The sequence below is a fragment of the Camellia sinensis genome, chromosome 10 (genome assembly GCF_055761805.1).
Source record: "Camellia sinensis isolate YWXY chromosome 10, ASM5576180v1, whole genome shotgun sequence".
NCBI classification, from domain to species: domain Eukaryota; kingdom Viridiplantae; phylum Streptophyta; class Magnoliopsida; order Ericales; family Theaceae; genus Camellia; species Camellia sinensis.
Genome location: NC_138970.1, coordinates 15804067 through 15876155, shown reverse-complemented (window position 1 = coordinate 15876155; position 72089 = coordinate 15804067). Strand labels below are relative to the sequence as shown.

Here is a 72089-nt window from a genome sequence, read left to right as displayed (position 1 = left end):
TAAACTATAGTATATAAATCGGGGGATAATCGGGGCGGGGGGCGGGGCCGGGGTCGGGGATGAAATATATATCATCGTCCCCGGCCCGAATATCACCGGGGATTTGTTTTTAAATACCATCCCCGGCCCGTCAGGGGTATTTTTCGGGAAAAAACCACTCTTATCGAGGATGGGGGGTCGGGTCCCCGTCGGGCCGGGTTGAAATTGCCATCCCTAGTCCAAAACGACGTTGTTGTAGGCAAATTTTTTTTTCTTCCCCTCTTATGTCTCTGAAACAGAGAGACGAAAAGAGAGAAGAGAAAGGAAGAGAGAAGATAGAGAGAGAGAGCGCTCCACCCATCGGCGGTGCCATCACTAGTGTCGTCATCCTCTATGTGTGTACGAAAATAGATTCGTGCGTGTATACATAGATCTGTATAGATCAGTGTACCCCTCTCTCTGTGTGTATCTCTCTCTCTGTGTACACAGTTTCTACACAGATTTTTTCCTTTCTTTTCTCTTTTGATTTTGATTTTGATTTTTGTTTTTATTTTGGTTTTGTGGGTTTGATCTTGATTTTGGATCTTGATTTTGGATTGATTTTGGGATTGATTTTATTCAGAACTCGGTCATGTTTGAGAGAGAGAGAGATAGAGATAGAGAGAGAGGGGTTCTTTTATTAATAAATCATCAAGTTAATTAATAGTATTGAATAATATTAAAATTTTATTTAAATTACCAATTCATATAATTTTATTATTGTATAGGTGTACTGTTAGAAATTTCACTTTTTTAATTAATTCTGCTAAATAAAGAATTCTGACAGGGAGGTATTTGTAATTTTCCAAACCATAAAGGGCAATTCGTATTTTAAACAAACCTCAGGGGGTGCATTTGTAATTTACCCTTAAATATTTTAAGCATTTTTTAAAAACTTTTAGATTAATATAGTTGTACTTAAGAAGTAAAATATTTATAAAAACATATTTAAAAAATTAATAAATATACAAGAATACGAAAATGTATTGAATTTTTATATAATTTTTTTTTGTATTTTTGGTATTTAGTGAATTTTTTTTAAAAATTTCACAAATATTATACTTTTTAATTGTATTTATATTAAGGATATCTAAAAAGTAAAAAAAATACTTAAAATAGTAAAAAAATTCACTAAAAATAAAAAAATACAAAAAAATAAAAAAAATCAATTTTCAGAAATTAAATTCTAAAAATTGGAACCAAATAAAGTGTTTTTCAACTCTTCCAATTACATATAAATATTTTTTCATCTATCTCTTTACAACTCCAATAGACCTATTAAAAAGTTGGGGATTACCATTCTAATTTAAAAGTGAGACATAGTTTTCAAATTTAATAATGTAGTAATCAATCAAAATATTTAAAGTAATGTTTTCTCATATTTTTTTTAATCATTAGTCAATTTTTTTTTTGTACACATCATTGGGTGTAGAAACTAAGTTTAGAAAGTGAACTTATATATTATTTTTCTAAAAAATTATAGAGAGAAAATATGAAACCACTATAGGGTTTTGAGTTGGGATAGTTATTTATAAATCCCTTTTCACCTACTTATATTCCACTTAGTTCAAATTATTTTCTTATGAGGGTTGCTAAATGCCCGTATCTTTGTACTTTGGACCCCCTACTTCTTTGGCCTCCAACCACCAAAATTGCTTCCCTCTTTATTTTTCTTTGGACCCCTACTATAATTTTAAATATACCATTTGAACCCCACCCTTACGCCTTCCACCTGCAACTCCTCCTTCCCTTCTTGGGCAATCTTCTTTCCACTCCGACAACCCTTCTCCTCCAGTGACTTGCTCAGACAGTGACAGTAATAGCAACAACAGCAACAGAGCAACCATTTGTTTCCTCGGAATATCAAATAGATTCGAACTTTGTTTAAGGAATGCAATTGTGACGACCTCCAAATACAAATCTTGATTATAATTAATTGATTATGTGTTGAATTTTAATTGTGAAATGAGCCATGTGATTAATTTGTATGTATCTATCTGATTCGAAAACATCTGTTGAGATTTCTATCTAGAATTTAAAATTGATAGCCTAAATGACGTCATAAACTGAAATTGGCCACATGAATGGACTAATTAGAATTTTTAGAACCATTTAGTGAGTTTAATTAAAAAGCAATGCTAGGGAACCCAAATAATCTACCAAATATTTTACCAAACCTTTCACATGGGTGTGGGACCCACACACATATGAGTTTATATGAGTCCCACACCATGTGAGAGATTTGGCAAAAAATTTGGTAGATTATTTAGGATTCATAGTATTTTTCTTAATTAAAAATTGATTTAGTTTAATTAATTAAGTTATGTTTAATTAGCCTAACATTTCAATTAATGTATTAATAAATCACAACTATATATATATGAGCCTTAAGCTCATTTGAGCTCAAAACTTTTCATTTTTTAGAGAAAATTCTGAGAATTCATTCTAGAGAGAGAGTGAGTTCACTTCTAGAGAGAAAAAGAAAGAGATTGAAGAGGAATTGAAGGTTTTGGCTAGAGTTCATCAAGATTGTGCTAGAACTAGAGTGTTTGAAGACTCTAGGTAAGAATTCAATGCGTAATTTATGAATCTAAGTTATCAAACATGAGAATTCATGAAGATTATGTGTTTAAGTACATAAATTGAGTTTAGGATGAAGAATTTGGTTATAATTCATACATGCATGCACATGTAGGTGTTAAATCATCATGTTGACTATGAGTTTTTATCATTTGTGTTGAGTTTGGAACATGAAATGTGCATGCAAAGCATATTTCAACAAATTTTGAGAGTGAATTCCATATTTATAAAGTCTTGGAAAAGAATTCTACATGCATGCATGAATATATGGTGTTTTGTCATATTGAGTTTGAAATCTAACATTCATGTTGAAATTGTGAGTAAATGACACATGTATGTCCGATTCATCATGTTTTACCATTTAAATTCATGTTTTGAAAATGAATTTCTTAAATGCATGGAGCTTTGAGCTCAATTTTGCTAAAGACAAAGAATTTGAGAAAAAAGTTTGTAAAATCTTACATGCATGAAAGTTTTGAGCTTTGATTTAGTAAATTGACCTTGAATTTATGATTTTAAAGAAGTTTCTAAGTGTTATCCAAGTATTTTCATGAGTTTGGAATGGCCATAGAAGCTTCTACAAGTTATAATACTTATTTGGAGCTCAAACTTTGTGTTTTAGAAATCCAAAATTTCATAGATGGCTCGAGCGACCAAGTGGTGGCTCGAGCCAACATTGCGAGCTCGCAGTACTTTTGCAGTCTGCAAAGGTTGGCTCTAGAGACCAAAAGTTGGCTCGAGCGAACGATGGCTCTAGTGACCAAAAGTTGGCTCTAGCCAACAGCTTATTTTCAACATGTTTTCAAAAGACGTTTTGAGTTCTTATCTTCATTCTCATTTCTTTGTAAGCATTCTTAAGCATTAATTATGAATCATTAAAGCTTAAGAAGTAAATAAACAACATGAGTAAATGGATTAGAGAAGATAAGAAGAACTATGTGACATTATTTTATTTGAATTACAATCATCTTATTTAGGTCACATTACCTTTATAGCACATCATTTCAAACTCAATCCATATTTTATGTTTTTTTCATAAAAAATAATAAAATACACTAATCTAACACTTCTCAAACAATCTCTTGATTGGTTTTTGTGGCGTTTGTGAATTAAAAAATGCTCGACTTTTCAATATTTTTTTTACTAAGGGGCTATTTTGGAAAGTTGGTTAAAAGTTAATTTTTTAATTTTTTGATTTTTTTGGATCATATCACCTCTTTATTTTTTTTGTACGTTTTTTAAAAAAAATGTCAAAAAAATTGATTTTTAACTTACTTCTCAAAATTAGCCTAGGAGCATGTTTGGGAACGGACTATTTTAATTGATTTTTTTATAAAATAATATGTAAAAAAGTAAAGAGAATAATATAATTGAATGTTCTATTTTTTATTTTTTTTTTTGAGAATTATTTTAACCAAAAAATCAATGCTCCAAACAGAACCTAAAATTTATATCAAAATTCACATACGTATCCCACATAGTGAATTTAATATGGATATTTCGGAAAGATGATGCTGCAAAAAAGTAAAAAAATTAAATGAATGGATTCTTTACACAAGTGTTATGTTATTTGTGGGATGAAATTCCATATCAGCAAAAATGACCTGGCATACCAATTACACAAATACACCAAGTACTTTCTCATTTGATTGGGGACCATAGCATTTTCGGATTATTAATAGCACTTGCTAGCTACATTGTTTATCGTATTGAAAAATGATATAATTTTTTTTTTTAGATTTAATAACATATAAATAAATAAAATGATTAACGAAATGGCCTTTGATAGGGCCACGTGGAGAAGAAGGATTCATGTAATCAACCCCATTTGATGAGACTTAAGACTTGGTTTGGTTTGATTTGGTAATAATATATAAATAAAATAATTAATTGATAATTAAAAAGATATATATATATATAAAAAATAGTCTAAAATATTTTAATAAATTATAATACCATTAAATTTAGAAAATAAATTCAAATTTTAAACTTAAGTAACATTATCCTTATCCTATTCGCCCTTCCTACCTACCTATTTACTAGGTTGGTTTGGTTTGATGGTTTAAGAATGAATGTGAAATATTTCTCATAATAATATATTAAAATTAATTATATTTTTTTCTTAATTTAACTATATAAGTTATCAAACAGGAGGACCCCTTCTCTATCCTTGGTTTCCATCCCCTCACAACTAGTTATTTCCTTCACTTCCACTCCTCTCAATCCGAACATTAGTGCTAACGATGGAAGATTGTGAGAAGGTAACTTTGATCGAAGAAGAGCCATCTCCAAGGGGGACGAGTCCAGTTGTTGACGAGATATCTTCAACGACGAGGATGATGGTCCAAGGAGAAGGAAGCAGCAGCCACGACCAACCTGTGGCCATTGCCGACGAGCCGCTGAGTGTTGTAATTGAAAGCCCTCGGCCCCCGCCACAGTCGCAGCCCCGCGTCCGCGATTGTTTTCTAAGTGACATAATGAATGGAGGAGGCGAGTCTGGCGAGCTCTGTGGTGAGTCGTCAGACAACACAAAGCCAGAGCATAAGATATAGAGGATCCCCCATACGCTTTGGCTGAAAGACGAGACCAAGAAATACTACCAGCCGCACCTGGTTTCCATCGGTCCCTACTACCGCAATAAAAAAAACCTCAAATCATTCGAGAAATTGAAAATTCAATTCACAAGGGAGAATGTCAAAAGCTGTAAACCACTCTCCATAAATGAATTATATAACAAGGTTGCAGAGGTGGCAGGTGAGGCAAGAAGCTGCTATGCTGAGGGCACAACGAAAGACATAGATGACACAACCTTCACTGAGATGATGTTCCTCGATGGTTGCTTCAACCTCCAATTTATTCGGTGCACTGTGAAGACTGAAAAGGGTCAAATGGAGATGATGATGAGTCACGACATAGCAAAGGTAAAGCGGGACTTGTTCTTACTTGGGAATCAACTTCCTCTCAAAGTCCTCCGGGCACTGACGACGGCCACGAAATCCACATTATTTGCTGGAACGAAAGGCTTATATTCGATTCCAATATTCATTAAAAAAATAAGGGAGACACGTTATTCTAATATACCAAGAGTGGAACCCGAACATTACAACAATCATCTTCTACAATACATGTGGGAGGATCAGGTTGATTATTATTACATTTCTTCCAGGAATTGGGGAAAACAAGACAGTGGCAGTAATCATCATAAGTGCCCGCGTCATTCAGCCATGGACCTTAAGATGGTGGGGATCCGATTCAGGCCTTCCTATTGGGATGACTTATCATACATAGCATTCAAGCCTACGTGGACTGGCGGGCTACTGATACTTCCTAAAATAAATATTGACGACGCAACCATTTCTTTGCTTCACAACTTGATTGCCTATGAACAGTGCCCTGATACCTGTGCTAGTTCTCTTGATTTCTTTCTTGTTTGTAGCAGATATGTTTCATTCTACCTAATAAACAAATAGGAGAAGGATTTCCTCCCGTTGAGATTTTGGACCGAAGGGCGCTGCTTGGGCCTATGAGGCTTACAATGGGCCTGTTTCAATAACCCAAATTATTCCTTTTGTCAAGTACTTGATGTATTTCGCCAAAAAAAAAATTAGGTCGATCCGATAATTATAACTTGTTTAATTTTTTACTAAAAAAATACACAACAGTTGTGTTTTTAAAAATAGATCATACATTTTTTTAGTGACAAACGCCATAAATTGAACAAGTTATAGTTATCGAATCGATTTAATGTTTTTGTTTGGACGAAATACATAAAGTGCTCGACAAAATAAACCGTTCGGATTATCGAAACAGGAGTAGGTAGTAGGTTCCACGGGCCCAAACAACACCCTCCAGTCCAAAAAATCTAGACGGGAGGGATCCTCCATAAAATAAATAAACGTTTCCGGAGGTTTCTAACAATTACAAGGATCTCTCCTATAGTTTCCTAAATTACATTGACCTCCCTTACTTTTTCTGACATTGTCAAGATACCCCCTCCTATTAATTTAGCCCGCGTCAACATAGTTGTACAAGTAACCATCATACCTTTCAAATATTATTCATAATCCCAAGAGAACTAAGTATAATTTACTTATATATTAAATTATCATTTTATTTCTCATAATTTTTTTTTGGGGGTATTTTCTTGGCTTTGTATTTTTTTTTTTCGCTATAACTTTTTGAACTTTTATAAGTAAAAAAAAATCAACCAATAATGAAAGTATGAAAGAATATCCTGTTTCATATTTGAATTAATTTTAAAATTTAATTTAATAAAAATAATTTAAATGACAGAAACAAAGATGAAGATATAGATTTTAGAGGTAATAAATAAAAAATTATTTGAGTATTTTATTATTTTCAAATAATTTCTTTCTTCAAGTAAAATTTCATTTTAATTAGAGGTAAGAAATGACAAATTTAAATAATTTATTATTCCTAATTTTTTTTTTATTCTTTCATTCCCTATCAACTAATTTTAATTTATTGTAATGTGATTAGATATTTTTCCTTTTGATATTTATTTTATAAAAATTTGTTAATATGGTGGGAAATATTGACCCATATTTTTAATATTCATCGACTGAAAATTGAAAAACTCAAAGATGCAAATTAAAATTTGAGAATATATAGGATTGTGAAAAGATAAAAATGATAATTTTTATTTTATATTTATGAGGTAGCATTTTATAAGGCAATTTTTTTTTTTATATTATAAATATGAAATGTTATTATATTTATTTTTCTTTTAAAAAAAATTTAATACACAAATACGTTCACAAAACAAAAGAAAATTCACGTTTTGTATAGTATTGGGTGATGCTAGCTAGTATTGATGAAAGAGAAAAATGATGAAAATATGTAGGAAAGAACATGAGGGAAGAGAACAAATAATAATAATAATAATAATAATAATAATAATAATAATAATAATAATAATAATAATAAATAATTATGTGTGTTGCTATTGGTTGCAATAACACTATGAAAAAATGAATGAGAGAATAAATAGAAAGAAGAAAGAAAGAATAAAATAAAGAAAATGGAAATAGAGGGATAATTTCTCCAAATAGGTATTTTTCATACGAATAACATAATCAAATACCTATATGCATTTTTAAATTTTTATTCAAATTCTAATTTCTCAAATTATTAAGGTATTATCTATAATAATATTAATTTTAGAGATATGGTTTTGTTTTAAATATTTTATCAAAGAAAATTATATATTTTTTAGTTAAATATTTTTTATAATATCTTAACAATTTAGATTTTTTTAAAATATTCTACAGAATTTAATTATTTTATTCAATATTACTAAAATAATATATGGATCTTAATTAATTTTTTAGTAAAATCTCAGGAGAAGTGAGTGGAATTTACTATTTGATTAGGTAAGGGCAATCTTGGGATTTTTGACTTGTAATATATGACATCAGTATATTCTGTTAGATAAGCTAACATAAGATTAGCCGTATGGGAATCTTAATAATAGTTTTAAAAGTAAGAGAGATTTTTATAATTATTAAAATTACATGAAAGGTCCTCATAATTGTCAAAAATTTCAAAAGAATTAAGTGTAATTTACCCACAAATAAATAAGACGTTTCCCAAATCATGATAATTGATATGTTGGAATGTTCCTCGGAAATGTCTTCTTACTTTAGTTAGGTCTCCTACTTGTGTTGTGTGCCAGTTCCTTCTCCTTCAACATACAATTGTTCTTACACACAAAAACTAATCATAAGACCGAGTACATAAACGTGGAAGTCAAATAAAGAGAGTATTTACTTCATGAGAGAGGATTGTGAATGATTTGTGATTGATTTTTGTATTTTTAGATGAAAAATAAGTCGTAGCTCGAATATATTGGGCTCGAATTGGCTGGAAAATCGTTTTGGGTTTCTTTCTTCTTTTTTTCTCTTTTCCTTTTCTTGTTTTTCAATACAGACAGAGGCGAGAGAGAGAGGAGAGAAGAGAAGAGGAAGAGAAGATGGAGAAGAGGAAGAGAAGAAAACGGGTGATGGCAGTGATGGCGGTGATCGTCGATCGCCATTTTCAGAAGATGTTGTTGATGAAGATGTGATGGCGGTGATGGCGTTGATGAAGATGTCGATGCCGCCTCCGATCTCCCCACAAACCAGTTCGGTCAAACCGTCCCCTCTCTTTCTTCTCTCCCTTCTCTGTTGGTGATGATGAACACACAGAGAGAGAGGGGCTCGGCCGTCGATCACTGCCGCCATCGTCCCCGTCGATCGACGCCGCCATCGTTGTTGCTGCCTCCGATCTCCCCACAACCAGTCCGGTCGAACTGTCCCCTCTCTTTCTTCTCTCCCTTCTCTGTTGGTGATGATGTATACACACAGATTTGTTGAAAAAAAATTAGATTCTACATTTTTTCATTTGGTTGTTCATGATGTATTTTTTCATTTTTTCAGATTGATGATGTATTGTTGATTCTACATTTGGTTGTTGTTGATGATGATGTATTGCATTTGGTTCTCCCTCCCTCCCTCTTCTCTCGTTCTTCTCTCTCTTTCTTCTCTTCCCTCTCTGTTTCAGAGAGAGAAGGAAAAAAAAAATCAAAAATAAAAAAATGACGTCGTTTTTGAATTCGAGCCATCTCGGGCCAGCTCTGTTTCGAGCTACGTAGCAGTGCCGTTCTTGTTTTTCAATACAAACAAAGGCGAGAGAGAGAGGAGAGAAGAGAAGAGGAAAAGAAGATGGAGAGGAGGAAGAGAAGAAAACGGGTGATGGCGGTGATCATCGATCGCCATTTTCAGAAGATGTTGTTGATGGAGATGTGATGGCAGTGATGGCGTTGATGAAGATGTCGATGCCACCTCCGATCTCCCCACAAACTAGTCCGGTCGAACCGTCCCCTCTCTTTCTTCTCTCCCTTCTCTGTTGGTGATGATGAACACAGAGAGAAAGAGGGGCTCGGCCGTCGATCATCGCCGTCATCGTCCCTGTCGATCGACCCCGCCATCGTTGCTGCCGCCTCCGATCTCCCCACAACCAGTCCGGTCGAACCGTCCCCTCTCTTTCTTCTCTCCCTTCTCTGTTGGTGATGATGTATACACACAGATTTGTTGAAAAAAAAATTAGATTCTACATTTTTTTTTTTTTTGGATTGTTGATTCTACATTTTTTCATTTGGTTGTTCATGATGTATTTTTTCATTTTTTCAGATTGATGATGTATTGTTGATTCTACATTTGGTTGTTGTAGATAATGATGTATTGTATTTGGTTCTCCCTCCCTCCCTCTTCTCTCGTTCTTCTCTCTCTTTCTTCTCTTCCCTCTCTGTTTTAGAGAGAGAAGGAAAAAAAAAAAAATCAAAAATAAAAAACGACGTCGTTTTTGAATTCGAGCCATCTCGGGCCAGCTCTATTTCGAGCTACGTAGCAGTGTTATTTTTAGATTTTTTTCTTCAAGAAATATTGGCTTTAGTAATAAAAAATTCAATTCATATAAAAAAGTACAACAAGAATGATGTAAGAATTTTTTTATTTATATATCATCTTGCTGTCATCCCTAACAACAAATATTGTCACCGGAAAAATATAGAAAATGATATATAAATCCATTTTTTAGATCTAATAATGTGTAAGTGATATGATTGATTGATAATTAGAGAAGATATAAGAGAGTGTTACCTTTAATATCCTAATTGATTGCTATATGACTGGACTTGAAAATTACAACTAATTACTGGGCTTGAAAATTGAAACTCATTTTTTATTTTTTATTTTTTTATCTTGAATAGCAATACTTGAATAACAATCCAACCCAAGCCAACCCATAATCCATTAACTTAAGGTCATGTTTGTTTGACGTATTAGGTTGGATGTGATTGTTAATGAGGGGATGATTAGTGAAGAGATTGTTAATTTGTGGATTGTTAGTGCGAAGATTAAATGAAAGTGTGTTTGTTTTGATGATATAGTGTGGAAGATAATTAGTGAAGAGATTGTTAAATTATTTTTATGAAAAATCTAAAAGAAAATAATTTCTATATTAAAAAAATATTAAAAAAATTTCTATCCACTCACTATTTTTCTAATCCCACCCAAAATTTAGCCAAGCTAATCCTTTTACTAAGGGGGATTACTAAGCCCCTCGCACTATCAATCCCCCTTTCTATTTCATCACCAAACACGTTATAGGTGGGCCCCATAACGTTGGTAGTCCAATCCAGCCACTCAACCCGCAAAACAAACATGACTTAAAGGAATTGGAGACCTTGCTAGAAAATCGGTAGAAACAAAAAAGGATCTTATATACCCTTTAGTTTATTTGATTATGAAATTGGCATTGATTCTACCAATAGCAACTGTAACAATTGAAAGATCTTTTTCAGCAATGAAATACATAAAAAAATTAATTGCGTAACCGAATGAGAGATCGATGGATGAATGATTGTTCGGTTATGTACATTGAAAATGATGTATTTGATAATATTGATCACAAACTTATTATATAATGATTTCAAAATACGAAATCTCGATGGTAGTAATTGTAGAAGTTCAAGTATTTATATTTTTTGTTGCAACAATAATATTAATATATTAGAGCTTTTTGTTTTTTGTGATTTATGTAGTTTAAATTAATAAGTTTGTGAAGTGTAAATTTTTGAACACCCTTATATTTTTGAACACCCTTGTGGATGGATATATATTGAGAAAGTATTTTATATGGTGGCTATGCCATGTGATCATTTCTTTTATTGATTGACATGTGATAAAAAATGAGTCTGAAGTTTGTTGTAATTGAACACTTCACATCTCAGGTCAAGCACAAAGCGACTCATTCTCTCCCATTTTTACTAAATGACAATCAATGAATGGAGTGGTACAACACATTTTACTATATGACTATTGTTATTTAAGCTCGATTATTAATAAAGAAATGTTGGGACTGTGAGACACCAGAAATCAATCACACACAATAACACATGAATATTTACGTGGTTCGGCAATTGCCTACGTCCATAGAGAGCTATTCACTATAAAATTTTTCCGGAGGGAGTTTACACACTCACACCTCACTTACACACTATAGCACTCTCACTTCTTACAATCTTTCATAGATTACACACTCTGAAATCTGTTGTCTACAAACCCCTCCTCCTCACCTCAAGTTATACACAATTGATGGAGGAGCTTATTGGTTTCCACCAACCCCTTCCACTAGCTAATGGGGTTGGTGGAGTGGAAGAGTGGGAGAGCCACTATCCATACTGGTTTCTCCATTTGAATGAATGGGCTGGACACTAACAATTCTCCCCCTCCACGCCTATATGGAGAACTAACTTCTCACTTGAAGTCTATCCCGACAATGTCTCTGCAGATTTCGAGTTTGTTTGTCGAGACCACCTTTGTAAGTATGTCAGCTGGATTCTTGTCTGTATGGATCTTGATTAGTTCCAATAATTGTTTTTCCATCACTTCGCGTATCTAATAATATTGAATATCAATGTGCTTTGTGCGAGAATGGTACATCGAATTCTTGCTCAGGTCTATGGCACACTGGCTATCACAATGTACCGTGAACTTCTCTTGCTTTAATCCCAACTCTTGGAGAAACCGCTGCAACCACAACATCTCTTTTCCAGCTTCCGTTGCGGCAATATACTCTGCCTCGGTTGTGGATAAAGCAACACACTTCTACAACTTGGACTGCCAAGACACAACTCCCCCTACGAAAGTGAACAGAAATCCTGATGTAGATTTTCTACCATCAAGATCTCCTGCCATATCGAAATCCGTAAAGCTTTCCAAGACTGGTTTAGCATCTCTAAAGCACAAACACATTTTTGTTGTACCCTTGAGGTACCTCAGAATCCACTTGACTGCTTCCCAATGCTCTTTTCCTGGATTGGAAAGGAATCTACTTACTACTCCAACAACATGAGCAATATCTGGTCAGGTGGACACCATTGTATACATCAAACTCCCTACGGCGGATGAGTAGGGAATAGCCTTCATCTCTTCTCTTTCTTTAGTAGATAAGGGACAAGAACTCTTGCTCAGCTTGAAATGATTAGCCAGCGGAGTATTGACTGGCTTGGAATTTTTCATGTTGAACTTTGCAATCACTCGTTCAACGTACTTCTCCTATGATAGCCATAATTTCTTGGCTTTCCTGCCACGCACAATTTGCATGCCCAACATTTGCTATGCAAGGCCTAGGTCCTTTATGTCAAAGGACTGTGATAATTCCTTCTTCAGTGATCTGATTGCTGTGGCATCTTGTCCAACAATCAGCATGTCATCAACATAGAGCAGGAGTATGATGAAGTTTCCATTGGGAAATTTCCTGACATAGACACACTAATCTGCAGCAGTTCTCTTGTACTCATGACCCACCATGACTGAGTCAAACTTCTCGTACCACTGTCTAGGCGTTTGTTTGAGGCCATAAAGACTCTTCTTCAATCTGCAGACTAAGTTTTCTTTCCCTTCTACTTCAAAACCTTCTGGCTGCTCCATGTAAATTTCTTCCTTCAGATCACCATAGAGAAATGCCGTCTTCACATCCATCTGTTCAAGTTCCAAATTCAAACTGGCCTCTAGTCCCAAAACTACTCAAATGGATGTCATTTTCACAATTGGCGAGAAGATTTTGTCAAAATCAATACCTTTCTTCTGCCTGAAACCTTTGACAACCAATCGAGCCTTATACTTGACTAGCTTTCCGCTGCCATCTTTCTTCAACTTGAACACCCATTTGTTCTGCAATGGTTTTCGACCCTGGAGAAGTTTTACCAAATCATAAGTATGATTCTTCTGCAAGGACTGCATCTCTTCTTGCATAGCTTGATGCCAGCTACTCTTCTCCTTATGATTCTGAGCTTCTTGAAAACTTTATGGCTCCCCCTCATCAGAAAGCAAAATATAATCAAAAGTAGGGTATTTTGACGACAGCTTAGACTCTCTTGTTGATCTTCGCAACTGTGGACCAACAGTCTCTGGCGGAGGGGGTTGTGGCTCCCCCTGCTCAACACCCTCTTCTTCTGGATCTTCCTCTTCTTCTGGCAATCCATTCTGTAACTCTACATCATTGGTTGCATACTGCGGTAGCTTTTCTTCATCAGTGGCATGCTATGATGGTGCAAGATTGGGAACAATTTCTAAAACATCATTAACTTTGGGTTTGGCTGGTTGTCCAAAGTCTTCTAAGGTCTGGCCTTCTTGAAATACCACATCTCAGCTTTGAATGACCTTTTTGTTTTTCGGATCCCATAATCTGTATCCAAATTCTTTATCTTCATAGCCAATAAAGATGCAAGGAGTAGCTTTATCATCTAGCTTCTGTCTGTGCTCCTTGGATACATGTGCAAATGCTTTGCACCTAAACACTCTCAAGTGAGAGTAAGAAATCTACCTTCCATACCATACTTTCTCTGGAATTTCAAAATTCAGTGGAACTGATGGTGATCTGTTGTTCAAATAGCATGCAACATGAACAATTCCTCCCCAAAATGGCTTTGGCAGCTTTGCCATTTTGATCATATATCTAACCTTCTCCACAATGGTCCGGTTTATTCTTTCGGCTACATCATTGTTTTGTGGGGTTCTAGGAACAGTCTTCTTATGTCGGATGCCGCGAGTAGCATAGTAGGCTTCAAACTCCTTTGACGTGTACTCGTCTCCATTGTCTGTTCGGAGACACTTCAACTTCTTTCCGGTCTCCCTTTCCACCATAGCATGAAATGTTTGAAAATGCTGGAACACCTCAGCTTTGGTTCTTAGGACATAAACCCATACCTTCCATGATGCGTCATCAATAAATGTCAGGAAGTATTTTCTGCCACCCAAAGATTCCACTTCTATGGGACCACATACATTAGAGTATACTCTGCTCAACAACTCTGATTGTCTTCTGGATGATGAGTGGAAAGCGACTCTATGTTGTTTCCCAAACAAGTAGTTGTCATAAGGGTTCAATTTCGCATCTTTGGCAAAGGGAATAAGTGACTTCTTTGCCAGAATCTGCAATCCTTTCTCACTCATGTGACCCAGCCTTTTGTGCCACAAATTTGGTGATGCCTCATTTTCTACTGCATTGAGGCTATCTGAATGCACTTCCACATGAGTCTTGTACAACGTGCCACTTGCCTGTCCTCTAACTACCACCAGAGATCCTTTTTTCAACTTCCACATGCCTTTGCTGAAGTAATTCTCATAGCCTTGTCGATCTAAGGCTATCCCTGAGATAAGATTCAAGCGTAAATCGGGAACATGCCTGACATCTTTCAACACCATCATGCACTCAATTTTGGTTTGGATGCGAACATCACCGATTCCCACAATCTTTGAAAAACTGGAGTTGCCCATCTTTACTGTACCAAAATCTCCAGCTTGGTATGTACTGAAGAACTCCTTCCGGGGTGTGGCATGGTAAGAAGCTGCTGTATCTACCATCCACTCGGTGTCGTCGTCTGACATATGAAGACATTCTTTTTCTTCAACAAAGAATAATACAATATCCTGTGAGATAGTAACTATAGTGTTCCCATCTTCAGTCTTTGGCTGTTTATTACCTTGTTTTTGTTCTCCCTTCAAGGCATAGCAGTATTTCTTTATGTGACTCTCTTGGCCACAATGGTAACACTTGAACTTCGACTGGCTCATACCTTCTTTGGATTTCCTTCTGTCTTGAAATCTTCCTCTGCTGCGTCTCTGCTTTTGCTTCTTCCTCTGTCTCTGCCTCTACCTTTATTTTCTGTGACGAGGGCATGGGATTGATCTCCATCCAAGTCTTTTTGCCTTGTCTCTTCATTGTACATGGCGTCAGTGACCATGCTCATGGTCAGTTTCCCTTATGGTGCAGAGTTGCTGAGAGAAACCACCAACGTCTCCCAGCTATCTGGTAAAGAACTGAGCAGTAGAACGGCTTGCATTTCATCGTTTAAGCTCATCTTGACGGTTGCAAGCTGATTCACCAGACTTTTGAATTCACTGGTGTGCTCGGCGACAGACATACCATTCTTCAATTTCAAATTAACAAGCCTTCTCATCGCCAAGGCTTTGTTCCGAGCGGTCTTTGACCGGTACATGTCGTTTAACATTGTCCATAGAGCATAGGCATCTATCTCCTCGGCGACATGATGGTACACACCGTGGTTTATCCGTTGTCTGATATAACCGATAGTCTTGCGGTTCATCTTTATCTAGTCATCATCCTTCACTGCTTCTACTTTAACCTCTTTTATAAAAATATGGTCAAACAGGTCTTTATAATACAAGGTGTCTTCCATTCGTGACTTCCAAATTGCATAATTGGAAGGAGTCAACTTGAACATAGATCCCAAAGTCGACATTGATTCCTCTATCAACACTTGTTTATAGAAAATGATCTTTGTCTGAAAAATAGGCTTCGCTATTGAGTCCGGACTAGTTAAATTAGCCCGAAAAACACTTTGGATTGTCCAAATAAAAGCTGCAAATTTTTGAAATCTGAATTGCAAAATCTGACTGTACAGATGTGTCCAGAATATTCCAAATAATTGGAAAGCACTATTGGATCGTCAAAAAACAGACTTAGTATGACTCAGATCGAGCCAAAACAGTTTGTATGGTTCTGATCTGCAGGTGTACCTTAGCCGCAAAGCACTGTATCAGTCCTCCGGAAGGTTGACTAGTCAACTAAAGGGCTGACGTGGCTGACATGTGTCTGGAAGACTGACACGTGTCACTGACGAGTCAAACAGGTGGCGCTGACGTGGCAGACACGTGGCGCTGACTGTGTGCTGACGTGGCACTGACGTGGTCATCTTCCTCCTTTAGACGCGCGTGAGGCGCGCGTGTGTGCGTGGGATGATGCGCCGACACTGTCAATGGTGCGTGGTGGCGCGTGTTGAGAGTGGGCGTCATGCGCCTACTTCAGGGGGCGCGTGCAGGTGCGTGGAGGCTCTTCCTGGGGTCTGCTTTGTAGTTCTGGACTCCTCTTTTTGAGCCCTTGCTCCTGGTTTGATTTCTGGCAGTTTCAAAGAAACGCACTCTATTTTTCCGAAACGCAACTGATTTGGCCCTGATACCACTTGTTGGGACTGTGAGACACTAGAAATCAATCACACTCAATAACACAAGAATATTTACGTGGTTCGGCAATTGCCTACATCCACGGAGAGCTATCTACTATAGAATTTTCCCGAAGGGAGTTTACACACTCACACCTCACTTACACACTATAACACTCTCACTTCTCACAATCTTTCACAGATTACACACTCTGAAATCTATTGTCTACAAATCCCTCCTCCTCACCTCAATTTATACACAATTGAGGGAGGAGCTTATTGGTTGCCACCAACCCCTTCCACTAGCTAATGGAGTTGGTGGAGTGGAAGAATGGGAGAGCCACTATCCATAGTGGTTTCCCCATTTGAATGAATGGGCTGGACACTAACAAGATAGTAAGATTGGAAATAATTTCATACTTGGAATAAAAAAAATTGACTTAAGTAGAGGATTGCATTTGTCATATCATATATGATTCACAAATATCTACAAAATTAAAAAGAAAATTTTATAAGCAACTATAATACAAATTATATTTTATATAATAGGACAAAATATTAAGTGACTGAAAAATAACACGTTCATAAATGAATGAAATAGAGATGAGGGTAAGACAATGAAATATATATATATATATATATTCATGCAATAATAAAAGTAATACCAATTGAGGATAAGTTGTAAAAAACATATGATAAGGGCATTGGGTCATGTACAATCAAAACTAACATTACAGCAAAATATGTTAGAATATATTCAAGCTACTTTGCTTTTTCATACTTTCTTTCTTTCACGCACACATATATCTGTTTCAATGACATTTTTATTTTAATATTGAAGGTGTTTGATGTTTGAAGCTTAAAAAGTGATGGGATGGCAATGCTTTCAGAAGGGAATAAAGGACTGTGACTGTGGCATTGCCTTATTATTAGGATGCTTTGTTTTACTATGTTCAGAGTGGCATTTCTACAATAACTTTTCATTCGAAGTTATAGTCTTGGTGTGGTTATTTGTTTGGTGAGCTGTTAATGTGGCATTATTCTATTGCTGCTTTGTTCCTACTTATTGTTACATTGTGGTGTTTTGTTCTGTTTGGTTTTGTTTAGATTGATACTCTATAAGTAGAAAAATGCATCTAATGATGAAGGAAGGAAAAATCACTCTCCTCATGCTTCAGCAGTATGAGAATGTGTTATATTTTAAGCCAACAATGGCAAAGTTAGATCCATCTTTATTTTTGGTATATTCATTCACACATATTTTCTAAAGTAGGGAAAACTTAGTTGAGTCACAAACAAGAGTTAATGTTAGCAATAGAATCTGAAATGGTTCCGAATATTTAAAGAATAACTTGGCAAAAACAATCACATCAACTTAGACACACTTTCAGTGCTTATTCCAATCATCCTTTTAGTATTTACAAAGCACATAGAAACAGAACAATTGATCCATATATAATAGGCGACAATTGCCAGTTGGTACCATTCCAATAAACTGTACAAAAGTAAGCTATTCTATTACATTTGGTGTAAACACTGTTGTGTTTTTGTTCTTTTCCAACAATGCCCTTTTAACTATAATATGTAATAACTTTAAAACAATTTTCTCATTCATCAAATTGCCTAAAAACTATTTAAAAAAAAGAAGAAGACTTTTCTCATTCATCATATTGTCTCTCAATCATCCAACCATCCAAAATTTTACATATAAAATTGCAAACACTTGCGTTTGCACTCACCACTAGTAATAACATATGGACATGAATACTGTCTACCAACAATCAAAACTAGTCACAAAATAGTTCCTCATTTGCCCAAAAATTAAAAAGCCAAGAAACCCTAAAATATACACTCTTTCTCATATCCCAAATTTTTCTCAAGAACCAAACAAGGGCAATTAATTGCAACAAAAATAAAAGAGAGATAGATAGGTTTAGGGTTTTGTAGAATTAGAGAAGCTTACGGCAATGGTGTTGGGATCACACCAAGGTATGTGGTCTCCACTGCTAAAGAAGTCGGTGACTGAGTCATACAAGTTCTCATACTCCTTTTCATTTCCTTCAAGAAAACCAAGAAAATCACAAAGTGATAGATAGATAGATAGATAGATAGATAGATAGATAGGTATTTGATGAGCATTATTTGGATGATGTTGAGATCGTAGTGTGGAATGTGGTCACTGCTGCTGAAAAAGGCGGTGGCTGAGTTGAAGAATTTGCTCATCTTCTTTCCTTCCATAGCCGAAAACTCTTATTTATATGTTTGGGAAGCTTCATGATCAAGTAATTTTTACTTAAAATATGAATTGGATTCTAATAATTACAAATATGTCTTTGTCAAAATTTTTAATTACTCTCTCCTACGTAATAATAAAATAAATTATTAATTAATTAAAATATATTTTTAATATCATTAAAAACTTTTTATTGACTTGCTAATTTATTAATAACAATGGTAATTTATTATGCCATTTGAAACATAAAAGAATGGAATGTAATTTTCAAAAGAATAAATTACAAATATGTTTTTATTTAAAATATGAATTATCCTCTGTGATTTTGAAAATTACATATATCTCATTGTTATATTTTTTTATTTAAATGAATTAACAAAATAATTACTTGAATTATTAAATGAAATATATTTATGATATCATTAAAACTATTGATTAACTTGATAATTTTTTAATAAAATAGATTATTTATTATGCCATTAGAAATTTAAAAAGGCGAAATATAATTTTTTAGAATTATAGAGAACTATCTATATTTTAATTAAATTTTAAGATTTTATTTATAATTTAGCCTTTTTCAAAATTATAAAAAAAAACATTCATAAACTTAAGAGATTTGTAGGAGGTGTTTAAAAAAAAAGGTAATGCTTGGTGGCCTGAATTTACATGGCTCAAATGTCTCAAAATGACATCGACCTCGTTTTGAGACATTCGAGCCATTCGGGCCACACAACATTTTTCAAAAAAAAAAAGTGTGAAAAAATAAAAATAGTGATGTGACTTGTGTTTTGACTTTTTGATTATTTAAGGACTATTTTGAAAAGTGTTAAAAAAATTAATTTTTTTTATTTACAAAGAAGAAATGTATAAAAAATAAAAAGGTGATATAGCATAAATAAACTAAAAAAGTAAAAAAAAAAATGACTTTTTTTTTTTTTTAACCTTCCTAGAAGAGGCTAGTCAAAAAGCCAACACCTAAATGGGGCCTTATAATTTACCCATATTTTTTGGGGGGCAAATTTTACTTTACTCTCCCATGGTTTGGACTATATGCAGTTTATCTCTAATTCTAAAAATGATCATATAATTTTAAAAATATTCTCTCTAACTTAACACACTACAAGAAATTGTATTTTTGGCGACTAAATTTTTAGTCGCCAAAAGTCAAGTTTTAGTCGTCGAAGGTTTTTAGTGACTAAAATTTTTGGTCAGCTGTTTAGTCGTTGAAGACTTGTCGGGAAAGGTAATTGGCGACTAAACCAAATTTAGTCGCCAAAAGTAGTAAATTGTCGACTATTTTTTTAGTCGCCAAAAGCATTGACATAAAATTAAAATGACATTTTCAGCGACTATATTTGTAGTCGCGAAAAGGTTTTTTTTTTTTTCCATCCTAATTTCTTTAGCTACTAAAGTTATTAGTCGTGTAAAGTCAAATTGTTTTTGGCTACTAAACTTTTAGTAGCCAAAAATGTTTTTAGCGACTAAATATTGTAGTCAGCTAAAGGCTGATTAATTTTTGGCTACTAATATTTTAGTTGCCTAAAGTCTCAGCTTTTTCCCTACTAAATTTTTAGTCACCAAAAATGTTTTTGTTGTCCAGCTTGTCTTTTTTAGCTACTAAATATTGGGGTTGCCTAAAGTTTGATTGGTTTTTAGCTACTAATTTTTTAGTCACTTAAAGTCTGACATTTTTCCCTACTAAACTTTTAGTCGCCAAAAATCTTTGGTTGTGCATTAGTTACTAAACAGTTTAGTCACCTAAAATCTGATTGGGTTTTGGTGACTAAACTTTTAGTCGCCAGAAGCTTTTTTCATTGTATTTTTTTTAACTACTGACTATTTAGTCGCTAAAACATGTATTTCCTTATGTCATATCAAGCCAAAAACATGATTGTATGTTTTCTCTCAAAATTATAATTTCTGCACAATTTGTATGTATTGTGCAACCTGTAGCATGTATATAAACAAAACAATACGTATATTATGAATCATTCCACAAGTTGCATCCATTTCACTTCCAACTATCCAAAATGGAATAACTTTAAATGTCAAATTCCATACAAACCAACTATAGTCTAAACTAGAATAATGATTCCATACAAAACATAGAAGCATACAAATATCAAGCCTTCTGTATTCAAAAAATATATTTACTACCATACCAAATGTCCATTTGGCGTGGTACAAATTACCATCGTAATTTGTACCATGACAAAAAGTAATCTATATACCATGCCAGTAAGGAGGGTCCTATAGAGGAATTAAATTTAGAATGTGAGTAATTATACCTATACAGGAATTAAATTTAGGATTGTGCAGTCTATGCTATATTGTTTTGATCATCATATATATCATGTACAAATGTTAAATCTGATATGGTAAAGAGAAATTTGATGCTCAGCTACATTAAAGACAGCTCCATGTTATTGCTTCTGTGTGACATCTACAGTTGTATAATGGTATATCTCCCATGTAATAAAGTCCAAATGCAAGGATGTTAGGTGCATAGCTCCAATGCAAATTGAGAGGGTAATTTTGGTGAAAATTGGGCCGAGCTATAAGATGGTCATAGTGGCCCACAATACAAAGGGCTGAGTAAAAAAGGCCGTAAAAGTTACTCCGGCCCAAGAGAGGTACAGAATTACTCCGGCCCAAGATACGTGTAAAATTACTTCGGTCCGGAAGCAACTTAAAGTTAGACTGGTCTTGGAGTTATACCGGTCGCGAATCGTTAGTTCGGTCTAAACCGTGCCATGTACAGTGCATGAGAAGCCGACGTAAGAGAAGTAAAAGGAAGAACTAGTTCGGCTCATTCTACGGCTATGCTTAGTCGTGTTTACTTCGGTCGTATTGGAGTTCAGCCATGATACAACCATCTCACTTGGTTTAAGCAGTGAGGGGGTGTTGAAGGATAATCATTATCTTTCAGGAGTATGAATCTTAGGAGGACTCTGCATGGAGGAGTAGAAGTCCTACTAGGATTGTGCCACACGAAATCTATAAAAGCTCCCAAACATCACCTTTGGGGAGGTAACACACAACTTTGTTTTCTGAATTCACAGAGCTTTGTCTATTTGTCAAATTTACTGACTTAGGCATCGGAGAGGTTTCCGGCACACACCCGCCGGCTAGCTCACGTTTGTGTTTTCAGGTGATAAGGCGACGTCGTACGGAGGAGAGTGAACTTGGTCAACAGGATTATACGAGAAGATTTATTTCTTTCCCGTACAATTGGCGCCGTCTGTGGGAAGAACAGACAGGACAAAACCTCTTGATCAAGCTTTACCTCTTAAAGAACAATGGCGCACATTGAAGAATTGCCACATTCCGCCATCGACGGGCAAACTCCAGATGGGGGAGCAAGGCGTGAAGGATTACCTTCTATCCCTCCCATGGCAGATTTGGAGCCCCAACGACATAACACCCGGAAGGATACAAGGGGAAGACGGACTCACAGCCCCGTCAATCTCGCTCGCAAAGTCCTGACAGGCAAAGACGGAGGATTGATCCTCAAGCTCTGGAAGACCGCATGAAAGAGCAAGATGAATTAATAAGAAAGATGGCGGCAGACATGGAAGCCTTAAAGCGCCAGATGAAGAAAAAAGAAGTGGCGATAGGAGAGGGGCACAAAAACAAGACGCCCCCTCGCCACTCAGAAAATCGTAGTAGGAATACTACACCCTCGCAAGGAGAGAGTAGAAGCCTCAGGACAGGCGATACTCAATCCTGGTCTTCCAGAACTCGTCACTCCAGGTCTGAGAGGACGAGATCTGAAAGATCATACACTGAAGGAAGCACGTATTGGCCCTCACATACGTACCAAACCAGATCTAGACAGACGGAGTTACCCAGATCATTCAACTTACGAACCGTGCTCGAAGAAAAAGCATGATGCAAGGAGGATGCCAGGGCACGGGATCCACACAGAGTCTCTACCTTACAGCGGTTGGCTCCTCGGACGCATGGAAGCGTCGAGGTTGGAATGCCAATACCGCGCCCTGCCTATGAACCAACGGACAAGGCATTAGCAAGGCTGCAGACTTCACCGTTTGTTCCAGCGATTGAAAACGCGCCCCTACCATCAGGCTTCCTTCAGCCAAAATTCACTACATATGAAGGAAAGACGGATCCCTACTCACATTTAAGCCACTTTCGCCAAGTCATGGCTGTATACAGGTGAAACGAGGCCTTAATGTGCATACTCTTCCCATCAAGTCTTGGCGACCTAGGCTTGACTTGGTTCGAGAAACTTCCAGAGGGCAGCATAGCCTCTTGGGCGCAATTGGCAGAAGCCTTCGTAACAAGGTTCCGAACAAACACCAAAATCCCAGTGGAGATCGACCAGCTACTCTCCATCGACATGGGCGATAAAGAGACCCTAAGATCCTACAATAGTTGCTACTGGGAGACATTCAATCAGATTGGGGACTGCCCCACCAATCTCGCCATTGCACAGTATAAAAGAGGCCTTCCAGTTGGGAACAGACTAAGGGACTCGATCACCATGACGCCACCCCTCACCATGGAAGCCCTGATGGAAAGAGTGCACCAGCACATCAGGGTAGAAGAGGATGGCGCACGCGCCAAAGCAAAATCTGGGGTGCCTACAGTACCAAAAAAGAAGACCTCAGCAAAGGTCAACACGGTAGACCGAAGTAACAGAAACGGACGTGGCAGACGAGATAACGGAGAAGACCCGGATAAAAGATGGTTGAGAATCCGCACTGCCATAACCACGGTGTTCAAGAAACCAATATATCGAATTCTGAGCGAAATAAGAGATGAGCCTTTCGTCAAGTGGCCAGCCAAGCTAGGGGAAGCGCAGAAGGACTATGACGAAAGATCGCGGTGCACCTTCCATAAAGAAAAGGGACACCGCACTGAGAATTGCACACCATTGAGGCAACACCTGGAGGAATTGGTGGCAGCAGGACACTTGGATAAGTACATTGAAGGAGGGATGCAACTAGCCCCCCAGGATCACAATAACCCCAACAGGATGCCAGTCGACGCCCCACCTCAAGGCGTTATCAATGTGATACATGGGGTCTTTGAACCTGAGCGTGTATGCGAGCTCAGAGGATCAATCAAAAAGGTTAAACACTTAAGAGAGGTGCTAAGTGCCCAACCTGCCACCAAGAAGGGGAAGACAGAGGCAACAAACGTCATGTCTTTTTTGGATAAAGACTTGGAACGGATATATTGCCCTCACAATGATGCCCTGGTCGTCACTCTCCGAGTCAATGATTTTGACGTCAAGCGAATTCTGATTGACCAGGGTAGTTCATGTGAAATCATGTACTACGAAACATTTAAACAACTGAAGCTACAAGACAAAGACTTGGCACCTGCTGTATCACCTCTAATTGGATTCAACTCTATGCCAGAATGGCCTGTCGGCAAAATAATTCTTCCAGTTAGAGCAGGAAGTGTGACGAAACAAGTGGAGTTCTGGGTATTAAAGGTCCCCTCCACTTACAACATCATTTTGGGCAGAACATGGCTGCATGCCATGCGATCGGTGGCATCATCCTACCACCAAGTAATGCGGTTCCCCAACAACACCGGAGTAATTGAAGAAGTCTATGGAGATCAGATCATGTCGAAATAATGCTTCGTCACGGTGAATGGCAGCCGCGCTGCCAAAGGATACGTTCATTCGGTAGAAGAACCTGAGAGTAATGAGCTATTTGCAGGTGTCGGCAAAGCGGCAGATCAGAAAGCAGTGGAGGACTTGGTGGAGGTAAAAATAGATGAAAAGAACCCGGATAAGTTCTTCTTGCTCGGTTCGTCATTGTCTAGCACTGAGAGATTAGAGGTCTTGGAATTCTTGACCTCTAATATCGAAGTGTTCGCCTGGACACCCTACGACATGCCAGGCATTGATCCAAACTTCATCTGTCACCAACTCAATGTCCACCCATCCGCCAGGCCAGTCATTCAACGCACTCGCCGATTGGCACTTCACCATGCCGAAATGGTGGCGAAAGAAGTAGGTAACCTGCTGGAGGCAGGAGCAATTAGAGAGGTGCACTACCCAAAATGGATCTCCAACACGGTCGTAGTGCCAAAGAAGAATGGCAAATGACGTGTCTGCGTCGACTACAAAACAGTCAACAAGGCATGCCCAAAAGACAGCTTTCCTCTACCACGGATGGATCAACTGGTAGACCTAACGGCAGGACACAATCGACTTAGCTTTCTGGATGCATACAGAGGCTACCACCAGATCGCCATGCATGAACCAGACCAGGAGGTCACGTCCTTTACGACTCCAAGAGGACTATACTGTTACAAGGTCATGCCCGACATTCCAACAGATGGTCACCAAGATGTTTGAACCATTGTTAGGCAGAACGATGGAGGCTTACATCGACGACATGGTGGTCAAAAGCAAAGATGAGAATGACCATCTCAAGGACTTAGGAGAGATGTTTGAAATCTTGAAGAAACATAAGTTGCGCCTCAATGCATCCAAGTGTGCATTCGGAGTAGGATCTGGCAAATTCTTGGGCTTCCTGGTGACCAACCGGGGTATAGAAGCAGACCCCTCCCAGATCAAAGCAATCCAAGATTTGGAGAGACCAAACTCTGTGAAAGAAGTGCAGTATCTCACCGGCATGGCAGCTGCACTCAATCGGTTCATAAGCAGGTTGTCAGATAGACTACGACCATTTTTTCATGCCCTAAAGGCCAAGTTTGAGTGGGATGAAGAATGCGACCAAGCTCTGGAAAGTTTGAAGGAATATATGTCTTCTCCACCACTGCTTGTTACCCCAGTACCCGGTGAAGAACTCTTCTTGTACCTGGCAGTCTCTCAGCACACAGTTAGCGCAGTGTTGGTTCGAGTAGAAGGAATCCAACACCTGCTCATCTATTATGTCAGCAAGACATTGCTGGGAGCCGAAACAAGGTATTTGCCACTGGAAAAACTGGCATTAGCCTTAATGATGGCCTCTAGGAAATTGGCACACTACTTTCACGCCCACACCATAGTTGTCCTCACAGCTTTTCCACTAAAAGCTTTGTTTGAGAGGGCGAACTTTTCTTGGCGAATCTTGAAGTGGGCAGTAGAGTTGGGACAATTCGACATCAAGTTCCAACCTAGAACCGCAGTAAAGGCCCAATCTTTGGCAGACTTCGTCGCAGAGTTTACTCCAGGAAGTCATCATATCTGCCCAGTCGACCTAACTGACACAACCGAACTAGGGATGGAAGTTGACGCTGGAATAGCACAACCCCTAGCAGAAGGCACTCAGTTAGACTCCAAGGCAGACCAAACTAAAGACAACAAGGAAGAAGTAAGCCAAGCTACACCAAGCCAAGATTGCCGAACAAATAGAGACTTACTACAATCAGATAGCAAGGGGCAGACAGCAAGCATGGACCTTGAAGAAAACACCAGTGACATTCTTGATCCCACGACATCATCTGACCCCTCCACTTGCTGGAAGTTGTTCGTTGGTGAGATGTGGAAGCTCTTTGTGGATGGGGCATCCAACCGGCATGGTGCAGGACTTGGCATAGTCCTCATCTCACCAGACGGCCTGGTTGTGGAGCAAGCAATCAACCTTGGCTTCCCAGCATCAAACAACGAAGCAGAATATGAAGCGCTTCTCGCAGGACTCAAATCAACATGCTACATGAAGGCCACCGAACTAATGGTCTACAGCGACTCACAGCTTGTGGTAAATCAAATTTCTGGTGACTATGAAGCAAAGGATGATAGAATGGCAAAGTACCAAGAATTGGTCAGAACAGAGATCAAGAAATTTGAAGTAGTAAGAATAGAACAAATCGGCAGGGAGGAAAACAACAGAGCAGACGAACTAGCAGGCTTTGCCTCAATGGCAGATACATCCATCCCTCATCCATTACTCATCGACTACTTACCAAGACCAAGCATCGAAGACCCAGAAGCAGAAGAAGTATGCTGCGCAGAACTAGGCCCATCCATCATCCTGTTCTTAAAAGACGGCATCTTACCAGAAGAGAAAAAAGAAGCCAACAAAATAAGAGCGAAGTCGCAGCGATTTTGGCTTTCCCCATCTTTGGCATTATACAAAAAGTCATTCTCAGGACCTTACCTAAAGTGTGTTTATCCCAGCAAAGTGGAAGCATTCTTGTTCGAAATACACGAAGGGGTGTGCGGAAGCCATCAAGGAGGAAGATCGCTAGCTTTTAGGGCCATTTCGCAAGGATACTGGTGGCCATACATGCAGGCTGATTCGGAGAAATATGTGAAGAGGTGCGAGAAATGCCAGAAATTCGCACACCAAATACATCAACCAGCAAGAGAACTCCTACCATTAACCAGCCCATGGCCCTTCGCAATGTGGGGCTTGGACATAGGAGGACCACTTCCAACAGCACCCGGCAATAGAAAGTTCTTTCTCGCAGCAACAGACTACTTCACAAAATGGGTGGAAGCTGAAGCATTGGCATCAATCAAAGAAAAAGATGTGAAGAAGTTCATTTGGCAGAATATCATCACTCGGTTTGGCAAACCAAAAGCCCTAATCTCAGACAACGGCATTCAGTTCGACGGCAGAATCTTCAGAGGCTTTTGTGAAGAGTACAAGATAGAGTTCTACAATTCTACACCGGCATATCCCCAAGCAAATGGTCAGGCAAAAGCATCAAATAAAGTCGTCTTGGATGGACTAAAGAAAAGGTTGGAGAAAGCCAAAGGCAAATGGGCGGAAGAACTTCCTCATGTGTTATGGGCTTACCGCACCACACCGCGCCGATCAACAGGAGAAACACCATTCTCCTTAGCCTATGGAATAGAAGCAGTAATCCCACTGGAAATTGGCCTCCCCACAATTCGAAGCGAAAATTTTGACCCCGACTTAAATGGAGAGGCCATAACATTTGAGCTCGACCTCGCCGAAGAAAGAAGAGAAAAAGCACTAGTCCACATTGCCTCGTATCAACAAGAGTTATCTAGGAAATACAACAAAATGGTGCATCCAAGACAATTCAAGATCGGAGATTGGGTACTACGCAAAGTGATGGGAAACCCTTGATACTAGGAGATGGCAAGCTAGGGCCAAACTGGGAAGGTCCTTACAAAGTGGTTGGGTTAGCTGGCAAAGGGGCATACCACCTAGAGGACAAGGACGGCAAAGCAATCCCTAGGCCATGGAACACGGCCAATCTCAAGTTATTTTATTTTTAGCTTTTTTCTTTTCAAACATGTGTAATTTCTTTTTCTTCAATAAAACAATCGATTCTTTTTAGCATGAATTGTTCTCTGTAAAAGTTAGCTTTAATAAAGTTAGGAATATTGCAAACATTATTCTAAGTCAGCTGGAAAAACTAACTTAGAGATTGGCTGGATTAAACCAACACCCTTCCTAAGCCCAAGATAAGGATCCAGGCTGCAGGACGTTTGGTCGGAATAACCAAACAATATTCTAAGTTAGTTGGAAAAACTAACTTAGGTTGGCTGGATTAAACCAACACCCTTCCTAAGCCCAGGATAAGGATCTAGGCTGCAGGACGTTTGGTCGGAATAACCAAACAATATTCTAAGTTAGCTGGAAAAACTAACTTAGGTTGGCTGGATTAAACCAACACCCTTCCTAAGCCCAGGATAAGGATCCAGGCTGCAGGACGTTTGGTCGGAATAACCAAACATTATTCTAAGTTGGCTGGAAAAACTAACTTAGAGGTTGGCTGGATTAAACCAACTCTTTGTACTCTTCAGCCGAAGTAAGGGTATGGCTGAAGAGTGGTTGGCTGGATTAAACCAACTCTGAGTACTCCTCAACCGAAGTAATTATGTCGGCTAAGGAGTGGTTGGCTGGATTAAACCAACTCTTTGTACTCTTCAGCCGAAGTAAGGGCATGGCTGAAGAGTGGTTGGCTGGATTAAACCAACTCTTTGTGCTCTTCAGCCGAAGTAAGGATATGGCTGAAGAGTGGTTGGCTGGATTAAACCAACTCTTTGTACTCTTCAGCCGAAGTAAGGATATGGCTGAAGAGTGGTTGGCTGGATTAAACCAACTCTGAGTACTCCTCAGCCGAAGTAATTATGTCGGCTAAGGAGTGGTTGGCTGGTAAGCATAGTTTAACCAGCTAAAACCGAGATAACAGTTGAAACTAAGAAAGATCATGGAAAAATCATAACAAGTACAAACGTATACATCAACCGAAGTAAGAGTTCATGAAAATTTTCATTCATCAGAAAGCAAATACAAAGGAGGGGCCGTAGCCCGGTTACAAGAGTAAAGAAGTAAGCAAAAAAAAGAAAAAGTACAAAGTCAAGAGAAAAGGTCTTCAATTTCGACATCAATGTCAACTTGAACGCCGGTTGCAGATGGAACATCCGTCTCAGTAGCAACTGGCAGAACGATATCAGTCGATGGCTCAACAGTCAGGTCTTCCACCGTGGCCTCCAACCGAGCTGATTGATCGTTGACTTGCGCATTGACTACCGGAATAACTGTTTGCTCGTTTTCATCGTCTGAATCATCTGAATCCTGCAAGAATTGTTCTTGGACCGAAGCAGCATATTCCGCAAGCGAGGCCGGAATGAAGTACTGTGGAGCATTGTAGACCTCGATTTCAAGCCCACAGCCGAGCTGCTCCACAGCACTTCTCCAGCCGCACTTAAAGAACAAATCTTTTGCCCCCTCGCATTGCGGAATGTATAGGCCCTCTGCCTCTTTGAAACCTTGGGCATTGGCATCACTGACTTTCTTCTTGAGTTCAGCTATTTCGGCATCTTTTTTGCCTTCGAGTTTGACCAACTCGCGCAAGTACTTGTCTTTCACCGTTGCCGTAATTTTTTGTTTTTCGGCTTCAGCCGAGCTAACAAGTCCGGTCAAGCGACCGTTCTCCAATTGTAGCTCGGTTATCTATTTTTTGGCGCTCTCAAGCTCGGCTGTCTTTGCCTCGGCTCCAGCCATGACCTGCCTCGTCGTTTTCCTGAGCTCCAGCACTTTCTTATGTGCAAGATTGTTCTTCTGAATGGCCTGCAAAATAGTAACTCTCTTTAGCCGGACTGACAGTTGGAAAAGTTAGACAAAGGAAAGGGAGAGCCACTTACCAGGATCATTGACTTTGTTGATGACCGGATGGCCTTCAATTCGGTATTGAGTTGCTTGTTGTGGTGCTCCATATCTTTTGGAAGGCACACACTCTTGGCTAGGTTGAAAGCCATTAAGTGGTCCTTCTTAGCAACAACCGAGTCAATTTCCTCGATATTTCGGTTTTGAAAGGAGAGAACTGGAGCCCATTTTGAGGAGTCAGCTCGGTCAGATTGCTTCGGTTGAAGGATGGGTTGAGGACTTGGAGGAGGGATGGATTCGTCCTCATCCACAAGTTGTTGTTCGGTCGGGGTAGATCGGGCGCGCTTAGAGGGGCGTGATGAAGAAGGCTGTTGAGAAGGGAGGGCCACAACGGCAGGCTGCGTTTGGCTTAGTGGCGGTACTTTGGGCCTGTTTGTTTCGGTTAAAAGCGCCCGTACTCTGTTCTTTTTTGCCATCTCCTCCTCAGCAGTTAGTGGGATTAGTCTGATCTCTGGCAAGGTCGGGTCCGGTTCTAGGGCCTCTTCAAGAAGAAAATCAATCACTCTGGCTTTACGGCGACCACTGTATTTGTAGGTCGCTCGAACTTGAGCAGTTTCACCCAACTACGTTCTGGATATCGTAGTGCGGCGCGCAAAGTCGCTAGATTTGGATAGCTATTTAAAGAATGGAGATGGGCGGAATCTGCGAAAAAAGACAACTGTTAGTTCGGCTGAAAGATTGAAAAACCGAAATATAGTAAGGCACGCAAGAAAACCGAAGTAAATTTACCAGGTTCGCCTTTTTTCCAGTTTATACATCGGCCAGGAATCTGGGCTTGATGATCCTCAAAATTCCCAGACACCTAGAAAAAATCGTCGTCATTCAAGTCCTTATCCGTTGTATGTTTTATTATCTTCTCTCGGCGACGACGTATTCTTAAATAATAGACCCACCCTCTTCTTTTGAACCAATGGAGTATTGGTGGAAGATTTCGGCCAGGCCAAGGTTTAGTCCGGCTTGGCGGTTCAGTTCGGCTATTCCCATTATGATGCGGTAGGAATTGGTGGATAGTTGGGTTGGGCATAGTCTGGTTTGCCTAAGAAACTCGCAAATTAAAGGTTGGACCGGAAATCGTAGTCCGGTTTCAATTATGGACAAGAGGGTGAAGGGGACAAAGCCTTCATTACCCCAGGGAATAACATCTTTTTTGGCTAAAATCAAATGGACGTCATCGGGTATATTATAATCCTTTCGGAATTCGGCAAGACCGCCCGGAGTATTTACTAAATATCTATACTTCCCCATTTATTGTATAAATTATGTATAAATTAGATCGGTGCAAAAATGGTGCTTAGTAGCTCGGTTACGCACGCAGAGGAGTGCCTGGGCAACCTAAGTCTGCAAAGTGAAGAAAAAGGTGTTAAGCACAGATCATTGGATTGTGCTACAAATTAAAAGCAAGGGAAAAAAAGTAAGTCTTACTTCGGCTTTGTGGATACTACAGGTTCTATCTCGGGCTCTGCAAGGTGATTGGTAGCTCGGTTTGAGCAGGATTTTTATTAGCCAGACCTTGGCAAGCGTCTCGGCATACTGGCTTTAGAAACAATTTTGTTAGACCGGTTCATCGTCTAGGGGCAGCTTTCTGAGTTCAGTCTAAAAAACTAAGAAAGCTGGTTTAGCCCCAAAGGCCTAAATCGGTTGGTGTTCAGGTATTTGAGTATACTAAGTGCAAACCTAGTAAGGTTGGTTATCTCGGTTTGAGCTATGAGTTTTGTTACATCGGTTGAGCCTCTAAGGGCAGTTTCTTGAGTTTGGTTTAGAAACTAAGAAAGCTGGCTTAGCCCCAAAGGCTTAGCTCGGTTGAAGACCGAGGTTCCTGGTTTACTGAGTTCAAACTTCGTTCGGAGAGCTTATCTCGGCTAAAGTGAATCAGGAGTTGGTAACTTGCTGAAACTACTGTTATTTCTATGAGTTCTAGTTCGGTTATTGTCTGAATTGATCTACATATATAGCACAAACAGTCTCCTAGTTCGGTTGGGACAAGATTCGGGATCAAAAGCTAGTTTTCTATAGGTTATATCATATACTCATGCGTTCTACTGTTAAAGTTTTTTTCCGTAAAAGTACAGAAGCAAAACAGAAATGAACAAATATGTTTCGCAAAAACATAGAAAACAAAACACATAGAGCAAATATGAATACAAACAGAGCAAGAAAGGTGGATTTGCTTACCAAGTCGAAGAAGAGGACCTGGAAATGGATGCAACAGCAGTAAAAGACAAACGCAAAACAAGCTTCACGGTTGGAGAAGTTGCAAAGCAATGGAGGTTCAGAGAGAAAGAAGCTGAAAAGTGTACCAAGATGAAGAAATATTTGCTTTAGGGTTTGCTTTTGTTAGAAAGCCCAAAATTTGGGCGGGACTGTTCAAATTTCACGAAGTACGAAGACGGCGTGACAGCCGTCCTTAGTCAATCAGAGCGTGCCACGTGTGATTAGAATGGGAAGCGTTACAGTCACTGTGATTAAAGAGACGTTTTGACCGGACAAGCAGAGCTCGGAGTAAAATAAGCTCGGCTGAAAAGGCTAAAAAGTTTTTTTAGCTCGGCTGGAGAGGCTAAAGGGTTTTTTAGCTCGGCTGGAAAGGCTTAAAAACTTCAGCTCGGCCGATTGACAGGTAATCCCAATCATGCTGTGCAGATGGAATTAAGGGGCAATTGAGAGGGTAATTTTGGTGAAAATTGGGCCGAGCTATAAGATGGTCATAGTGGCCCACAATACAAAGGGCTGAGTAAAAAAGGCCGTAAAAGTTACTCCGGCCCAAGAGAGGTACAGAATTACTCCGGCCCAAGATACGTGTAAAATTACTTCGGTCCGGAAGCAACTTAAAGTTAGACTGGTCTTGGAGTTATACCGGTCGCGAATCGTTAGTTCGGTCTAAACCGTGCCATGTACAGTGCATGAGAAGCCGACGTAAGAGAAGTAAAAGGAAGAACTAGTTCGGCTCATTCTACGGCTATGCTTAGTCGTGTTTACTTCGGTCGTATTGGAGTTCGGCCATGATACAACCATCTCACTTGGTTTAAGCAGTGAGGGGGGTGTTGAAGGATAAGCATTATCTTTCAGGAGTATGAATCCTAGGAGGACTCTGCATGGAGGAGTAGAAGTCCTACTAGGACTGTGCCACACGAAATCTATAAAAGCTCCCAAACATCACCTTTGGGGAGGTAACACACAACTTTGTTTTCTGAATTCACAGAGCTTTGTCTATTTGTCAAATTTACTGACTTAGGCATCGGAGAGGTTTCCGGCATACACCCGCCGGCTAGCTCACGTTTGTGTTTTCAGGTGATAAGGCGACGTCGTACGGAGGAGAGTGAACTTGGTCAACAGGATTATACGAGAAGATTTATTTCTTTCCCGTACACAAATCCTCCCCTTATTCTATATGTAGCATATCTCATTGCACATGTAATTGTTCTGCAGAAAGTTGAATTGATCATGTAGCATAGGTTTTTCTCATTAATTTCACTTCGAATTTTAGTCATGTCCACATACACCCCCTCTTCTAGAACTGGGCATTGGCTCATCTGCTAAGGAACAAATAAATTCGATTCATGTGAACTTAATGACAATAAACAATAAATTTCCAGGAGCTAATAAATAAAAATAATAGGCAATTATACTTTTGATCAGGAAGGCATGACATTAATTTACTACTAACATAGATCTCCTACTGATCCCAAAATGAGAGGGCAAATAATATTTTGAGATAGACGTGATTATATTGTATTTTACAATGCAACAAATTTCCAAACCTATACAGACAATTTCTACAGATAGCCATTTATTTGTATATCTTCGCAATTCACAAATGATAAAAGGATATGGGTAGGGGGCAGAAAGGCCTTCCTTGCTGAAAACAAATAAATAGAACCCTCCAAACGCCATTTTTTGACTAAGTTTAAGGCGTTTTTGGCTCTAACTCCCAACCTACACGTGCTAATTACATTTCGTATGTTGAAACAAGTCCTATTTGTCATGAGTAAGTTGGCCGTGACATGCATTTAGTGGTCGGGGGCTACTTTGCATTTTTTGGCCTCCGAACACCCTTTTTCGACTAAATTTAAGGCGTTTTCGGTTCTAACTCCCAACCTACACAAGCTAATTACATTCCGTCTATTGGAACAGGTCCTATTTGTCATGAGGAAGCTAGCCATGACATGCATTTAGTGGTCGGGGGCTGGTTTGCATTTTTTGCCCCCCGAATGCTCTTTTTCGACTAAGTTTAAGGCGTTTTCGACTCTACCTCCCAAATTACATTTGCTAATTACATTTCGTCTATTGCAACAGGTCCTATTTGTCATGAGAAAGCTTTTTGTGGCATGAATACAGTGGTTTGGGAGCCATTTTGCATTTTTGCCCTCCAAACGCCCTTTTTCGACTAACTTTAAGGTGTTTTCAGTTCTAACTCCCAACGTACACGTGTTAATTACATTCGTTCTATTGCAACAGGTCTTATTTGTCACGAAGAAGCTTTCCGTGACATGAATACAGTGGTTCGGGGGCTGTTTTGCATTTTCGCCCTCTGAACGCCATTTTTCGACTAAGTTTAAGGCATTTTCGGCTCTAATTCCCAACCTACACATGCTAATTACATTTCATGTAGCGATCCTAGTTTTGCCACTTCGTTGAGTATATTGGGGGTCGAGCTGCCTGATCAGCTCGCAGGGGTCCAGGGGGCAACGCTCCTTGGCGGGTCCAAAGGCAGCACCCTGGCGGGGATCGAGCTGCTCGGTCAGCTTGCGGGGGTCCAGGGGGCAGCGCCCTTTGGCGGGTCCTAGGCAGTGCCCTGGCAGGGTTGAGGGGCAGCGCCCCCATAACAAAAATGTAAAACGCATTCAAAGTTGCTTGTCTGCTCGGTCGGTCTAGAGTGTTGGGAGTTGAACCGAGAGAATTTTGGGCTGAGGACCAGGACCGCACGTGCGGGGCCTTGGGCTGTACGTGCGGGAGGTGAGGCCGCACGTGCGAGAAATAGGGGAAGGGGTGAAGCACACTGCTAAAAAGGCATGTACGGGAGTGAGGTGCGGAAGAGGAGGGCCGCACATGCGGAGATGAAGGCCGCATGTGCGGGAGCACACGCCGCATGTGCGGGAGTAAGCTTCACACGTGCGGGAGTAAGTGAGATCTGAATTTTCTTTCTTTTTCCTCTCTCTTTGGGCTGAAGTTGTATCACTTTTGTATACCTTTCTCTCTCTAAAAACATTTGCTTTTCCTTTTCTCTACATTTCTTACCAAAAACCTCACAAAATCTTTGATTCCTCCAAATCCAATAGGATTTAGATCCAAGTTCTTCATCAAAGTTGGTTATCTAGGCGAGGGCTACGTTGTGTGCGGTGGAGATCGAGTTTAGGCATTGTTAATTTTGGGGTTTCAACTCTATTCTTCTTCAAACTTGAGGTAGGGATTTCTTTTGAGTTATATATATGTTTTTGCAAGATCTAGATGATTTTTGAAATCATCCTATGATTAGTTTTGAAAATTGATTGTTGATTCAAGAAGAAGAGTTGAAAGTGGGTTTACTTTCTTTTCCGTTTAAAATGGAAATTGAGGGCTTTGAATTATATTGATTGTAGAAAGATGATTTTGGTGAGATCCTTCTAAATATTTTGGAAATGAGTGGTTTGGGTGAGAAAACCTAGAAATAGGGGTTTTGAAAGATGTTGAAAATCCTTGGATAATGTTCACATATTTATTTTGGGGGTCAAAATAAATGGTTGTTTTGAAAATTGTTTATTTATATATATAAATGATGAAGTTTGTAAAATATGAGAATTGTTGTTCATTTTGGAATTGTTATTCAAAATGTTGTTTTAGTCTTGAAATGGCTAATTTGTAGAGCATGCTCGAAATGTGGGAAATGTGTTATTCCTTGGGGGAATTGGAAATCAAAGTTTATATTCATCTTGTGATATTATTGTTTTGAAAAGAGAAATGGGAGATTTGTTCACAATGGAATTATTGTACGAAAATATTGAGAATAAAAGAAATATTGTATTGTATTTACTCATTTCATGGCCATACCAATTCATTTGATTATGTTGAGCTTTGAACGTTGATTTGAAAACCTTACATTGAGAAAAGAATGTTGGGAAACGAGTTTTTATGAAATGGTTTGGGGTAAATACGGTGGTAAGTCTTGATAGGTGGTGTAGATAAAATTGATTAAGTTGGCCTGAGTATCCTTTGTGAACGACCAAAAAGTCGTGCGGATAGGTGTCGAGCCTTCCGGTTAATACCGGTTGTAGACACCCCATTTTTGACAGCCCATAAGACTTGGGCGTTACTGATGGTTTACTTGGTGATGAAAGGTGTGTAGGGCAAAGGTTCAATTTCTTCGGCAATGAGAGGGTCAAATCCCAACTTCACACCCCATTTTGGACCAAAGCTATTTTGAACGGTTTTTAGACCTTAAAACCCTCTCTTTCGAAACATTTTTGAAATAAAATTTCTACGATGTTCCGAGGCTCACATTTTGTCAAAAAATGCGCTTTTCGATAAACCGAGCAAGGACAAGGTGGAAATGAATGAAAGAGAGATGAAATCTTTGAAAAATCTTTCAAAACACCTTGCTTAGGGGTTTGAAGTTGAAGAAAAGAGGAGAAGAGGGGAGAAGCCAAGTTGGAGAAGAAGATAGGCAAGAATCGCTAGGAGAGGGACAGGCAGTCCTCGCTAAATCAAGCTTATCAGTCTATACACTTGGAGTTAATCTATGAGGCCACCACCATTGGAAAGAAGACTTCCGGGGCTTCATTTTTCATTCAAGAATCTCTTAAATCCGAGTCCGGAGGGCGGAGATATGATTGGTTGAAGTTGGGCATCATCCCGGTTGGACCGAAACTGAGCAGCCTTCACGAAAATAAGCATAACGTTTTGTACAGTTGGAATTTTGATGCAAGGCTGGTTCCATTGGAAAGCTTACTTCCGGGGCTTCAATTTCGACACAAGATTGACCTAAAAAGGAGTTCATATGAAGACGTTATGCCCGTTTGAAGTTGGACCTGCAGAGCAGATTTTTTCCTGCCGACCGACCAAATATATGGCCGACCGGCCAAATAGATGGCCGACCGGCCAGAACAGATGGCCGACCGGCCAAATAGATTGCTGACCGGCAGATTAAAGTAGCCGACCGACCTTTTTTGCTAGCCGACGACCTTCCGGAGCATTCTGCAGATTGAATGGATGCCAGCTGTGGCAGCTGGAATGCACAGACCCTGCTCCCCATGCAAGTGTGTGGCTGTTTTGCACCCTTTGCACACCTTTTGACCCTTTTTTTTGCACCCTTTGCTCAAAGCTTCTTGAGGAAGCTTTGACCCCTTGTCTTGGCTTCCTCAAGAAGCTTGCACCTTTGCATTAGCTTCTCTTAGAAGCTTGGTCCCTTTGACCCTTTTGTATAGCTTCTTTGAGAAGCTTTATGTCATTTTCCTTGCTCTATAAAAGGAAGCCATCCTCCTCCATTGTTTTGGTTGAACAAAAACCAGACCTAGGGCATATATATCTGATATATATACACTCTCTCTCTCTACATTTTGGGGGTGTTAGAGTGTTCAAAGACCCTTGTTCTTGGCCTATTTGCACTACACCCTATAGCACCACACCACCACTCCATTCCAGCAGCTTGGAGGGCCTTCTCAGTGGCTAGGAGGCAGCTTTTTTTGGTCCAAGAGGTAGCAAAGGATTGGTCTTCAAGGGTGAGTTGATTTCTCCCTCTTTCTAGCTCATTTTTGCAAGTTTTCTTAGCCATTTTTTCTTGCTGTTTTGAGCTCCGACCAAAACTGAAACTACCCTTTATTTGAGCTTTACTTCATGTTTCATTAAGGGAATTTTGTCATTTGAGGTCCCTATCTTGCACCTCCTTCTTTATCCCCCTTGTATGCCATAATCTTGCATAGTATTTTTGTCCTGTGTGTGATCTGTTTCGGAGCATGATGTAAACTGTAAGTGAGCTTATTTTGAGCCCCTCTTCAACATTGAAGAAGGGCTCATCACTGTTTGGGACCTCCATGTGCCACTTGTCATTATATCCCTCTTTGGTCCCCATTTTGGCATGATTTATTAGCCCATCATGTTTCTGTTTTTGGTCTTTTTACAGAACTAAAAACAGCCATATTTTGACCCCCTTGTCATGTTTCATTAAGGGTCTTTGGCTGTTTGATGAATTTTTTGTATACTTGCTTCTTTGGCCACCTTTTGGCCCATTTCTTGCATAAGAGCTTAGCCATACCTATGTTTGTTTTTGGGGTTTTTACAGTTCTGTAAATGTGCATATTTTGGGCCCCTCTTCAATGTTGTTGAAGGGCCCTAACTTGTTTGGAGTCAGCAGCTGTGAGTTGCTTCATAATCTCATATTTAGGGCCATTTTTGCATACTAGTTTTGCCCTATTTATGTTTGCTGTTTGGCCATGCTTTGAACAGGGAAAATGCTTATTTTGGGGCTGCCTTGCTACTGTCTATTCATTGCATGTCCGTATTGTGCATGTTTGGTATAGCTATAGGCCATTTCGGGTGCCAAAATTCATGTTTCGGGACTATTCCATGCATCGGGTGTACTTTCGCCTCATTTCGGGGCTGTTTTCCCCCACATTTCAGTGCTGAAATCCCACTAGCATGTTTGCATATCATTTTCCATGCCATTGCATTGCATATGCCATTGCCTCGGTTTGCGTGCCCGTGTGCACGCATTTCGAGGCACTTCATTTTCATCCATCGGCCTCTTATGTGAGTGTGGCTGAGGCTCTCTCATGTTAGTATAAGCCCATGTTGCATTCTATATGTCATTTTAGCCATTGCATTGCATATGCCATTGCCTCGATTTGCGTGCCCGTGTGCACGCATTTCGAGGCACTTCATTTTCATCTTATGGCCTCCTATGTGAGTGTGGCTGAGGTCCACTTGTATTGGTGTAAGCCCATCTTGCATTGTGTATGCCATGTTTCAAAGCGTTGCGCATGTTATGTTGTTAGCATTGTGTATGCCATGTAGTTGCCTAGCATGCTTGTATTCTTGTTTGCATACCTAGGTTGCATTGTATTGGCATGCATGCCTTGCCTCTTGATCATGTGATAGAGGTTGGGCTTTATGTGTTTGTTTGGTTTGCATGACATTTGAAATCAAAGTGCATACTTGGTTTCTTGGACCATCACGCATCGAAATGCGCAATTGGTGGTCCGAGAATCAAGGAACATCCCCCTTTGAGTCAAAAGCATGATAAGGGATGTGTTGGTGCACACATTTGCTTGGAATTTCATGCCATACACTGTCTGTCCTTTGTTGCTGTCAAAATTGTCTTCTGCAGGAAGTTTCTGCCGACCGGCAACATTCAGTGCCGACCGGCCATTTATTCAGTGTCGATAGCTTTATCTCCAGCCGATGGATATTGTACACGGCCGGTGGCCATCCCTCCCAGTCGATGATGTTTTGCAATGCTCAGAGAAGGTTCTCTGGGACTTTGACAAGTTTTCAGAGAAGAAAAGGCAGTGAAAACAGAGGCAGTAGTGCTATGGCAGCGAGTTTCCGGGCGATATGGGTCAAGCATGCATTATTCGCGCATCCCGAGGCGGGGGCCGTGGCCACCTTCCCTTTGCATTTAATTTATTAATTAAATAGGAATTCTGTAATAATTAATTAAGTAGTTAGTTATTTATTTATTCGGACTGTAATATTTATTCGGTCCCTCCGAGTGAGGGCGTATTTGTAATAAGTGTGGGTGCGTGTGTGTATGTCTTCCAACCCCCACTTCTTTCTCCCTTTTATTTACCTGCCTATGATGGTAGACTAGGGCATATTTAAATTAGCATAACAGTATGATAGCATGCGTGCATCCATACATTTGTCTTGCATGCACCAGGCTCGGCGCATCATGCTAACAGCATTAGCATTTCAAATCTAACTTGAATACATGCTACCTGCGCATTTTCACATGTCATTCATAGACTAGCCGAGCCTACTCTAGTGACATTCCGTGTGCGTTGCATTAGGCATTTAAATATGGACTTGTATCATGCATTGATTGCTAACGAGTTCTTTGTTTTGGCACGGAGTACGATGTAAGTATTTATGCTTTAGCATCCTTGCATGCGTGTGAGTGTTGCTATGATAGCATGATTACCATGAGGCTAGTTGCTTACGTGATATTACTGCTTGAATGCCTGTGGATGGAGGTCGAATTTCTTAAATTGGGATAACATATTAAAACTGTGAATTTTAAAGCCCACTTGAGGGTGGCAAAACCTGCATTTTAGCCTACTTGCGAGTAGCAAACCATTTTCAAAACAAACATGAAATGTTTTGTTCCAATTTAGGCGATTTGGTCTATACTTGTTTGCTGTGCGCATAACATAGTAATTCTAGGCTAATAACCGGACTAAGAACACATAAAGTTTTCAAAATTGGATATCATGGTTAGTAGAGGCCGATCTTCGGATCGGGCGAGAGGGGGTGCTCATAGCTGACCTTCCCCAATCGTACCCAAGTTCCCGAGCCGAGGCAACTTTGGTGATGACGGACACGTGGCCTTTGGCACCGAGTCAGGGTTTCCTAAATTCCCCCAAAATAAAATATTTAGGTGGCGACTCTGTATCTGGCAAAGCAGTCCATGTTTGGCACTTCTTTTCAAAAATCTGTTTCTCAAAACGATTTGCCGGATTTGGACTCTTTGGTTCAGATTAAGAACCGTGACACAAATCGAGTCCGAACTGTAGCGAGGCCCCTTCGCGGGCGTGTCTACACCGGTAAAAATGACAATTGGTAGTACTTGCATAGTCTACTTGCAGACACCGACCTAGGGATTACTAGAGTTTTATTTACCGCTCCTTGAGTTAAATTGGTTAATTTTGAACAGTTGGAGTTACATGACATCATTGAGCATGATGATCTTCAAAAGATGTAGATGCATCTTACTTTTAAAAGAACATAGCATGGCATATGCATTCATCATCTTGAGACTTGTATAAAATGTATATACTTTGTTAAGGATCTCGTACTGGGCTTTAAGCTCACTCTACGGGATTTTTGTGCAGGAAAGGAGGTAGTGATTCCGCCCAACTAAAGGCTTGGAAGTGTGTGTGTTGGGAGCACAATGCTCTCACTTTGCGTGACTCTGTTTTGTAAGGCAAGGGTTATATTTGTGTGGTTTGAATAACCGATTTGTGTAACCAGGCCTAAGCCTTGGGAACTTGTGAACCCATGAGGGTATTTATTTGTTTATGTTATTTGATTTGAAGCGAATGTGTTATTGCATGAAGACTATTTGTATCATGTAATGTAAGTGTGGAGATTTATTTTCAGATTTACCTTGAAGAGCCATGATTATTGTATTATCATTTGAGTATGAAAATTGGGGTGTTACATTTTGTCTATTGCAACAGGTCATATTTGTCTTGAGGAAGCTTGCCGTCAAATGAATACAGTGGTTTGGGGGTTATTTTGCGTTTTCGCCCTCCGAATGCTCTTTTTTGATTAAGTTTAAGGCATTTTCGCTTCTAACTCCTAACCTATGTGTGCTAATTACATTCCATCTTTTGCAATAGGTCCTATTTGCCACGATGAAGTTGGCTGTAACATGCATTTAGTGGTTGAGGACTGGTTTGCATTTTTCGCCCCCCGAACGCTTTTTTTTCCGACTAAGTTTAAGACGTTTTCAGCTCTAACTCCCAACCTACGCGTAATAATTACATTTCATCTGTTACAACAAGTCCTATTTGTCACGAGGAAGCTTTTCGTGACATGGATACACTGGTTCGAGGGTTGTTTTGCATTTTCACCCTCCAAACGCCTTTTTTGGACTAGGTTTAAGGTGTTTGCGACTCTAACTCCCAACCTATGCGTGCTAATTACATTTCATCTATTGCAACAGGTCTTATTTGTCACGAGAAAGCTTTTCGTGACATGAATAAAGTAATTCGGGCACTGTTTTGCATTTTCGCCCTCCCAAAGCCCTTTTTCAACTAAGTTTAAGGCGTTTTCGGCTCTAACTCCCAACCTACGTGTGCTAATTACATTCTGTCTATTGCAACAGGTCTTATTTGTCATGAGGAAGCTAGCTGTGACATGCATTTAGTGGTTGGGGGCTAGTTTGCATTTTTCGCCCCTCAAACACTTTTTTTTCGACTAAATTTAAGGTGTTTTCAGCTCTAACTCCCAACCTACGCGTGATAATTACATTCCTTCCGTTGCAACAAGTCCTATTTGTCACGAGGAAGCTTTCCGTGACATGAATACAGTGGTTCGGGGGCTGTTTTGCATTTTCACCCTCCAAACACCCTTTTTGGACTAAGTTTAAGGTGTTTTCGGCTCTAACTCCCAACCTATGCGTGCTAATTACATTCCCTTTATTACAACAGGTCTTATTTGTCACTAGGAAGCTTTCCGTGACATGAATACAGTGGTTCGGGGGCTGTTTTGCATTTTCACCCCCCGAAAGCCCTTTTTCAACTAAGTTTAAGGCATTTTTGGCTCTAACTCCCAACTTACGTGTGCTAATTATATTCTATCTGTTGCAACATGTCCTATTTGTCACGAGGAAGCTGGCCGTGACATGCATATAGTGGTTGGAGGCTGGGTTGTGGGCCTATGCCAAATCCACACAAGTAACAATTAATGTCATTTTAAAACAAAAAAAGTAATTAAACCATATATAAAATTTGGAAAGTAGAGTTGTTCCTTTTGAAGCTAAATATGTGGCATTAAACGCCCAATTTGTTTATATGTGGTATTAAACCATGCTAGAATAGTGGTTTGTGCCCAGATCACTAAACCACTTCCAAGATGTATATCTATATATATATATATATATGAACATTGCCAGCCATCTTTTTGGTTGCAGTGAACAACTCACTGTTGGAAAATCAGGAATGATTTAATTTCAATTATCAAGATGATCAGGAATGATGGTTGGAAAATCAGGATGATCTGAACTCGGTAATTTTGGTCTGGCATATTAAAGAAGGACACAATTAAACTTTCATCAAAACAAGCAAAACATTTCAAGAAAACAACATAATAGTGTGGGAATGCCTATATATATACATATATGTATATAAGTATATATATCATTTATAAAAGAGTACCTGGATCTTCAAGAACTCTTCTTTACTCATGTTTTGAACTGAAATAGAACAACCATAAGGGTACAATAATGGAAAGAGAAGAGGAGTTGGTTGCTGATAGATCTGAGAGAAACAGAATCAGTTAAAATAAATTGAAATGAGAGAGATGAAATTACAAATTAAAAAAAGCAAAAACAAAACAAAAAAAACCCTCTATTCTCTGTTTTCTGTTCTTTGTTCTAGGTATTTTCCCAATCTACAATTATTAACTAATTTCCAAAACCAAATCACATCATGTCTTAATAGATTTAGAAAAGTGAGAAATTAAAAACTAGTGATGTTGGTACCAAGTTGTAGTCACAACTCTCCTCGCATGCATGTAATATGGAATGAAATGTTTCTATTGATAAGGTTAAACCTGCTTCGAACATCTGATCAACTATATCAAGAGCCATGTGAACCTACATTAAAATGATTACATGTGTAAGTTATCTAAAAGCAATCTGTAGAATGACAACAGCAAAATGAACCACTTCCAACACCTTGAAAACATGAGGTAAAAAATACGTAGATGACCAATGCCAAGTATATCAATTTATACATTCAGTTAATCACAACAATATTAGTAATCAATACTGATCGTAAATACTGATCATAAATGAAAGAATTTTAGAACCTATAGAAATGTTCAAAGAATAACCCATAATGCCCAAATCACAATAGTGCAACCATACCGCTGCGCCAAGTCTTGTCCTACTCTTAAATATGTTCAGAACAACCCAATTTTAATTTTTTGGTTGAGAAAGTTGTCTAGATTTTTTTTCCTCTTACACTATAGGAAATACAGGTGACTTGTATACTTAAAAATGGAAGGAGTAAGCTGCTTCTAGAGCAGAAGTGCCACATAAAATTGAGGCCTCAAGAACATTACTAGCGGCATTCATGATAGGTTCCTCACCACTAATTTGGCATGCTAATTGCATAATTATAGATGAAGTTTGAGGTATTTCCTGCCTCAATATCTGCACCTGATAAGATAACCAAATTACAGTAAGCATAAATAATAAGCTCAAGAGAAAATGAGCGCTTGATCTTTGCATTCTAAATTACCATAATCTATAGCGAAAATAAAAAAGGCTGGACTTAAAATGATTGCAGAAACTCTGCATGTAGTATATGGCAAAGTGATTTATAATGTCTATCTAACTTAAGATAGGACATTGATCAGATTTATCAAAAAAGATAGGACATTGATCAGACTTAAGAGGGCATTGAACATTTCAAATTAAGAAAGTTTTTTAGTTACTTGAGCATAAATATTTAACTTATAAATTACTGATAACATTTTTAATATTTTGTAAAGATAGAAAATCCAGAAAAACTTGTTCTGTTTATTCTGAAGTTACATAAACTAATGCCAAGTTCCACCAGCACTTAATTCAAACAACACTAGTACGCTTTACTGTATTTATAAATCATAAAAATGAAAGAATCATGGACATACCATAGCTTTTTAATTCCAAAATAAATTTCTTCACAAAAGACTCCAATAAAAGCCTTCCCAAGGATTTGAAAATATTTGGTAGATGACCCAGAGAAATTTTAATTATGTCAATGATCTGTAGTAGTAGCAAAAGCTCTTTCTTCCGGTCACTTTCACACAAGGCTAGCAAATGACTTTCTGCAACATCAGTCAAATCAATAAGTTTCCTATGTACACCAAATAGGAAAAAATAAATAATAAGTAAGAAAAAACAAACAAATAGATTTAAGACCTTAAGATGCACAAAAATATAGCTCAAAGCTTCGATTAATTTTCCATTTTGAAATTACTTGTGAGCAATATGTGCAGATGCAATAGCATGTATTTGTGTTCCAACGGCATGCAGATGTAAATGTTCAAGAATAAAACTAAAAACATATTGACCAGAAACAAATAATGGTAAAAACACATAATTCCTTGATTCCATAAAATTGATTTAAGTTATGTGCACCACATAATGGTTTCAACTTTCCACTTTTCCCCTACAAATCCATTACAATTACTTTGAAGAATTTACAAAATTAAGAAGGGCAACATTAGTAGTTAAACAAAACTGACGATGTAAGACCATATCCAGAAAAATATGCCTTAATTCTTTTCAATACGAGTTTAAAAAAAAAAAAATTGGATTAACCATTGGTAAATGTGAGAGAGAGAGAGAACCTAAACGAGGTGTACAAGAATGAATTTCTAGTTTCAGTTAAGTACATCTATATATATATAGTCCTATTTATCTCCATGACAGTGTCATGATTTTTTTTTTTTAATCATCTTGATGGTGTTGTATTTGTGCTCCATATTTGTATTCTTGCATAATCTATTTTCCAAACCAAATAAAAACAAAAAAGCAACACAAACACAAGCAAGCAAGATAAATAATAGCACTATTATGATGCTACTAAGAGACAACGGGAAGGAGGAACCTGGTTCTAGATTAACTATTTTATTCTGTAATTCCTTTTCAATCAATAAATCAATGACAAACCTATTCCAGCCAAACCCAACTTTGGCTGGTGACCTTCAATACAATATTGTGAAAAATATAACAAAAGATCTCATTAAACAAGCTAAACAACAATAAAACAAATCTGATAAATTGCAAACCTTTAAAGTTGGGTTTGTCACCATCATCATTAGTTGCAATATAATTACAGAGCTCTGTTATTTTATCTTCATTATTAACTCGAATCCAAAGCATCATCTCATAGTAAGCTAATCTTGATAGTGAATTCGGATTCTCCTCATAGATAGCTTCACAGAAATATACGAATTCTTGTACCATCTCCATGTCAATTAAAAACATCAAAAATGGAGGATAAGTTTCATTCTCTAGTCACCAACTCACCATCAAGAAAATACCTTGAGCACATTCATTTCACAAAACAACCACACTTTATGGCAAAAAAATAGTGATATAAATTGGCAGCATGAGGCACAAAATCCATCTCAAAAGAATGTAACAGGAGATTCAAAACAATACTCAATGAAAATGATACAAAACTAACACGAAAAATTAAAAATATGTAGAATGAAGTTTTGTGACAAACAAGGCTTATATATATATATTGATTGACATTACATAAAGACACACACATACATAAATCAGTTCAACGTTAACATAACACACCTTACAAGTTACTTCTTTTCACATAAAATTAAAGATATATAGAATGAGCATTTTCCTATTTCTTTTCACATAGAAGTAGAGCCCCTTGATAATGTTCTCTAACTTGGGTGTGGAACTGATTTTGTGGAGTACGTATGCATATATGTATATGTATATATAAAGAGGGGGTGGGGGGTGGGTTGGTGGGCAAAATAACAAATTGATTTAGCTTACTAGGAATTTGAGTGTCATTAGGTCAGAGTGTGATCCATGCCATTGTGGATTCTCTATTTCTACATGCACAAGATTTGAAGATGAGCCATTAAAAGGATTTGGGAGAGGAAAAAACTCAAAATACAGAGTTTTGTTCATTTAACTTCAGAACATTTTAGTCCCTGCTATTTTGGTTGGGTACAAAAGTCCGATATGGCCATTTTCCCTTGTAATATGTTCAATTTAAATGCCATAGTGATTATTCAAATTTTCTGGATTTCAGTCATGGAGAATAAAAAAAGACCAATAATCCTAAAGAATGTTCAAGAAACTTACTGTGAAAACAGCAGGGTTAGTACTAACAGAATCACATAAGACTCAAGAAAACACAGAATTGCAATAATAAAATAAAGCAGAAGCTATAACATGATATTCAGTAGATAATATTGCACAGAATGAAATGGAATGTCCAAATGACCAAATCACCCCTAGATTGTTCTTTGTTCATTCATATATATATATATATATATATTAAAATTTTCAGTTTAAACAAGCCAACCACCTTGAGTTTCATTTATGTAGTTGGAACCAGTCACTGGAAAAGGTTCATTCAAATATTAAGGAACCTATCTTCAAAGATGCAATGCAACCAAACAAGCTTTGAATGCACACACTTGCAACTAGTCCTATTAGTATAGCTCATATATATCCTCAAGGTCTGTAAGTTCATGTATATGTGCAAGTGATCTTTCCTTTCAATGAAGAATTGAATTTCCTCCATTTTGGTATTGTTCTTATATGAGATTTTGTTTTACTGAGGAATATTCTCAACACAAACTAATAATAAGTGAAGGATACTTAAAGATCTTGTTTACCTGAAAAGAAAACTTTCTTAAATATCAGACCTCTATCTAAACACCTATGGATGGTAATAATGTCTAATTAGGAGTATAAAAAGTTATAGAAACATGTAGACAAAAAAAGTTGCAGTTCAAACAAATATAGAATAGCGTGAAGTATTTCGTAGAACTGAAAGAAAAATCAAGAAGCTCTGGTTGTGCCAATTCAGGAAGAATAATTAAGCAATATGCAGTGGTAACAAATTCAAGCCACAAGTATGAAAATTTAACACAAAACATGGGACAACATAAACAATTACAACACTGCTAAAATCATTTTGTGGTAGTGATCAACCCAAATTGACAAAACAAAACTACTAATTATGAACATTTTGCACATTCCCAAACTCTATTCCGCTACCAGAACAACAACATAACATAACATAACATAACATATCCAACAGACGGAAAAACAAAATTTGTTTTTATCTTTTTTTTTTCCCCTATCTCCCACACACTAAAAAGGAAACCCTCCGAATGGATCCTGTATATTGTAATCCATACTTCCTTCCCACTAGTGTTGAATTCCACAACAGAGCAATCAAAACAAGCTAAAAGGATAAAAACAAATAGACATGATAATAGACAAAATACTTTGAACATCTCCGAAAGCAGCAGGCATGACCACAACACCAACTAAACCCATAAATGTAAAAAACGAAACCCAACAAATTAATTACATGGCCCTTTCAAACTTATTATTACACTTCCATATTGCCTCTTCAATCTTCCTGAGTTAAAAACCCATTACTTCCCTAAATAATATTTTTTTGGTACTAATTTTAGCAACACATTACAATAGGTTTGTCAATACAATACATTAGGGCTTTCAATACATACATAATCAGGGACCAAATATATATGCAAATACATACACAATCAATGGATAAGGGCTTTTAAACTAATGAGAGAGAAAGGAAAAAGCAGGGAAAATGTATAAAACCACTTAAATCAAACTCGTTTAGGCCATCATACCCATAAAACTTTACAAATCAAACCACTTCATCTCAGTCCATTTTGCGAAATCAACACAACATGAAATTGTAGACATCATAAAAGCCCTAGAGTAAGATTCAGAATGGGGGAAATAGAGAAACAGGGATAAAGAGAGACAGAGAGACAGACAAAGGTCGATAGACCCAGAGACAGAGAGAGAGAAAGGCAGACCGAGAGTGAGTGAGACAGAGACAGAGACAGAGACAGACCGAGAGTAAGAGAGAACCTGGGTGGATTAGGCGGTGGTGGTCGTGATTTGTGGCGGCGGTGGCGAGCGGCGGTGGTCTGAGCTGAGGTGAAGTTGGGTGAGGTTTGGTGCTGACGGAATCTGTGTGTGAGAGAAAGCACCAGATGTGTAAAAATAAACAGGCGCTAACATTTATTCATTTCCCTCTAAAATTTCATTCAACCTTTGGCGACAAAAGTACGAATTTGTCAGCAAATAGTGGCAAATGTTATTAACGGCGACCAAACCATTAGTCGCCAAAAGTGAATATTGGCCGACTAAATTCCTAGTAGCCAAAGACTAATAGTAAATATGTCTGTTTTGGGCGACTAAATGGCTTTTTGTTGCCAATAATTACTAAACACCAACTAAAACAGAATTTAGTAGCCTAAAATGTAGACTTACGCCGACTAATATTTTTTTAGTCGCCAAAAAGTGGCATTTTAGCTACTATTTTTTTTTTTAGTCACCAATAAGTAATATATGGTGACTAAAAAATTTTAGTAGCTATTGTATCAACAAACACCGACTAATACAATTTTTAGTCACCAAAAGGTTAACTTTTGGCGACTAAATTCCTTTTAGTCGCCAAATTTGATCGCCAAAAGTGTATTTTCTTATAGTGACACTAAGTGTGAAATACATGACAAAAATAAGAGAGTTAATGTTCATTTTTAAATTTTAAGAAAATAAATTACACATACAATAAAATTATAAAGAGTTAAAATGTACCTTATTTTTAAAACAAATAGTAAAAATATATGAATATTTTAAATTTTTTTTATTAAATCATTAACCGGGCGAACGGTGCAATTTATTTGGCAAATCACAAAGAACACACGCCACATGGCCCAAATCACAGGATGGAGTGAAGTTTGCCTTTTACTACCTCACTGTCCAAAGAGTGTTCCTTTCCCTCCAAAACATGCCCAATCGTTAATATTAATAGAGTAAAAAATAAATACCAAACAGACAGAGAGGTAGGCCATCCATGGCGAATCATTCTGATTCAGTACGATACTTTCAATTTAGGGTTCATCGTAGCAAGCAAAATGGCGGAGAGCATCAGTTGGACGTCTTGCTCCGCTTTCAGGGCTCAATCACAACCACGAGGTACTTTCAATTTTTGGACATGTATAGTTGTATATCGCAATTCGTAATGATATTCCAATTCTTTCTTACTCTCTCTCTCTCTACTGTTTTAATTCCTCCTAATCAAGGGTTTCTCAGAGTAATGGATATGTATGTATATTAGCGGTGTATGTAAACACCATGTGTTTGTAATTTTATACCTAAATTTTTGGATGATTTGATGAGTGTGAAAAATCTTTAATTTTAAGTAATTGAATAGTTATTGTATATGATTAATACAGTGTTCAATAGAATAAATGCGTATATCTATTTGTACATGTATCTATAATTTTGATAAATAGTGCAAAATTTGGGAATTTATATGTATTTATAACTATTTGTTTTGTTTTTGGCCAATTTAGAAAATAAAATTTTATGGGTGGCAAGTACCAACATTTGTTATTGCCCAGTTATATGAGGCTGTATTTGTTAAAATTTAATAATTTGTAATAAAGTTTTAAGTTGGTGTGGTTGTAAACATCAAGCAAGAGCAATACAAACCATTTTGAGCTCTCTCTTCCTCTCTCTCTAAAAATCTCTCTCTCTCTCTCTCTCTATATATATATATATATATATATATTTTGGGTCTTTAATTTTCTCTTTTTTCAGAATTTGGTTCCATCATAATTTCCGCAAATATACTTTGCACCCAACAGTATTTGTGCCAAGAGTGAATAAGACCAGAAAATGTAATTGAAGAATTTGCGCCATGACACATTATTTTTATGATCTGGCTTCTAGACCACCAAATGAGTTATTGTTTCATCTCAATGCTTCTAAACCACCATTCTCTTTGTAGAGAGTATTCTATTTTGTTCCTATTATATTTTTGTTCCTAGGAATGGGAAAACTGAATTTGACAAGGTTAGGGCTGTACCTTTTCTCTTTCTAATGGGGATTAAGTTGGGCGTATTTTTTAGTAAAGAACCCTTGACCTCTCAGTATAGAGCCCTTGACCTCTCACAACTTTTATGGCGGGATGGGAAAAAAAATTAAAAAAAATTTTCTTGGGCAAAAAAAAAAAAAAAAAAAAAATAGAGAGGGTATGTAATGAAGCACTACCATGTTTAAACTCTTCTTTATTGGATTTAGTCCTTTAGCTCCTGTACAATACTGTTTAAAAACTCAAATTCACCCAGTTATGAACCTGTGGAACACTTTATGAGAAACGTGAAGATGCCATATACTTTTGATTATAGTATTAAATTTGCTTTATTTGAAGCACATTTGAATTGGATTTCCTATTTTGAAAATGCATTAAATTAAAGAAATTTTTTTTTTCTCTCCACAAGATTCAGCAGTGGGAGATTATTAAAGAATGCTTTCTAATATTATATAGGTTTAAATGTTCTTTAGTTATGTGGAGCACACATGAACTGGAGTGTCCTTGCTTCAAATCTAGAAAAATGCATCTAATACCTAGTTTGATAAACCAGAAAGCAGGGTATTTATCCCTCCCTCCAACACCCCCCCCCCAAACCGGAAAAAAAAAAAAAAAAAACAGAAAGCAAGATACTTGTTTTCAACCAACAAGCTATCACTTAATCCACAGACCTTCATTGCTAATTATTCTCATAGTGTATAAAATATATAGGGCATATTAAGTTGCGTAGCTTATACCAACAATGGCGAGTCAATGTCAGAAAGAAATTGTTGCTGATGAGGATAGAACAGTGAGTATTGAGATCAAAGAGGGTGATGAGAGAGATATTTCCTCACTTAGCAGCAATGAGTGGCTAAACTTCATAATAGATGCTAGAGGTGAGTCTCGATCTGGAAGCATCAACTCACTGAAGCCCAAAATACAGAAGGTTCAACCTATGCTTCGCGAGGTTGAATCCAACAAGAAGTGCTATGATCCCCGGGTGGTTTCAATCGGTCCCTACCACCATGGGAAACCAGAGCTTGAAGCTGGTGAAAGGATCAAAATTCCACTGGCACGATTGTATTTGAAAGACAGTAGTAAAGAAACGGTCCATGAATTATATAAGGAGGTGGTCAATGTGGCTGGTGAAGCCAGGAAATGCTATGCTGAGGGCTTGACAGATTTCACCGATGAGTCATTTGCTCGGATGATGTTCCTTGATGGCTGCTTCATCCTTCAGTACATTTACGGCATTGTAAATGCAATTCCCAAGGTTTCGGAGATAATTCACCATGCTCCTTTGGTGCGGCGAGACTTGTTCTTGTTGGAGAATCAACTCCCTTTCTTAGTGCTCCAAGTGCTAATGTGCTTGAAATCTAAAAAACACGAGGGTGAAAAAATGATCACGGCTTTCATCAAGCGCATTAGGGGCGAGCCTGGTGAAAGAGGTGGGCTAATGGAAAAAATTGAAAACTTCTTTCAGAAGAATGTTTGGAGGACACAAAGCCATCGTGAGATGATGCAGCAAAGGAATTCTGAAGACAACCCCCCCATTCATTTTCTTGAACTCGTTCGCAGGCAATATATTGATTCAACAACTTCTTCCATCGGGTGTCACATTACTGGTGATTGGTACTCTCGTCGGTCAGCCAGGGACTTCACGTCAGTTGGGATCCAGTTCAAGCCAAGCAAGACATCCCAATTGACAGACATAGATTTCAAGTCTACATGCACTTCTGGGACTCTCCAACTTCCTCCAATTATCGTTGATGACATAACAAAGTCTATTCTGTTGAACTTGGCGGCCTATGAGGCCTGCCCGGATAGTATAACTGATGTTGGTGTGACCTCGTACATATGTTTCATGGATTCTCTTATTGATCAGGATGAAGATGTGAAGGTGTTGAGGGCTAAGGGTATATTGATCAACTTTCTTGGTAGTGACGGACATGTGGCTGATCTTTTCAATGAGATAGCCACTGATTTGGTTCCAAGCCCTCATGCTTATGTTGAAGTTAAAAAGAAAATTGAAAAGCATCATAGAAGCCGCATGAAGATTTGGGTAGCAGATTGGCTTCATACATATTTTAGGAACCCTTGGACTTTCATTGCTGTCACTGCTGCAATTTTGGCCATTACATTGAGTGTCTTTCAGACTATCCTTGCTGCAATTCAGACTTACCTCACTGCCCATCCACCAAAAGGTTGAGACTTTTGGGAACACTTCTCTGCCTTTGTTTCATTCTCTTTTACTTATCAACTTTGAAAGGTTTGCTTGAGATTGATAGATTTGTTGTTGCTTGAATTTGTTTGTGATGTGATTCAATTCTTTTATGTTTACATAAAGATTCTCTGTTTCTCTTTGTTTGGTGCAGCAAATTGAGTGGCTTAGAGGTTTTTTTTTTTTTAATATTAAAAAAGTATTTGGTATAATTTCTATTTATAACTTATGAGGCGGAAATAATTAAATAAACTAAAAGAAAATTGATTATCCGAAAGCCAAAAAAGGAGTGTTTTTAAGTTTTATTTTCTGATTATCAATTTTAACTAGAGAAAAACCATACCATACTGGCTCTTTCCATCCTTGTGAGCCTCTTTTGGCTTGCTTAAAGTTATTTTTGAGTAATCACAAATATATTAATTATAATTACATAATGAAACCATATTGATAAATACACATCGGAATCATAAGAGCATCTCTAGCAACACTGATTATTTTTTTATCTTTTTATAATTTTTTTCACATTAGCCAACTTGTTTATTTCTCCAACCTATGTTTGAATTTAGCCATTTTGATTTTTATCATTTTATGTATTAGTGTGTAATCATTGAGTAGTCTTGGAGCATCTTGTGTATTGCCTATATCCGATGCTCCAAATCAATTTTATGTAAATGGATAACAAATCTAAGGTGTGAATCTAATCTAATGGAAATGATGAAAAGCAGATATAAAAGGGTTTTCAGGGCTCGAAATGATGAAAAGGCGGATGTAATAAGCTTATTAATAGCACTTGGTAGCTGGATTGTTGTTTATCCTATGCCTTCCTTCCAACTGCCGTGCTAGTGCTAACGATGGATGATTGTGAGAAGGTATAACTTTGACCGAAAATGAGCTATCTCCTAGTAGGAGGGTAGTCCAAGGAGAAGAATCATGTGGAGGGAGCAGCAGCCACGACCAACCTCTGGCCATTGCCGACGAGCACAATGTGCAGCTGAGTGTAGTAATTCAAAGCCCTCCGAGGCCAGAGCCAGAGCTAGAGCCAGAGCCAGAGTCTTGCGATGAGTGGCTAAATTCCATAATGAAAGAAGGAGGCGAGTCTGGCAAGTCTGGTGACTCCTCAAACAACACAATGCCAGAGCATAAGATGCAAAGAGTCCCCCAGACGCTTTGGCAGATGGAGTCGAAGTTACGACAGGAATTACATTGATTGTAACTTATTAAAGCTTTCATATAATATGATTGCGGTCATAGAGTCGAAGTTACGATACAATTATATTGAATCGTAACTTATTAAAGCTCCAACATGATGTGATTGCGTCATAACTTCCAACATATTACCCATTACTTTAAGCATGTTAAATCATAACCGCGGTGAATGGTACCCACAATAGAATTTGCTCTCACTTTATAAAGAGAAAAGGGCAAAACTCATGATGTACGCAACTTGGTAGAAAAGTGTTTCCCATCCATCTATTCTTTCTTTATTCCCTATCCAAAAAAAGAAAATTCTGTGTGTGATTTGCGTGTTTACTCTACAGCTTGTATTGTTATAGTTTGTTAATTACATCATACAGATATCTGGACAAACCCAACTCATTGTGGAGGAGCTCCTCCTACCCCGCCGATGTGGCAACTTATGATTGATTTCCTAATACACAATTTAAATCCATTAATTCTTATTATCTCTGGTAGTAGTAACATTTATATAAAATTTTAGGAAACCATATACTAAATCCGACATATTTTTGGTAACTACTACAATTAAATCTCTACATAAAAGCATATTTCTTTCAACTTTCAGAAAGAACTCCATTGTATTTAGGTTTCTAAAATAAACCCTAATTGAATATTCTTATCGTTTTACTCCTGCAAAACACAATAATCTTCGTCAAAGTTGGTGTTCTAGACATTTTGTCTACTGTTATTTAGAATTCATATTTGTTTGCTTATTAGTTATTGTCGTTGCATTTATGGTCATTCTAATGTATTCTATTTGTTGTTAATTTCAATGCCATTACATGATCTATCTCTTAATTAATCATGAACTTTCTCATCTTTTTGGGATCTACCTTCCCTCCCCATTCTTTTATTCTTTCACCAACAATGGAATATGCCTACAATTCTCACTAGAGTAATTATACTCAACAAATGCTTAGAATTCACAAAAATTTTAAAATCATGAATAATAGAATTATGATTGTCAAATTATCCAATTTCATACCTTGTTACTCTGAACAGATCTTTGACAAATATTATTCAATGCGTTTGATTTTAATTTTATGAATTCAATTTTCTAAAAATTGAGTTTTTTTGTTTTTCGTATTTTTTTTTGTTTTTTTTTTTTGTTTTTAGTGAATATCTTTAAAATTTTAAGAAATTTTTGTTATTTTTTTAGATGCACCTCACTTAGATGTATCTAAATAGTAAAATATTTGTGAAAAAATATTTTAAAAAATTAATAAATACATAAAAATACGAAAAATGTACTGAATTTTTATATATATATTTTTTATATTTTTGGTATTTAGTGAATTTTTTAAAGATTTTTTTTTATAAATATTATACTTTTTAAGTGTATTTATGTTAGGTGTGTCTAAAAATTAAAAAAATTGCTTAAACTATTAAAAAAATTCAGTAAAAACAAAAAAAATACGAAAAACAAAAAAATAAAATTTTAAAAACAATAAATTTTGAAAATGGAAACCAAACAGAGTGATTGTTAGTTCGCCTATGTGGTTATGAATATATTTTTATGTTATGATTCGTTATAGAAACACAAGTATAATATTTTTTTTTGTTTTTTGTTTTTGAAAAGTTGAAGGAATTATGGCTTTATATAAAGATTTAAGTGTAAAAAAATATATTGATAACCTAAAATATATAGAATTTCTAAAGACCCGTTTCCTTAAATAAATGTAAACGTTGACTACAGTTTAGGCTCAATTTGCTACAAAATTGAATAAGAATTAATAAATTTTGAATAATGTAATGGGTGGCCAATCATAAATTGGCACATCTATGGGGTAGTAGGAGTAATTGGAGGAAAACATTTTCACTCTCACTTTCACATGATAAGACCAGCACACCACCAGAGCTATTCACTTTCAGATGGTAAGACGACCTAAATGTCCATTTGAATTTGAATTTGGATCATGGTTTAAATAGTAATATATCTCATCTTTTGAATTTGGCATGGTAAGACGACCTAAATTTTCATATGAATTTGAATTTGGATCATGGTTTAAGCAGTAATATATCTCATCTTTTGATATGTATGTGAAAAACTTGTTGCCAGATTTACATAAAAGAAAAAGAATAAAAACCAAGGGACTGGATTTCTTTTTACGGAGTAACATGCAAAAAGAAAAAGCTTATGACTTTATATAAAAAGAAAAAGATCATAAACAAAAAGAACCTCGATTCTTTCTCAGAAACAAGACCAGGAAAAGCAATGCTGAACTTCATTTTTTGTTTTGATGAAGATTCTCAAACAGATAACACTTTTAACGGTGTTGATCTCAATCTAATACAATATAAGATAGTTGCTTAAAACTGGAATTGTTAAGCAGATATAAGGATCATAGGATACAGATTATACCTCCTCTTGCTAGATTGTGTATCTGATTCTTATGAGCTAGCAATGTTCGATCAGGCTTCCGACAAAGTTACTTTGAATGATGAGATATTTCAACGAGGACGAGTGTAGTCCAAGGAGAAGAATCCGGTGGAGGGAGCAGCAGCCACGGCCAGACCCGTGGCCATTGCCGACCAGCACGATGTGCAGCTGAGTGTTGTAATTGAAAGCCATCCGATCCCACAGCCACAGTCCCCCATATGCTTCGGCAGATGGCAACCAACTCCACCGTGAAATACTAGGATCCGCAGCTGGTTTCCATCGGTCCCTACCACCACAATAATACAAACCTTGAATGGTTCGAGAAAATCAAAATTCAATTCACAAGGGCGTATGTCAAAAGTTGTGAACCACGATACTCGATAACTGAATTATATGACAAGGTTGCACAGCTGGTCGGTGAGGCAAGAAGTGTTAAAATTAATGCCGTATTTACATTAGTTACATTGCATACATTAGATATATTGGATACATTGCATACATTGGATACATTGAGTTCATGTATTTTTATATTCATGTATTTTATATTTATTAGGTTCATTGTCTAAATTATATTAATGTAACTAGTTAGTTGTAAGGTTGTTTAGGTTCATGGATCTTATTCATTGAACTTATGTATAACATTCTCTATATAAAAATGATGTAAGCCCATGGGTAAAGGATATGAATGAGAAGAAAAATTCAAGATCAATACAAGTTAAATTCAATACAAAATAATAGTTCATTTGACAGAGAGTTTTATCAAAAGCTAACAGAAGTGGTATCAGAGCTTTGGTTGGGTCAAGAACAAGCTGGGCATAAAGATCGGATACGGGAAAACAAGCCCCAAAGAAGAACAAGCCAACGTCCATGGCGAATTCCAACAACCAAAATGTATGTACTCTTATCTTTAATGGTGAAAATTTTGATTTTTGGTATGTGAAAATGAGAACTATTTTTGTCTATATGGATCTTTGGGATCTTGTTGAAAATGGGTTTAAGGAACCTGAAGATAAAGGAGTTTTGACAAATCCCCAAAAAAACCAATTGAAAGAGCAAAGGAAGAAGGATTCAAAGGCTCTCTCTTTGATTCAACAGGGAGTTTCAAAAGCAATCTTTCCAAGGATTATCAATGCAACAAAAGCAAAGGAGGCATGGGATATTCTTCAAAAAGAGTATCGAGGCAACTTGAAGGTAAGAACCATCAAACTTCAATCATTGAGAAGAGATTTTGAAAATATAAAGATGAAGGATATGGACTTGTTGAATGATTATTTTTCTAGAGTTATGAAACTTGTGAACCAAATGAAAATTTATGGGGATAATATTACTAATCAAAGAGTTATTGAGAAAATTTTGATAAGTTTGTCGGAGAAATACAATTCTATTGTTGCTGTCATTGAAGAAACTAAAGATCTTGTTGATTTGAGTATTAAAGAATTGATGGATTCATTTAAAACATTTGAGCAAAGGTTGAGTAGGCAATCTGAAAAGTCAACTGAAAGTGCCTTTCAAACCAAGCTCAATGTTAGTACTTCTAATTCCCGAGGAAGAGGAAGAGGAAGAGAAATAAATGCAAGCGGAAGAGGAAGGTCTAATTTCAAAGAAAGGAAAATGAAGAGTCTACTCAACAAAAGTGTAGAATTTGCAACCGAAGCAGTCATGTTGATAAAGATTTTTGGTTTTGGGGAAAGCCAAAATGTTACAATTGCAACAAATTTGGCCATGTCAAGAAGGATTGCCAAGTCAAGAGCACTCAACAAGCTAATTTTTTCGAGGAGCAAGAAATTGAAGGGCACATGTTCTATGATTGTTACAAGGCATCGAATCGACACAAGGATGTATGGTTTCTCGATAGCGGATGTAGCAATCACATGACAGGAGATGGGAGCCTTTTTGTGAAAATGGATGCTTCCTCTAGTGCTCAAGGAAGAATGGGGAATGGTGCCTTAATCCAAACAAAAGGAAAATGTACTATTGCTATAGAGACCAAGATGGGTACAAGATTCATTTCCAATGTTCTCCTAGTTCCAGACTTGGAGCAAAATTTGCTAAGTGTTGGACAACTTATGGAGCATGGATACCTTGTTCACTTTGAAGACGATTTATGCAAAATTTTTGACAAAGAGGGGGAAAAGCCAAGTTGTAGCAAAAATCAAGATGGAGAAGAATAGAAGTTTTCCTCTCATTTTCTGGTATAGCAAAAATGCGGCTTTGAAGATGGATGTGATTGATAATTCATGGCTTTGGCATAGAAGATTTGGGCACTTGAATTTTCAAAGCTTGAAGTATCTACAACAAAAGAATATGGTTTTTGGGTTGCTGACCATTCGTGAAGTGCAACATATTTGTGAGGGTTGTACACTTGGAAAGCATCACCGGGAGTCATTTCCAAAGGAGAAAACATGGAGAGCTAAAGCACCATTGGAGCTTGTCCATACCGATGCGTGTGGACTCATGGATACACCAACTCATGGAGGTAACAAGTACTTCATTATCTTTGTTGATGATTTTACTAGAATGAGTTGGGTGTATTTCATGACACAAAAGAGTGAAGTTTTCTCTATCTTCAAGAAATTTCAAAATCTTGTTGAAAGACAAAGTAGTTGTTTGATAAAAGTATTGAGAAGTGATAAAGGCGGAGAATGCAACTCAAATGAGTTTATGAAATTTTGTGAAGATATTGGTATGGAAAGGCAATTGACCGTTAGGTACACTCTACAACAAATGGTGTGGCGGAAAGGAAGAATAGAACCATAGAGGAGATGTCCAAGTCTATGCTACATGAGAAGGGGCTACCCAAAACTTTTTTGGGTGAGGCCATGTACACAACAGTTTACTTGATGAATAGATGTCCTACAAAAGCTCTTAAGGACAAAACTGCATTTGAAGCTTGGAGTGGAAGGAAACCATCGGTAAATCACTTGAAGGTGTTTGGTTCCATTTGTTATGCTCATGTTCCAAAAGAAGTGAGGCACAAGCTTGATGAAAATAGTAAGAAATGCATCTTTGTGGGTTATAGCTCGAAATCCAAAGGCTATAGACTCTTCAGTTTGGATCAAAAGAAGGTGATTATTTGTAGAGATGTTCTCTTTGATAAGAAGGCGTCTTTTGATTGGAAGGAAAAGAAAGTCCAAGATCAAGGCATTGGTTTCAATGAAGAATCGGAAAGTCCACAAGTTAAAGAAGTTGCAACTGTTGAATCTCTACAAAGATTGTCACCAATTGCTAGTTCACAATCTTCTCCAAATTCAAGTCCAAGTTCAAGTTCAAGTTCAAATTCAAGTTCTTCATCTCAAAGTTCAACTCCAAGAAATATAAGGAGTCTTGGTGATGTGTATGCAAGATGCAATTTATGCATTGTTGAACCTGAAAATTTTGAAGAGGCATGTAATGACCCCAAAATGCGTATAAGAAATCATCTTGATTTAACTATGAGATGATGTGTTTTAATTTAATTATATCTATTGGAATTGAAGCATTATCTGTTGAGTTACGGATTTAAAATTGAAATTACCGACCTTTATGGGTTCAGAAATCAAAATTGAGTACTTATGTATGTTAATGGGAATTTTTAGAACTATTTGGGAAAATTAATTGGAAATCTAATTTGTCTGATTCGTTAATGAACGTTTGGGTGGTTACCTTTATACTGCAAATTGAAGGCCCTAGAGGCTTCAGAAACCGGAGCAGGGGGCATATTTATGGTCAGCGTAATTTTTAGAGTCACCTGGGAACTTTAATTGAAATTTGATTTTGCGCGATTCGTAAGGCCACGTTTGGATCTCCCTATTGTGTTAAGTCATGTGTGTGTGTTTATTTAGATATATAGATATGTTTTTGAGTGATTGGTCTCATCTTTTGGAAGCCAAAATATCTAAAAGAGAGAGAAGAGAACCGTAAGGGAGAAAAGAGAAGAGAGACCAAGATTCTTGATGAAAAGCTTAACAATCATGGGGGTTTGAACGGAATTGAAGAAAGAGAAGGGAGATCAACCATGGAGGCTTGAGGAAATGGAGGAGAATTAAAAGGAAGACAAAGATTGAACTAAGGTATGATTACCTATCTTGAATCCTTATGATTAAAGCATCAATTACATGAAATCAAGGATTAATATAGAAGATGTGAGCTTTGAACCCCAACTATGGCTATATTATGTTCTTGTGTTCTTGTGCTTGGAAATTGAATAATAGTTTGAGGTAATGATGTTTGATGGAGATTAAAAATATGAAATTTGTTATGTATTAAAGGGTTTTGGGCTTTGATTTACATGGAATTGAGGTTTGATTTTGAAAATGAGAAGTTCCAATTTTTTAGCCATTTTCGGACTGCAAACTGTCCAAGGCCGCACGTGCGGCACTGTTTCCCCGCACGTGCGGAGACAACTCTGTCCAGCCAACTTTGAACACGCATATCTTTTGCATCCGGACTCCGTTTTGAGTGATTCTTGAGCCTAAAGTCAAGCCCCGGAAGTCTAGTTTCCAATGGCTGTGTTCTCACTCCCAAATTCTAAATACAGAAATAGACCCAAATTAGTGACGGTTGTTCACTTTCTGTCAACCAGTTTTGTACCATTTCTTCACCTAAACCATTTCCCATCGATTTCTCCTATTTTCTGAGACATGGATTATAACTTATTAAAGAATAATGAGCTTGGTACCACCATGGCTAAGTGATTGAATGATCAAAGAGAATAAGTAAAGGATCGAGTATAATCTCATATTATGTGTTATGCAGTGTACTTGTAGGTCGAGACGAGGACATCGTCCCATTACTACCGGGAGCCGATCACTATAAGTAATAGTGGTGTAACAATATGTTTCACTTATTTCCTGTGATTATGATTTATGTATTGTTATTTGTGAATGGTCTATTCCATTGATGTTGTGCTTTGCTTCAATTAATTGATATGCTTGAGTAATGACATTGATATGGACCTAAGGTCGTTCTGTTCCTAGTAATAAACCGTGGGAAAATCTTTGTGCACTAGTGAGTAATAGTACTGTAGTAGTACGTTTTGCTTACCGTTCATATTAACATTAACGTTCTGTTACCTGCAAGTTAACTTTATTGATTCATGATGAACAAATGGAATATGTGTGCATCATAGAGCAATGATATCTTTGCGTATCTGGAGTCATTCTATTTTGCCATTGACGGGCCTGAGGCCGTTATGATATGAATTGTTCTGTCCCTGTTAACCGTACTATAGTGATACATGTGCCTACTGTTAATAGTTATTATTAACATTCTGTTATATGCAAGACAACTATGTCGACCTGTAATAAACCATGGGGAAATCTTTGTGGCAATTGTGTAACGGTATTCTCATGAATCTGGGATTAATCTGTTCTGTTTACCTGCTCCGGCTATGCTATGCCATAATATGAATTGTTCGGTCTTTAAGATCTAATGATTTCTGGTATGGAACAAAGTGCTGTACGGAACTAAGTGCTGCAATGTGAGTCACCTCTAGAATCCGTGCGAGACACCTCTTGGGTCCCTTTATGGGTCATCAGGTCCCTTCATGGGTCATTAGGTCATTTCATGGGTCATTTGATTTGTTAACGCTATGGACGTACCATGTATGATTATATGCAAAATCTCAGCATGAAAATGATTATGAATATGTATGTGAATCTGTTATATCTGGGCCGGGGGCCAATCTGTGAAATCTGTGAGGCCTACGGCCAATCTGTGGAATCTGTTAGGCCTATAGCCAATTTGTAGAATTTGTGAGCCTATGGCGAATCTGTAACTCCGTTACGCCTAAGGCCGTTCTGAAAATGTTTACAAGACAAGAGTAATTATATGACCTCTGCACTTATATACGTTTTAAATATTACAATTCAAGTTTAATCATTAAATTGTTTGAGTGCTATTATTCACTGAGCTTTGCTCATTCTGTTTTATGTATATTTCTGTAGGTGCCATCGGGGATTGACACTAGAGTTATACTGAGGTTCGCCTGTCTGCCAAGTCACCTGGGGTATGTCTCCACATGGAGGCCTTAATTTGTGTTGGGAGTCATAAATTATTAAGTCTTATGTAAGTGTGTGTGAGATCTATATAAATTCTATGATTGTATATGTATATTTGGAAGTGTATTTAAATACTTAAACCCAATTAAACCATCATGTATGCACAAGCTCAATGGATGTTGTCTTTTATTGATATTGCTTCCGCTTAAGGCCCCGTATGTGATTAAATATTATTCTAACATTCTGTTTTGAGGCCTATGTACAGGCCGGTCATGGACCAAACTTTTAGGGGCCGGTTTGGGTCATGACAGGTGGTATCAGAACATGAGTTGAGATCTCACACACGTGTCCATTGAACATTAGAGTGTCTAGAATGCATTTAAGTTGCATGCATCCAGTAATGAAAGGATATGATGTGCATTTTAAAAGATGTATGTGAGCTTGTATAATACGTTGAGTATTGAGATTAAGAATGAGAATTCTCACGGACTTTGAAGTAATAAAAGAAGATTCATATGTTTTGTATCATAGACTGAGTTTTGTGACTAAGGAAAATTGGATAATTGTTATGAAGTGAGAAGGGGTTACATAAGGCTAAAGTTTTGAAAGATGTGGAATATCGGTGTTCTTCGGCTAATCAAATTGATAAGTATAAGCATGCTTATGGAAACGTGATGTGAATAGAGATTAAACTTAGTTTTTATATGGATTACATGTGAAATTAACCATAAGAAATTTCAGGGAAACTAAGGTGTGGTCGATAAATAAAGTGTATGGAATTGTGACAATTGAGAAATGCGATGATCAATAATGAGTATGGGATTTGAGAATTAGAGAATGGCTTGATATAAGAAGCAGAGATGAAGGAACTGCCCCATCCATATCTTTGTATACTTGTGTGTGTTATGATTAAAAATGTGAAACTATGTGTTATGGAGTAATTAATGAATGATATGTGATGTGTTAACAATCTGCATCTTATGACTCTAGGAGTAGGGATGAAATGGAATGTTGATAAATACAAGTATCATGATCTGTGATCACAGGGTATTTGGTGGAATTTTATGGAAATTTAGTAATACAGGGAAATTGACATTTTGACTAGATTGTTTGTGGTGTTGAATATGTTAATTTGTAGAGATAGAATGTATGTTGAGGAAATTAGGATATATATGCTGGCGAAGGAAAATATTATCTGAAATCTTGAATCATAGAGGTAAATGACTTGGTATGGTATTATGTATTAAGACAATTTGTATTTAGTGTCTTGAGGGAAAGGTAGTAAGAATGAGGTGATGCTTAAGTTGCCCTACCAAGTGTAAGAATACGAATGGGCATTGTTAACGTAGTGAGATGATATGTCTGTTAATCAAATTACTTGGGTTGTTAAAGTGGATCATTGGTGAAAAGAAGGTCATGTAGTGAATCTTTCTATGGGACGATAAGTGAAGTTTTGTTCCTCCTTTCAGTTCGAATATATATTCTTGTGAATGAATGTAAATAAAAGGAAAATTGTGTCTCTTTTGTGGACTACCATTTGTCTGAAAGACATAATTTTGTTCTGATGCGTTTTTGTTCTGAACCTAATATATTGTTATCATAACTTCACTATTATTGACTAAGGACGAAATATTTGTTTGAGAATTAATTCAAGGCTTATTCCTTTATTATGATCTGAAAATGAGTGATCATTGGAATGAAACTTATGTGATCTGTGTTATTTAGAGATATCAAACCACCAATTACGTTCGGTACTTCTGACATAGATGAATAATGTATGATCTTGTGTGAGTTGACTATAGACCTAAGTAAGTAATGTCCTTGAAAAGATACTTTCGTATAAATGATTCTGAAAATGGCTATGCTATCTAATGTTTAATGAAATCTATATTTTGGTTACGAACTGTTCTATATGATAACTATTTTCTGAAATGATAAAATATGTTATGAACCTCTGACATGTTTAGAATATGATGAGTTTTCCGGGTAATTTCCCCAAAATGACGAGATATGCTACGAAACTCTGATTGTTCAGGATATGACAAGTTTTCTGAAAAAGGATATTTTGCTATGCATGAATGAGTTTTGTGACGCCCCGATTCTACACTATAGGTTGCAGTCAAGGGAAAGTCACTAGTGAGTCCTATGGTCAATAACCAAGTAAGATCCCAGATCGCCGGAGGAGTCAAAATAGCCTCCCTTCTAAGTCCAGCTTTCTTAGGCAGCGCACTACCTTTTTGACAGATCTTACAAGGCATTGACACAGGTCTCATAAGCAACGATAAGGTTCATACATAGGATATAAATACATAATAACCACAATTATACTTGCTTCAAAAGATTGTTCAATTACATTACATTCCAGAAGAAAGTTTAAGTCTTCAAATGAGTCTTATAAAATAACAAAAAGGAAATTTCTAGTATTACTAAGATAGCCAAAAGTCTTCAAAGGTTTCCGGCTCGACGTCTTCCGCTATGAGTTCCGCTTCGTCACCTGGCATGATACGCTGTGAGCTTTGAATACTAAGTAACCACACACACACCCCACCCCTTTTTCCCAGTCCAATTATAACATCAAGTAATAAAGCATGATACTTCAATAAATAAATGAAGGGTTAAGTTAAATGTTAGCAAACTAGAAATTCCCCAAAGAGATTTCGTCCTCCCAACCACAAGAATCGGACGCGGATTATTCGGTATGCCCCCTCTTTTGCTGCTTTGTTGCAGACCTAACCTCAGATGCCTACCAACGGTTATGTACCGTGTAGCGCCAACCGCAGGGTGTAGACGCGTCCGCGTGGGGCCCTCGCTACAGTTCGGACTCGATTTGTGTCACGGTTCCTAATCTGAACCAAAGAGTCCAAATCCGACAAATCGTTTTGAGAAACAGATTTTTGAAAAGAAGTTCCAAACATGGACTGCTTTGCCAGATACAGAGTCGCCACCTAAATATTTTATTTTGGGGGAATTTAGGAAACCCTGACTCGGTGCCAAAGGCCACGTGTCCGTCATCACCAAAGTTGCCTCGGCTCGGGAACTTGGGTACGATTGGGGAAGGTCAGCTATGAGCACCCCCTCTCGCCCGATCCGAAGATCGGCCTCTACTAACCGTGATATCCGTTTTTGAAAACGTTATGTGTTCTTATTCCGGTTATTAGCCTAGAATTACTATGTTATGCGCACAGCAAACAAGTATAGACTAGATTGCCTAATTTGGGAATAAGCATTGCATATCCGTTTGTTTTGGAAAATGTTTTGGAATTTGCTACTCGCAAGTAGGCTAAAACATGGATTTCAATGAGCTATTCCAACTCAGGCAATCCAACCTTCACCCACAGGCATTCAAGCAGTTTATATCACATAAGCAGCTAGCCTCATGGTAATCATGCTATCATGGCAACACCCACACGCATGCAAGGATGCTAAAGCATAAATACTTACATCGTACTCCGTGCCAAAACAAAGAACTCGTTAGCAATCAATGCGTGATCCAAGTCCATGTTTAAATGTCTAATGCAACGCATGCGGAATGTCACTAGAGTAGGCTCGGCTATTCTATGAATGACATGTGAAAATGCACAAGTAGCATGTATTCAAGTTAGATTTGAAATACCAATGCAGTTAGCATGATGCGCCGAGCCCGGTGCATGCAATACTGATGAATGATGAACGCATGCATAGCATAAGGTATGCTAAATTAAACATGTCTTATTACTAACCATCAAAGCAGGTAAGTAAAAGGGAGAAAGAAGTGGGGGTTGGAAGACATGCACACACTCACTCACACTTATTACAAATTCGCTCTCGTTCGGAGGGACCGAAAGAATAATACAAATTAACTAACTCGCAAGCTAATTAATTATTACAAATCACCTAATTAATTAACAAATTAACTAAGCATAAGGAAAGCAATAAAAGGGGGGCTCGGGAAGAGGGTTCGATGCGCGCGTGCTCGGGTCTTGCTCGGAAGTGCACTGCCATGCATAGGCCGCCTCTGTTTTCCCTACTCTGCCTCTTTGAAGACTGCCAAAGTCTCAGAATTGCTTCCCTGGACATTGGGAGACACCACCGGCTGAGTAGAATAGCCAACCGCAGTGGTATGTGATCATCGGCTGTTGGTGAAGCTATCGGCCACCAATGGATTGCCGGTCGGCACTAAACACTGCCAGTCGGCAAAGAATGTCTGCAGGACCTGCAATTGACAGCAACAGAGGGCAAGGCATATCATGGCAATGCAATTCAAGCAATGTATGCACCAATCCTATCCCTCATCATGTGTATGACTCAAAGGGACATGGTCCTTGGTTCTCGGACCATCAAGTGCGCATTGCAATGCGTGATGGCCCAAGAGACCAAGTTGTGCACTTTCATGTCAAATGAAATGCAAACCAAATAAGCACATGAAGGCCCAACCTCTATCACTTGATTTCAAGAGGCAAGGCATACATGTTCAATGCGATGCAACCTAAGCATGTTAGCTAATATGCAACATGGCATAAAAGAGAGCATACAAACATGCAATGCACATTAGGTACACAACCTAAGCAACAAAGCAAACAAGCATGCCACAATTATGCAAACCACTAGAGCATGCAAGATGTAATCCAATCACGCAACATGCTAGCAACTTGACCAATGGAATGCAAGGCGAATGCAAGTGATTTCAAGCATGTAACATGTGCAACCAAAGCATGCAAACATGGGATGATGTAACAACACTTGAATGGCATGCATGGGATGGACTTACACTAATTGGACAGCTCTAAGTTAGGTCCAAAACAGTGGCCAAAAGCTTAAGAAAATGGGACCAAACACACATACACACATGCATATGTTAAGGCCTAACGCTTAAGCATCAAAGGACAACTTTTAAGCACACTTAAAAGGGAATAATCATGGACATATGGCATGCACTATAAGCCTTGAAAATCATGCTATAAGAGGTGCCAAACCAACTTATACAAGACAAACATTAGAATGCAAATGGTCCAAGCATTTAAAGCAAGTCAAAGGGGACTTAAACCATGGCTAAGCTAACCGAGCCTCACAAGGCCAAGAAGGCTTAAGACAGGTCCAAGGCAGACCTAGACCATGCAAAGGGACCCTCTAGATGGCATCTAAGTGGCTCAAATTTAAAAGCATGCACAAAGGCCAAAACATGGAGCATGCAACACAATCCTTTTAAAACATCAAAGGAGCCATAAATACAAGTATACAAGCATGCTATATGGACTGAAATGACATGGAAAATGGTCCCAACCCACTAAATCAAAGCAAGTAATGCATTCTATACACTTATACACTTAAGGCCAACAAGCCAAAATGCAAAGGGGCTATACAATGCATGCCAAAGTCGACCCAAACAACTATGGACAGACCTTAAATATGGCAAAATAAGCATGAAAGCTTCACAAGGCTAAGCCTAAAACATGCTAGAATAATGGTTTACAACCTAAGGCATGTTAAGGCAACAAAATGGCATTACAAGGCATGTATGCTAAGCAAGCATGGTGTACCAAAACCAACTAAAGACAGAGGCATATTATGACATAATAAGCACAAAAATCAGCTAAGGCATGGTCAACAAGAGCCTAAGCTAGGTGCTCCCTCAAGAGGCAAAAATGGTCCTTTTCAAGGACAACAAGGAGAGGGGGTGGCCCTCTCCTTCTTGGGACCTCAAGGCACCATCCTCACCTCTGAAATCCCTCAAGATTTTAGTGGTGAGGAGGCCCAAACACCAAGGTCTCGGAGCTCACTCAAAATGGCACAAAATGGAGCCTTACAAGGCTTAAGAGGGGTCAAACAATCTCAAATCACAAAACACTCTAAACAAACTATTTAGAGGGCCTAAAAACAGAACTTTTTTATGTTATATACTAAACACAAAAACAATTGCAAGGTAGGCAAAAATACAATGCAAGAAAGGGGTAAAAAGGAGCAAGCTTCTTACCCTTGAAGACCTTCTTCAACAATGGAGCTCTAGCAGCTTCTTTAGGTTGAAACCAGCTTCAAAACCTCCAAAACAACCCTCAAGAGGCCTCAGCTCCAAAGGATGGTGTAATGGTGGGTGCTTGTGAGCAAAAGTAAGACAAAACACACACACTAAGCTCAAGAGAGAGAGAGAGATAGAGATATAGGATATATACAAATTCCTAACCCTAATATCAAAACTCTCTAAAACGTTGTCTAACCCTAATGCCAAGAGAGGAGACTCTCTCTTATAGAGCTCTCTCTTGTAAAGCTTGTCAAATAAGCTTGTCAAGAGAGAAATCCCTCCATACACGTGTATGGAGGGGAGCAGAGTGGGTGCCAACTATCACAGCTGGCACAAAATATCTACCAAAAGTAGATGAACAGTGATCGGCCATTCAAAATTGCCATTTTGGCAAAATAAATGGCCGATCGGCAACAAAGAGTGCCGACCGGCAATATACATTGCCGATGGAACAAAATCACTGGCCGGTGGCCTCAAGCCATGGCCGGTGATGTCTGGGGATGCCTCACAAGGCATTCCCTGCCCCTCCAAGGCAAAACACAAGTGTTTGGTGCAAAACCAGACACAACACGGTCGAGTCGAGAGGTCCTGAGGCAAGGCGCGCAACCGAGACCTCCGGGAACTCAAGACGAACACAAACAAGGGTAATCACCAAGTGTTCCAATGGTGATGTCCAAGTCTTGAGGACGGTCAAAAATGGGGTGTCTACAGTTGCCCCTCTTTGACAGAACTCGAAAGTCATAACAATGACGGGAGTGAATGTCAAAGCCCAGAGATGACTCATTTTTGACAAGGCCGAAGACTCAGACAAACATGCAAGACAAACAAGATATGCGCCCGAAGGCAGGGGCAAAATGCAAGACAATGCACAGAGCCGGACATAACTTATGATCATGCAAAGAAACCTGTAACGAAGCATAACATGCGACAGTTTTAAGCTAGCATACGCCAAACTACACTACAATGCAGAAAGGATGTAAGAGAATTATGCAATTCTCGATACGTCTCACTCGGAGGATATAATACCTGTGCGGTTCGTCTAGTTGCACCAGCCTCAAATGAACCGTACATACAATATCGTGCCTGTAAAGAAAACAACTCAACATGTACGATGTTATTAGCAACATGCATGACAACGCAAAAATGGATGCAAGATGATATGCAATATATACAAAACCATGTATAACCAATGCAAATGAAAATGCAATGCAATTGAAACAATGCAAACTATATGCAAAGCAATTGAATCATGATCCAATCATGAGCGGTTCGAAACCACACCTATGTCAAATAGATTGATGGAGGTAACAAGTCCGTCTACCATAGAATGGTCAACTGAACTATGAGTAATGTAGACAGACACAAGAACAAGTATTGGGGGGGGGGATGACATAAGTGGGGGAACGACCCACTGAGGAAAGGACTACGATCCTAATGCTGGATGCAACAATTACACTACAATGTAATATATAATGAAAATGCTGGGGAAATGGCAACGGATATGGCACGCGGGCCAAACCAAATCTTGCCTAGGCAAGGCATGTACACATACAAGCCAGGTCTAACATAGAACGGTCCACTGAACTATGCTTCGACACGAGAAGTATGGGCACATACCGGACCAAGCTCAACATGGAAAGGCGCAAGCCATAAATGGAAGGTGATGCAATGAATGCATGCAAATTACAATGCAATATCTACAAATATGCAATGGAATGGAAATGCAATATAATGGATATGGCCTGCGGGCCAAACCAAATCTTGCCTAGGAAAGGCATGTACATATACAAGCCGTGTCTAACATAAAACGGTCTACTGAACTATGTTTCGACGTAAAAAGTATGGGCACATACCGGACTAAGCTCAATCATGGAAAGGCGCGAGCCATAGATGGAAGTGATGCAGTGAATGCATGCAAACGACAATGCAATATACACTATATGCTAATGATGTAATGGATATGGCACGCAGGCCAAACCAAATCTTTGCCTAGGAAGGGCATGTACATGTACAAGCCGCGTCTAACATAGAACGGTCCACTGAACTATGCTTCGACACGAGAAGTATGGGCACATACCGGACCAAGCTCAACATGGAAAGGCGCAAGCCATAGGCGGAGATGATGCAATGAATGCATGCAAATAACAATGCAATATGCACTATATTCTAATGATGCATGACAATGCAACTATTTACGATGATGCATGACAATGCATGTTTTTTTCTGTTTGTTTTTGTTTTTCAAATGCATGATGATGCATGATTTTGAAGTGCACGACAACGCGCAGCTTTTGAGATGCGCGTGAACTTGAATATGCGACGACGCGAGTCGCTTGAAGTACATGTATAATGCAACTTATCAAAAGTCGTTCGGGCACGACAAACACCGAAGGACTTGAACCTTCAGAGGATTTAGGGTCTCCTAGACCATAAAAATTCTCGATATGTCTCACTCGGAGTATATCATACCTGTCCGGTTCGTCGGATTGAAGTAGGGCATCACTCCGGTTGGACTGAATCTGCGCGGCTTCACCAAAAAGGGCATAACTTTTTGCACAGGAGGAATTTTAATGCAAGTTTTGCGCCATTGGAAAGCTAACTTCTAGGGCTTCAATATGGACATCCACCGGCCATTTTTTGGCCTTGGAAGCCACCTACCGGCCATCAATTTAGCCGACCGGCCAGTCAAAATAGCCGACCGACCAAATAAGTAGCCGACCGACCATTTATTTGGCCAATGGCCTCCTTTTCTGGCTGGTACCACCTTTTTGACTCTTGTAGGCATGGTGCATGCCAGCTGTGCCAGCTGGGGTGCACAGACCCTGCCCCCATACGCGTATGTGGCTGTTTTGGCCCCTTTGCACCCTTTTTGATCCAAACTTCCTCTAGAAGATTGCACCCTTTGCTCAAGCTTCTTGAGGAAGCTTGACCCTTTGTCTTAGCTTCCTCAAGAAGCTTGAACCTTTGGGTTAGCTTCTCTTGGAAGCTTGGACCCTTTGACCCTTCTTTTATTAGCTTCTTTAAGAAGCTTGGAGCCATTCCCTTTTCTATATAAGGAGACCCTCCTCCTCCTTTGTTTTGGTTCAGCAAAAAACCAGACCTTACATCTAATATATGATATATATCACCCTCTCTCTCTATATCTCCCTCTCTCTCTACATTTGGTTGTGTTAGAGGGTTCAAAAGGGTCTTGTTCTTGGCCATTTACACTACACCTCTAAGCCTAACACCTCCACCATCCATTCCAGCACCTTGGAACTCATTTTCAGAGGTTCAAAGCTCACTTTCTTGGTCTGAGGGTGGCTGCATTGCTGTGCTACAAGGGTAAGTCCTCATTTTCCCTATTTTTGCATTATTTTTCTCTATACCTTAGCTCCATTTTCAAGCATTTTCGAGCCTTGGTGCAAACTGAAGATAGTCTTATTTTGAGCTCCTCTTTGTGTTTGTTTCAGAGTACTTTTCTGTTTGAGGTTTCCTACCCCCTTGTATGCTTTATCTCTCTTTTAGGGCTTATTTTGCATGATATATTAGCCTTATTTGTGAGCATTTTTGGACCATGACCTAAACTGAAGAAAGTTTTGTTTTGACCTCCTCTTTAAGTTTTATTGAGATCACTTTTCTGTTTAGAGTCATTTTCTTCCTTGCATGCTTCGTTTCCCCATGTTTTGAGCCATGCATGTGAGCATTTGCATTGGCCTTGTTTTAGCCTCTTAGCCACTGAAATCCAGTGGATTTTCAGTGGCCTTGATATGTCTTTGAGCTCCAAAATCATAGAGGGATGACCCTCTCACCCCCCATTCTCTTTACTAGCATTGTTGGCCT

The 72089-nt window shown here is 38.2% G+C and overlaps 3 protein-coding genes across 9 annotated transcripts; 2 read left to right on the top strand and 1 right to left on the bottom strand.

Annotated features, from left to right (window-relative positions):
• Positions 1-33305: 33305 nt before the first annotated feature.
• LOC145800975 (pentatricopeptide repeat-containing protein At4g04790, mitochondrial-like) lies at positions 33306-48722 on the bottom strand. 5 transcript variants are annotated; one of them, XR_014341698.1, is made up of 5 exons: positions 48462-48722; positions 44483-44659; positions 43326-43439; positions 43000-43101; positions 33306-33465 (listed from the first exon to the last, which is right to left on the bottom strand). XR_014341698.1 is itself a non-coding variant. In XM_082890900.1 (4 exons), the coding sequence occupies exons 1-3, from the start codon at positions 45822-45824 to the stop codon at positions 43423-43425; spliced, it is 393 nt and encodes a 130-aa protein (XP_082747026.1). In that variant the 5' UTR covers positions 45825-46301; the 3' UTR covers positions 43073-43101; positions 43397-43422. The 5 variants fall into 5 exon arrangements, 3 of the variants coding, with proteins under 3 accessions (XP_082747026.1, XP_082747025.1, XP_082747024.1); XR_014341697.1 differs by lacking the exons at positions 33306-33465; positions 48462-48722 and adding an exon at positions 45626-46301 and having other exon boundaries at positions 43073-43101; XM_082890900.1 differs by lacking the exons at positions 33306-33465; positions 48462-48722 and adding an exon at positions 45626-46301 and having other exon boundaries at positions 43073-43101; positions 43397-43439.
• A 626-nt stretch (positions 48723-49348) lies between these two features.
• LOC114292690 (UPF0481 protein At3g47200) lies at positions 49349-54162 on the top strand. Its single transcript, XM_082890897.1, has 3 exons — positions 49349-49574; positions 51187-52661; positions 53404-54162. The coding sequence occupies exons 2-3, from the start codon at positions 51218-51220 to the stop codon at positions 53448-53450; spliced, it is 1491 nt and encodes a 496-aa protein (XP_082747023.1). The 5' UTR covers positions 49349-49574; positions 51187-51217; the 3' UTR covers positions 53451-54162.
• A 1798-nt stretch (positions 54163-55960) lies between these two features.
• On the top strand, positions 55961-62465 carry LOC145800974 (uncharacterized). Of its 3 annotated transcripts, XR_014341695.1 has the most exons (3): positions 55961-57185; positions 57390-57485; positions 62219-62465. XR_014341695.1 is itself a non-coding variant. In XM_082890896.1 (2 exons), the coding sequence occupies exons 1-2, from the start codon at positions 57162-57164 to the stop codon at positions 62303-62305; spliced, it is 411 nt and encodes a 136-aa protein (XP_082747022.1). In that variant the 5' UTR covers positions 55961-57161; the 3' UTR covers positions 62306-62465. The 3 variants fall into 3 exon arrangements, 2 of the variants coding, with proteins under 2 accessions (XP_082747022.1, XP_082747021.1); XM_082890896.1 differs by having other exon boundaries at positions 55961-57485; XM_082890895.1 differs by lacking the exon at positions 62219-62465 and having other exon boundaries at positions 57390-60662.
• Positions 62466-72089: the final 9624 nt, after the last annotated feature.

Excerpts from the sequence above, each read along its gene's own strand:
- LOC114292690 (XM_082890897.1), top strand. The coding sequence starts at position 51,218 with ATGGCGAGTCAATGTCAGAAAGAAATTGTTGCTGATGAGGATAGAACA. Across the intron at positions 52,662-53,403 it reads CACTGCCCATCCACCAAAAG|ATATAAAAGGGTTTTCAGGG; the intron begins GTTGAGACTTTT and ends GATGAAAAGCAG.
- LOC145800975 (XM_082890898.1), bottom strand. The coding sequence starts at position 45,824 with ATGTTTTTAATTGACATGGAGATGGTACAAGAATTCGTATATTTCTGT. Across the intron at positions 44,660-45,625 it reads TGACAAACCCAACTTTAAAG|AAAGTCATTTGCTAGCCTTG; the intron begins GTTTGCAATTTA and ends CTGATGTTGCAG. Across the intron at positions 44,007-44,482 it reads TTTGGAATTAAAAAGCTATG|GTGCAGATATTGAGGCAGGA; the intron begins GTATGTCCATGA and ends TTATCTTATCAG.
- LOC145800974 (XM_082890895.1), top strand. The coding sequence starts at position 57,162 with ATGGCGAATTCCAACAACCAAAAT. Across the intron at positions 57,186-57,389 it reads CGAATTCCAACAACCAAAAT|GGAGTTTCAAAAGCAATCTT; the intron begins GTATGTACTCTT and ends TTGATTCAACAG.